The 63,551-nt window shown below is 39.8% G+C and overlaps 1 protein-coding gene across 1 annotated transcript; it reads left to right on the top strand.

Annotated features, from left to right (window-relative positions):
* Window positions 1–6,189: 6,189 nt before the first annotated feature.
* Window positions 6,190–39,947, top strand: LOC141013429 (polycomb group RING finger protein 3). Its single transcript, XM_073487151.1, has 9 exons — window positions 6,190–6,299; window positions 12,509–12,626; window positions 18,771–18,867; window positions 21,180–21,235; window positions 22,464–22,571; window positions 29,325–29,413; window positions 34,837–34,974; window positions 38,235–38,315; window positions 39,621–39,947. The coding sequence occupies exons 1-9, from the start codon at window positions 6,285–6,287 to the stop codon at window positions 39,666–39,668; spliced, it is 750 nt and encodes a 249-aa protein (XP_073343252.1). The 5' UTR covers window positions 6,190–6,284; the 3' UTR covers window positions 39,669–39,947.
* Window positions 39,948–63,551: the final 23,604 nt, after the last annotated feature.

Genomic DNA, 63,551 nt, shown 5'->3' with positions numbered 1-63,551 from the left:
AGGAACTGATTCCTCAGCGGATATGAGAGACAACAGAAGACATTGCCTCTGCCTCCCTGACAAAATGAATTAACAAATATTTGTGGTTGTTTGCTCTGCAAGCTACAAGACGGACCTTCTACTGTATGCTGCCGACCTCATACATTATGGCATGCAGGAAATGAGGAGTATGACATTCAGCGAAGAGCCTTGGCCTGAAATAAACCTGACATGCTGCAGTTTAACGTTTTGCATCCTAATCACTTCACTACAAGGACGTCTGTAATATCTGTTAGGAGAGAGAACAGGATTTATACTATGAGGGTGAAAGCGGGTAGTCTATTGCAGTGGATTTTAATGTATGTGCTCAGCTGGTATCCTCAGACGACCCTGAATGCAGCAGCCTCAGTTTAGAGCAGACCAGAAGTGAACTCTGGTGGTTTGTTATCCTTTTTTGTCTGATATTGCCTCCAGTGTTCTCCCTCCAGTCAACCAGCTGTGGTTCAACAACACTTCCATCAGTGCTGCTGCTGCTGCAGAGGACAGAAACCGAACAAATATCCTTTCAAAATCAAAGATTGTTGTCCAGATAACAAAAAGGCTTTTGTGGATTGATAATGGAAGCAGATGTCACACCTGAGCTAAGGGTGAAATCTTAACTAAAGTCGATTGTCACGTCTTTTACTTGGTTTATTTCGAGTCATATTGAGATCCAGAGCCTGCAGACAGAATCCACCAAAAGGTCAAAAGTATACCGATGTCCCTCTCCTTTTTTAGTTTCAAGGGCCATGTTGATGCTGCAGCATAGCAGAGCTGCAACAATTAGTCTATTAATCGATTAGTCCAGTGGTTCCCAAACTTTTTCCTGCAGGGCCCCCCTTCTGTAGATAAGTCTTTTTGAGCCCTGCGGTCTCCCTTCATTACCCACCGTTGTACAGGTGAAGACGTCGGCAAGATGTGCCTTGTCTTATTTTCTCGTCTTTTGTTTTGGTTGTTGTTTTGTTTGGTGTAGTTTCATCATCTGCTTCACATTTACACGTAAGTCCTGACACAGACTTGTTCATGCTTTTCTAGTGGACCACCAGTGGATTCATTGATCAACAGAAAATGAATTGCCAATTGTTTTGGGGATTGATTATTTCAAGGATTTTAAAGCAAAAATGCCAAATATTCACTATTTCAGCTTCTCAAAACGAGGATTGGATGCTTTTCCTTGTAATATGTGATGGTAGAGGTGCAATGATTAGTTAATTAATCAATTAGTCCATCAAAATAAAATTAATTGCCAACTGTTGTTGTTGTTGACGTTTGTTGGTTCCAGCTTCTTAAATGTGAGGATTTGCTGCTTTTCTTTGTCATTTATGACGGTAAATGACGAGTCTTTGGGTTTTAGACTGTTGGTTGAACAAAAGAAACAATTTAATGACGTTACTTTAGGCTCTAGAAAATTCTAATGAGCAATGTTCACAATTTTTAGACTACAATATGGCTCATGCTGTTTGCTGTCTACATGCTACTGTAAGCCTTCTGTGCACAGGTTTTTAGATGATAAAATAGTGTTGGATAAAACAGTGGTGCGCCCGTTTAGCCGGGCTGCATGCGCAACCAGCTATCATATGTAATTAAGGGGAACGCGATGCGAGTCCCGCACCTTGCGCTGTAAAACTGAACAGATTTCAACTTCTATAAACTGCTAGAAAATTGTGGTGCGCAGCAGAGGAGTGCCAACCTGGTGATGCGTCCCTGTGTGATTGGCCACTAATTAAACACCACAGAGAAGCTCCATTTCTTTTGCCTCTTTTCCCCCTTTTGGCAGATAAGTTGATAATGACAATAATTGTTAGTTAGCCCTATATGATATTAAACTGGATGGTGTTAGGTTTTAGACTGTTGGTTGAAAGAACAAGCAATTTGTGTATGTGTCACCTGTGGCTGTTTCAGTTTATAATGAGTATCATTTTCTGACATTTTGCAGACAAAACAATGGAGTGCAGGGCTCCAGACTGCGACCAAATGGTCGCATTTTGCGACCAAAATTTGAGACAGTGCGACTAAATTTTACATTTAGTCACGCATGTGTGACCAGTGAATTTGCAATTGCAGTGAATTTGAGTTTTTTTTTTTTACACTGGTATGTGGAAGGGGCGAATCAAAGAATCTGGAATTACAGGTGGCAGGCCAATGTGTGTGAGAGGGGGAGGGGGAGGGAATGGGGAATGGCACTGTAAGTGGCTAATGTGTGGAGGGGGAGGGTCCTAAAGTTGTTCCGAGCGTGGAAGGAGAAGGTTTCACTTTCAGCGAACAATGGTGAAATGAACCCTTGATGCTTATTTTCTCCCCGATAAGCCTAGTAGTGTGCCAGAGTCAAATCCTAACTCAGAGGATGAGTCCAAGTCTGAAGACACAAATGTGGTGAAAATGGGCAGAAAATACTGTTTTCATGAAGAATGGCTGCACAAATTTGACTGGTGAAGGTATCTCAGAGAGACGAATTTTATGAACTGCAAATTTTGCAGTCGATACCCGCAACATGCGGGGAACACGAAATTTGCAGGTAATGTTGGCACTACACAATTAAAACGTAACACATTGGTCAAACACAGTGCTAGTCTAAGGCATGAAATATGCTGTGACCTGTATTCCAATGAAAATGCAACTCCACTGTCAGTTGCATTTAGAAGGCAAGAGGCTGTCAATCAGTGCGCTGAGGAGGCCGAATTAATATTTAAGTTTAACACGGCCTTTTTCATTGCCAAGAAAGAACTACCCTTTTTTACCCTTGTTTAGGCCTACTTGTTCTGTAGTGGCATTAAAGTTATTGACCAGTGCCCCAAATGTTTACATACATTTAAAGTATTTGTTAAGTTGTGGTCTGTGTACTGTGAAAGGATAGGAAGGTTACTGAGCAGATACTTTGTTTAAATTTCTGAACATAGCTTTGCATTTATGATTTCTGAATGTATGTTCATTAATATTGTACTGTAATGACAGTAATGGTACTGTCTGTATACCCTATTTCTCTTATGTTGCTTCTTCAAAAGTTCACAATAAAATGTGACAGAGAATTTAAAACAAGACATTGTAATTTCTGCATTTATTATCAAAGTATTTATCAGTAATACAGTAAAAATGAGAGGAAATGTGAATATTTGCTTTGCATGTTGATTTACGGTGTGCGCCCCTAAATTTTGTGATTGTGCTCCTAAAATTTTCAGTTAGGGGCCACTGTGCTCCTAGTAAAAACAGTTAGTCTGGAGCCCTGGAGTAATGGATATAATAATATGCAGATGAATGGATAATGAATAAAATAATCAATAGTTGCAGCCTCTACAACAACAGATATATTAGACAACAGTGTTCTTCCAACTTTGCGTCAGCAGTTTGTGTTTGGCACAAAGTCAGCTCCACTAAGAAATGTTGTTCCCAGTTTGGTGTGGAAAAAACTTGCCTGCACAGAGCCCTGACCTCAACCCTGTCCAACACTTTTGTGATCAACTGGAAAACCAACTGAGCCAGTCATCACCCATCAGCAGTGTTGGAGCTCACTGATGCTCTTTTGGGCCTGAATTGAAGCAACTCCCTGCAGTCAGGTTCAACATCTGGTGGAAAGACTGAAACTAGAAGAGTGGAGGAAGTTATAGCAGCATGTTTACACCCATGACATGTCAAACAACCTCCTGTGTGTCATGTTTGATTGTCAACATACTCTTCTTGTCTTGTGTGTTGTAGCTCGGTGAGAGAGTTTCTACGTTGTCTTGCTACGGTTTTACTCATTTAATGCCAAAATGTGCTTCTTTGCTTTGATTTGACATCTGCCCTTGATATCCATTGACATGTTTTTCAAGCCAAAATAAATGCATGATAGCAGATGTCTTGTTATACCCACAACCCTTCACATTTTGTGTTGTTTTGTGTTGTTAGTCCTGACAGTTTATGTTCTCACACTTCTCTAAGCAAACCAAATAACTCCTGAGTTTGCTTGCAGACATGCTCGGTGTGAAAATGACCTCATCTCAACCCCACCAATGCACAAATAAAACATTACATCACTGCGGAGTCGCCGGGCGTCATGTGACGATAACATCTGTGTGGAGCTCCTCAGCGCATGACGGCTCTCTTATAGGCAGCGGTACAGTGTGTGTGTGTGTGTGTCCTCAGCAGCCCCCACTACGTTTCATCTCTGTCGACTAACTGGGCTAATTTCATGGTCTGATGAGCAGACAGAGGCAGGCTGACAGACTTACCGCTGTCACCGGAGACTTTAAAGGCTGTTTTTTTTTTTATTTTAAACTGTGTATGTGTATCTGGAGGAGGATGAATCGGTGGTGCTGGTGCTGTGTGGTGGGTGTTCGCCTGGCATTCCCTCTCCCGTCGTGACTGGAGTGGTCGGACTCCTACAATTAAGCAATGAATCACAGTAAGTGATGGCAGGACGAGTCACTGCTGTCTGGCTGCAGGACAGAAATCTGTTGCCCTCTGTGGAGGACGGCTACAACTTTCAGGAACACTGAACAGTATTGAACTTGTGTGGTTAAGTGGTGATACAGTACATTCACTTTGTTTGGTCTCTCTTGCCAAGCTGTGGAGTTTGGCTTGTCAGTCAAACAGTGTGGGTGGTACAGTGAATATTTATTCCTTGGAGTTTCCATTCAAGTTTGACTCTCTGTAGGTAGATGTCTTTTCTTTGGTTGCTCAGTCGAACCAAACCAAATGTAGAGCTTTCATTTAAAGAACAGTCCGACATGTTTGGAAATTATTGTTCACTTTCTTGCCGAGAGTTAGTGAAGATTGAAAATGTGAATAATGGACATAAATCAAGAAGAGACAGACAGTCTGGCTCTGTCCAAAGGTAACAAAACCTGTCTACCAGCACCTCTTAAACTCACCATATATCTTCTGTATTTAATCTGTACAAAAGCTGTGTAAAAATGGCAATTCACCACTTTACAGGATGTTATGTGACATACTGTGTCTTGGCCAGGACCAGTACTTTCTTTGAGTCTGTTTGCCTGGCAACTGCTCGCAGTCCAGCACACAACACAACAAAAAGGCGAATAGTTGTTTGTACGCTTTGGTTTTTGTACTGATCAAACAAACAAGATTTAATGTGTTAATTTGTAGGAGTGTAAATCACCGGTTTTATTATGTTGCAATAAGATATAGAGTCTTCAGACAACGATACTGTATTTGCGGATATCACAAAGTCTGCCATGATAAGATTTTGATTCGATTAAATTCAGGGGCCTGCAATCAATATGAGACGACATCATCTGTCCATTTAACACAGTCAGCTACAGAAGGAGCTGCTTCTGCTTTCTTTTCTGCTTTTGGCTGTAAAAGAAAAAAACTAGAATTGTAACTGGTCAAGTGCTGTAAAGTTTCCTTTAAACGGACACCACCAACACATAAACGTGGCTTAACAACAAGAACATTTAACACGAGTATAAAATTCAGCTCAATATTAACCTTCATTGAAACCAAACATTTGTTTTTTGTTAGTCATCATTATCAGCTTCAGCCTATTGCATTTTACATTGTATAAATTAGCCTGGAGGCTAGCAGACTTTCTCGTACTCATAGTTTAACAAAGTGTTATTTATACATTTTCTTATTCACAAATGGTTTAAGTTGCTGCATCTCCTGACAGAGCACCATGGTTGAATTTCAGCCAGCATGAATGCTACATGTTAGCAGACTCCTGAGTAAGATACCTTGTTTGTCTATTGACCCATCTTTTCTCCGAAATCCAAAATATTTCCTCACTGCAGATTAATGCCCCAAAAGAGGGTAAATATCCTCATCTTTCCCCTCTTCATCTGCCTGCTGCTGCACTGTTTGAATGTTTAGGAAGGAGTTGCACTTGGACAGACGAGGTCATACAGACGTGCCAGGGGAATTTCAAAATATAGGCGCACTTAACATCGATCACATTGAATCGTTGATCATTGAATCAATATCAATCCAGATGGATGGATCATTACACCCTTATTAATTTGTTATCTTTGGAGGTGGTTGGCAGATTCTGCACAGAGCCAGGCTAGCTCATTCTCCTTGTTTCCAGTCTTCTTGCTAAGCTAAGCTAAGCTAAGCTAATCGGCTGCTGGAGGCTTTCAGATTTAGCACTGACCCAACTCTCTGATTCTAACATCAGTGAGATTTCTGAATGATTCCTCCTAACTGCTTTGTCACTTATCTCTTTCTCTGTTTCAGGCTCCAATGAGAGGCTCTCCATGATGAGCAGCTAACACTGTCGGTCGAACAACCGCAGGAAGAGACGTGGCTGCTGCACCATCCACAGTCGACGCATGGCGGTATTAGGGGTAAGAACCACACTATGTGCCTCACTCTTATCACTTTAATCTGTACTGAAGACCCTGAGAACTTTGGTTGTGTTCTTTTTAGCCTCAGAAACAAAATGAAAATATGTTGCAATCAGACATTTAGACATTTTATGGACATGGGTGAATATTGTTGTTGTTTCCTTCTGGCTGTTGGTAGAAGTACATGTCTACTTTGGATTTAACTTTTATTATTATTTTATTATTATTGGATTTAATTTATGTCCTTCACACATTTTTATACTGCAGCATTCCAACATGTAACTTAGGAATTATAAGTCGAAAGCTTTGAATATAATTTCATTAAAAACTGGTCTTTAGAAGTGAAACTACACAACTCCAATATGGACAGATTATTTGATCTACTGGATAAAAAGTCCAAAATAGCAAAACGTATTTAGAAAATAAGGAAAACAAATAGTGTTCTGTCTGACCAACACAAGGTTGTTATAATAGAAGCAAACTAGGGAATATTTTGCATTTCTTCTAGCTGTTGATTATTTCTTTGTTGATCAACTAATAGATTAATGGACTTCTCCTTCAGCTCTTACTCTGACATTCTGGGTTTATGAGATCATTTTTAAAAGTCATAAGATGACAAAATAGGCACCACCATCAATCTAAAAAACAAAGTTTCTTTCACTTCTCAAAAAGCTGAGAATGAAGCATGGGAACCTCTCGTCTGTCTGCAGAGAAAATGGTTATAGAATCTCTATTTGTCGAGTGTCTTTATCTGCTTTGTATCTGTCTTGGCGTCCAGACGCTCTCAGTGAAGATTTCAGAACAGGTTGGAGGCTCTAAATGATGGATGTCAGCTGTCTGTGTCTAACTCACCAAGCACAACCAGCCATTATCTGAGTTATAGGCGGCTGTTATTTCACATCTGGTGATTTGGCTGCGACTGTCTGCTGCTGCAGTCTGTTGATCAGTCAGTAACTGTGTGTTTATTCCACACAAAGACACCTCAGTGTATTTCATCCTAAGAAAGTCATTTTTTAATGTTGCATACTCACCTTTTTAACAATACATCTGAAATATAAGGGAAATTGTTTAGTGTAGATAAGAGAAACATTCAGGAACAAAGCTGCTCTTAAAACCAAACTGTTGGTTGTAGAGTTGATTTGACGGATGAGGGAGACAGAAGCAGACAGGTTCAGTCAGAGTAGGTGGAGTTGACAGAAACATGAAATAAAATGTATGGTTTGACATAGAGATATCTTTAATGTAGAAATGACTGAGGGAGAGCCCAGCAGAGAGCTCCGAGCCGTCTCCTCAGAGTCTTTCTGTACTCTGATAGCCGAGGCCTGTCGAGTTTATCAAAAGAAAACTTCTTTTAAAAAACGCAGCTTAGACATTCTCTTTGACTTTGTTATTTTAAAAGTTATCCCTGCTGGTAATGAACAGATATTCTCTGTAGGATCGGCCTTATATAAAAGCTTGTCAGTTAGTCTGCGCACAGCAATTTTGATTTTGAGCCGTGATAAACTAACAATTACCGTACGTTTGTTGACATGACACAAGTGTACATAACATCGTATATCTTCATGTTCATTTATTTCATTCAGTGACTTGAGGTCAAATGGGATAAAGTCACATTTTTTTTTAACCCTTCGCTTCTTGTTTTACTTCACTTGTGTTCAAGTTAACTGGAGTAATATGTCTCTAGGCTGGCTGACAGCTAAGTAGTGGAAAAACGTGTACATTTTTACACTGTTTCCAGGAGCTAAGACTGTATCCACATCTTTAACAACAAGCCACAATAACATATGACAAAAACATTAAGCTAGTTGGAGCGTCTTTTTGATAAAATGATGCATTGTCAGTTGTAAATCAAAGTGTAAATTCAGTATTTTTCACACAGAGGAAGGCCTGTTTTTCCTCACCCTGAGTTGTGTCTATAAATAATGCTCTGATGAGTCTCTTTTGTGGTGCTGGGAATTGCACCAAGTTGATATAATCTTGAATATTTCAGTTGGTGTGCATGGCCTGTCACGATAACAAATTTTGCTGGACGATAAATTGTCCTAGAAATTATTGCGATAAACGATAATATTGTCGCTTTGAGACCATTTTTCAACTAATATAATGATAATGGCATAATAATGCAACTACACCCTTTCAAAGATCAATAAACCTTTATTTCTAAAGAATATTTAACATTGGAATGTGAAGAAGACATTTTAAATATCCAAAATAAATAAAGATGGAGGCTGTGGCCAAAGCAATTGAGCCATGGCCAGCCACGGTTCCTTACTGCAGCAACAATGTTAGCACCATTGTCTGTAGTGATGCGGAGGCGTGACGGTACACGTGATGATGATGACGTATGTGTGTTTTTCCAAGGTGTTTCCCCGGTGTCCTCCTGTTAATCTAAACATGTACCAGCTGTCTGTTTCTAATCATATGGATGCTGTTATAATGTGTTGTGATTGAGATCCTGACCCACCAAACATCCTGGAAAATGACAAAGTTACGTTTTTCTATAATTTACATAATTACATAATCGCCATCAGTAAACTGGACGCTGTCTGACTATTTCACTCTCGGGGTTCACTAAGTTCACTGAGTCTTGTCGGGAGGGCTGACCGTCACCATGACAACAGTAACTGACCGTCGCGCGACAAACACTTGGTGAGTTAAAGTTTTTTGCCGGGGACAGACGCTGTTTTTCGGGCAGAAATGTGACGAAGAGTCGGTCAGACCGACAGGCTGACAGACACTTATCCACGAATAACTGCGGTATTTTTTTCCTCACATAAGTTGCCAAAGACACGACCAGTTACTACGTTCCTGTTGTTTGGTCCTGTAACGTTGCTTTGTGGGACATTTATTTTTCTTTTGTTGAGTGAAGGATCTGTAGAGTTATCAGACACCAACACCATCAGATCGACACGCCCTCGCTCCGTGCCGCCGGCTCGGTTCGCCTCTGATACCTCCGGAGGCGCAGCGAAATGTCACCCGTCACCGCATCTGAAACTTTCACACAAAGGCGGATGCGGAGAATTGGCGCAGTATCCCCGCATGCAAACGGCTGCGTGAATGGGGCTAGTGACTGACAAGAGGGTTCTAGTGAGAGACACGAGGAAAACAAACAAGCATGCAAATGGAAATTATCGAGGCCGGCAAAATTATCGAGCTCATTTTAATTTATCGTATGATTAATTGATTTATTGATTATCGTGACAGGCCTATGTGCATTTGATAATAAACTGTGAGTTTGAAAACATCACAGTGAACTTTTTGGCACTTTGTTTGCTATAATAAATCAGGGTTAGTAAAACAAAGTCACACTTGCAGTAGAGCTGCAACAAATAATCCTTTAGTTGTCAACTTTTAAATTAATCGACAACTGTGTTGATCATTAATTAATTGGTTTGAGATTCCAGCTTCTTTATGTAAATATTTTGAACATATCTGCACCAGCTGACTTCCACTGTTTGTTCAGCTGTGTGAAAGCCGACAGGACTCCCTATGACTTGTTGATGATGTTACTCACAGAGTGAAACCACAGTTAGTCATTCAGTTACTCAACACACTCAGCTTCTGTACAGCAAATCACTGCTTTCAACATCCTTCTCATGCACATCTTTGTAAAGCATGAATCACCAGCTGTGAGCTCCCTGTCGCTGCCTGTTAGTCCGGCTCCTCTCATTGTGATCTTGCAGGTACATGTTGAACTGAAGACTTAGTGGTTTAAATTTAGAGATAAGGCTCCAGCGAGATGGAGATTTATTATGTCTGAGTGAAGTGTTATAGCGAGCCTGTACCTGATGATGTCTCTGACTACAGTCGCATCACAGCAGTGTTAGAAAAGTAACATCAAACAGGCTGCAGTTGCTTAAAAGTTTTCTTCAAACAGACACATGAAGAAGATGAAACACAGGAGGTACAGTCACTGTAATGCGGAGAAAAGCAGGAGTGATCGTTAACTAGCTCCTTGGGTACAATAAGATAAGGCTGAGAAAACACTGAAGCCAAGGCTAGCTGACATAAAGTGCTGTAGTAATAGCCAGCACAATGTTCTCTGTTGTGATTATGGGTATATTACTGGCTCAGCGTATTTGCAGTGGCTTTTATTTGGTTGTTTTGTGGTGAAGCACCTTGTGAAACTGACTTATCTCTCTGGCATTATTATAGGTATTTGAAAAAATAGTATAAGTACTCCTGCGTGTTCGACTCAGCTCCATATAATTGATCTTATTTGCTTTTTTTTTGGAACAGTACCCGTCCGTACGTGCATGGATTCACTGTTTTGTTTATATCCACCAATCTGTGAAACGGTGACTGGTCACAAAATGACAGAACTCACTCAGGCGCACATGCACACAATAGCAGAAGCTCTAAAAATGAAAGCCTGGAATTGTAACATTGCATGAAGGTGGTACAGATATCAACGTGGCAGAAACTGTTGCTTTCCTCGTTTTGTAGATGCCGCATACTCAGGGCTGCAGCTAACGATTTTTTTTCCTTGTCGAGTAATCGGTAGTTTTTATTTATCAATTAGTTGTTTGGTCCATAAAACGTGAAAACTGTCGATCAGTGTTTCACAAAGTCCAAGACGATGTGCTCAAATGTCTTATTTTGTCCAGAAACCAGAAAATATACACGTTTCCATCTGAAGGTGTAAATTGCCACTGCTGTTTCTCTTCTTGCCTTCACAAGGCGTTGGTTTAAGTAAAACTACACTTTTGAAACTGCAGGTGATGATGATCTATGTAAAACACATTATGTGTGCTTATCTCTTATTCAAAAGAAGAATGTGAACATAATAGATTTTCTGGATATTGAGGATGAATAGTTCAGTTGCAAGATCAAGGATTCAAGATTTTTTTTACATTTATTCTACATGATGCAGTGTGCTCTCATAGCTACTCTTCCTTTTCAGAAACACTTAAAACTGTCTTTATTTTAGCATCTGTGATGTTATGCAACTTACACTTTAGTGATGTAGTTATAATTGTAGAGCAGCAAGACAGTGAGTAAGCAGGAAGTGGCGCATGTGTTTTATCCACAGACGAGCTGTTTTTACTTATGAATCACGACAATGTCTGCAGAATCTGTTGCTCCTTCACATGTGAAGCACACAACAGGAGATTGTTTGTGTCACACCCTCTCAACCACTAGAAATAGTCTGGTTCAGACAAGGGGTGGTGTCTGGGTAGAGCATGCAGGAAGATGACTTTTTTCAGCTTTTTTTGCGTTCATCAGTAGTACATGTGATTGGGTGTATCCACAAAATCAACGAAAGAGTGGAAAGTAAAATACAGTCAAGCAGACAATAATAGCAAGCAGCTACACTGTGTGCAACATCATCATCACGCCCACTCACTCGCTTTGAATCCTCTGGACACTGACCTGCTCTGTTCACACAATCAGATTTCAGACAGCCAACTGATTCAGACGTTTACGTTCAGACATATAGATCCTCTGGGTGATGTCAGGGTTGCAGTGCATTTGTTAAAGGAGCTCAGTTGGATAGATTATTAAACGCAGAGATTGATCCTAAAACCTCTTTGTTGAAGGATCACCAGGCTACCTGCTGGACAGTCTACAGCAAAAAAGACTGAACCTGAGAACTGTCGGGGTTTCCTTCTAAAAGATCGTCAAAAAAGACAAATGCAAGCTGCTCAATAACAATAACTGAATTAAGAACGTGCCTACTTAATGATTTAAACACTGTTGAACTACTAAAGTTGTGCATTTAGTCTTAGAAGTTTTGTATATGTTTTTGTAATAGCTGCATGTAGTTGGTTTAATGTTTAATGTGGCAAACAAAAAAATACTCTTAAGACATTACAGTACTTATGTTTTAATGCATGAACAAATTTTGTCATTTTGTCAAATGACTTTTATCGGTACTTAAAATGTTCATTTTGTGCTGTTCCAGAGTATGCACATAATTAATCATCAGTCTTTGCTCACTACATTTCAGAACTTTCCTACCCTCAGGTGTGTATAACTCACAGGTTATAAACTTATCTAATCGGTATTGCCAGGTCATTATCAGTTTTTGGTATCAGCAGGAAGAAAGCTGAATCGTGCATCCCTAATCATAATGATTAAACTTGACCTAAAATCTTAAAATGATGGCTCTTGAGTGGCTGCAGTGCTTTTGGCTGCATCATCACTGCTGGATGTTGTCGAGTCAGTTTGTGTAAATTTACTTTAACTCTTAATTTTTTCCTCTGCAGAACCCCGACATGCTGACGAGGAAGATTAAACTCTGTCACATCAACGCCCACATCACATGTCGTCTGTGTGAGGGCTACCTGATCGACGCCACCACTGTCACAGAGTGCTTACACACCTGTAAGTCTTCCCTCACACACCAACTCTCTTTCTTGTGTCTTTCAAACTATTCCTTCTCTTTCAGTTCTGCTGCTCTTCTCTTGGTGTTGTTCCTGTTTTCATTGGTAGCTCTCTTCTTGTTTTTCTCTCATCAGTTTTTACTTGTTTATTTGACACTCTGGCTGTGTTTGTCTCTGAGGGTTTTTCTTGGCTCAAAAGGTGTTGCCTTCAGGATCTCTCCCTGATGGGAAGACTCCTGCAGGCAGAGTGATTCCTCTGTGATCCATGCAGCTCTGATTCTAGCTACATTTTGACTTTCATCACTGCCCTGCAGTCTGTGTGATCATCTGCTGTGGACTTCAGTTTCTCAACACACAACTTTATGTTTCCCTTCATTTATATTTATGCAGAGCACGATCTCAGCCATAAAACAAACAGCTGTCTTGATTTATATGGAAGTTATCTTATAAAATTAGGAGTCAGTGCCTTTAAACCTGAAGTGAACACACTCAGACTCACACAATCACAGAAAATGATATTCTTGTCACCAGCAGGTAATCTGCACATTTATTAGCCCTCCGAAGGTGAGAGGAAGTCATCTCTCATTCACACAGTGCTACATCATTATCAGGGTGTTTGCAATAAAGCAGGATAATACTGTCTGTTTATAGCTTCAGGTACAGTCATTATACTGGCTGGTCAAAGTCTCTGCAATCTACATAAAACCTTTATAGCCTGAAAGATGGTTGTGTGAAGTTTTTCTCTTAAAAAAACACTTATTCATTTTTTTTAAAGGTTACATCCTCGGATAACCTTTTAGTTAATGTCTATACTTGTGTCTTCTCTTCTGATTAATTTAATAAAATATGTTAGCTGTTGCACAAACAGCCTCAACAGATTATATTAATGAAAAGTTTTGTGCAAAATTTTCTTTCTCAGTCGATCATAATCCTTCTTTTATGTTGATTTTCAGTTATGATCGATCCAGTGTTATATGTCAGTATCTGCATGTTTGTCAACGAGCTTGGTCTCACCAAAATTAACTTGAATAAATAGCTGTATCAGTTATTGTTGTATAGATTCAGAAAAAAACATTACAAGTATGATAGACTTTGGTTTTAAGATGCATGTGTTATGTCAGTCATGAAGCTGCTCATTGGACAATATTTTATTTGGATTTCCTTCACTCTGACAGAATCTTATTGACTTCATTTGACTTTTTATTTATTTTCCTAAGATAATTTTGTCAAAGTTATGTTTTTTTTTTTCGTTTTTTTTCTCTTCAACATCTGTGTCCTGATATAAAGAGATTGAGATTTGGATTGAGCCCTACATTCACAATTGGGTTGCACTGGTGTGAGATTTTCATTTTCATCTAGAAAATATCACAGTTATCACAGTATTACACAGTTATTATTGTTATTATCAGTTACAAGGACCCATAAACGAATGAAAATAGAAGGTTTTTTTTCCTTTTTTATGTTGAAAAACGCTTTATTTTTTCACAAAATATTATGTCCTGCCAGACATGAAACTTGATGTAAACTTTAAACATATATATTGATACTACTACTACTGATATGGTAGAATCCAATACTTTTAGATAAGCACATGTACACAGTTTGATAACCCTCAAGTTTCATATCATGGTACACCTTGAAACCAGTATATGGCTGCAACCTCAAATCACAATTTTATTTAAGTAAAAGTACAAAAGTATTGGTATCAAAAAGGAAAAGGAAAAAAGTACCCATCTTGCAGAATCACCCATGTATATTTTATAATTGAATTGGAATCATTAATGCATTCATATGTACTGTATTACTTTGTTGTTGCAGCCGTTTATGGTAGAACTAATTTTAACTTGCACTACTACTGCTAACGTGTACTACTAACTAATAATCTAAAACTCCAAAGCAGATACGAACTAAAGTTGTCAAAATAAATGTAGTAGAGTAACATAAAATAGAAATATACAACGAGTACCTCAAAATTCAAGTCCAGTGATAGAGTAAATGTACTAAGTTACATTCCACCACTGCCCCCCTCATGTGTGTAAACAGGGAGGGCACACAATTAGAGACCCCTCTAAGTATAATGTATAAATAGCTTTAACTGTGACCTCAATAATAAACATGTAACTGATTTTACACAAACATTATAAACTTAGTAAAGGTAGACTTTATGGCAGGGCTGCTGTATTGGTCTGCATTAGATTGTACAGGTAAACCTAATAAAGACTGAGTGTAAAGACAGTAAACAAAATGACATCTGGCGCTGTCTGTGAATGACTGTTGTGGTAACTGGATGACTCTGTGTGCAGTTTCCTTTATTGTGCATGAAAAAAGTGTGAAGCAGACATGAAATTACTTTCCGTTCTCTGGTCTATAGGCTGTCAACATTATAACACGTCAGTAATAAATGAACATCAGCTGAGAATGTTTATTAACTGTCTTGAAGAGAAAACAAATCCAGATTCTTCAGAGAGAAATTCAAATGAAACTTTTCTGTATCTCAGTTGTATCAGTTCAAAAATAAAATGGCCAGGCCTAATAAAGACCACATGGGCCTGTTTCCTAAATGAATCATTTAAATAACATTATTTTAAATGTGACATAATAAAGAACTAAAGATGTTTAATGGGTTTGGTAGATTGAATCATCAGCCAATCTGATTGTGTAATTTAATTAGTAAGCAAATAACTGAAGCCTGTTCAACTGTTGGACTCATTCAGAAGTCGGTCTGTGTGTTTGAGTCCAATCTTTTTTTAAATATGACTCAAGTAAACAAACCACAATTGTGCAGCACAGTTCAAAACAGAAAGAGCTTTATAGAAGAGAGGAAAGAAAAAGAGGAAATAAACCAGATGCATACAACATCATAAACAAAAAAGAATCCTGTGATTTAAAAAAAAAAAAGATCCTCTGATTTTGCTTCAGACTTGTTGGAGGCTTTTTGAAGAAGCAACAAGCTTTGAACATTAAACAAGCTGAGGCTTTCAGGCTTTTGTCTTTTAGGGTTCCCTTTTCTGCATTGTTTCTGAGTTTAAAGACACAGAACTGATCATGTTATTTCACACAGAGCTCAAAATTTTGACTAGGACCCAACAAGACTGAGACTTGTTGGTTTTCCGCTGGATTTACATAATTTAGTCTGAGTAACTGACAGTATCCGGGCCAAAAGAAACCTTCTTTTTAGCTGCTTAGCTTGTAGGAAATGTAAAAATGCATTATAAATTGTAGCTGTGGACCATCTGACAGGGTTTGTAGAAAGTCTTGGAAAATGCTTAATTTAAACTGTAATGTTTCCAAGGTTAGGAACTTCAGACATACTCCTCAACATAATCTAGTTCATCAACACAATCCATCATGTAAACTACAATCAGTTAGCTGTCACTGATTAAATCAGTCGCTATTAATAACTATTAAGTAGTTTGACAATCAGTTAATTGGTTTGAGTAACTTTAAAATCAAAATGTCTAAATTCTCTGATTCTAGCTTCTAAAATGTAAATATTTTCTATGAGAGTTAACTGAATATCTTTGGGTTGTGGCAGAAACAAAACATTTTAGGACGTTATCTTGGGCTTTGGGAAACATTTAATAGACCAAACTAATTGATTAAAGAAGAAAATGATTGACAGATTAATCGACAATGAAAATAATGCTTAGTTGTAGCCCTGATGTAAATCTTTTATTGTTTCAAAATGGAACCCCGTCATCATTGTTTCTTTCCTGGGGTTGAAATTAGCAAACATTTAATAATCATGATCAAAACATACAATCAGAGTTTTTATGAATAGCTATTTTTGCCGTTTCATTTATAGTAACAATTTAGATGTGATGGTGAAAGCTTCGAGAGTCGGGAAACTTTTGTTTTACCTTGAATCTCACTCTTAAGAAGCTGTATGAAAGCTGCTGTACAGCTTTTTGGCTCTTTTTCATTGCTCTTGCGAAACAAGTTTTGAGGCAGAACTTCCCCTTAGATTCCTCATACACCCAGCTGCCAGACTCTTCCTGTTCAACCAACGGTGCCACACATATTTTTCAGTACTTCTGAAACCATCACATGTTCAGTCAGGTTATGCTGCACTGTTTTTTACTGACTGGTAGTATGAAACAGAAGTAGTGCGACCTTGAGAAATTGAGACAAAATTCTGGTGGTTTGACGCGTTCCAAGTGGATATTTTGAGTTTTAATTTGTTGTGAAATCATGATGATCTGCTACTTTTAAAATAATGCCAAGAGTCTGTAAACTTCCAGCTCGAGGGTACTCTCACCCCCGCTGTGCTTGGAGCTGTTTAATCGAACTCAACATATTTATTTCCAGTCCAGAGCAGCTAGAAGAACAATCTAATCAAATTGGAAATGGGCCAATCAGTCGCTCTGTGGTTCACCTGAAAGAGATGAAAGCGAAGCTTTTTGTTTGTTTACATTGAGAAAATCCTCCAAAACCAGTCAGAAAGCCCGAGTCTGAGTGCATCTTTTTAGATACACAAACATCTTAAATCTGAAGCATCAGCGGGTCTTATTTGCTCTAAACTAGATACTGAACTCCTTTTCCAAATAACAACAAGAGTGTGCAGAGTTTTAAACTTCTATTAGACGAAACCAGATGGTGTATTACCGTGTCTGTCCACCAGAGGGAGCTGTACCACCACAGATAGGAGCTGAACACATCAGAGTCTTGTAGAGATGCTTTGACTCTACCGGGCTTCCACTGTTGGAGAGTTGAGACAAAGAGATTCAGATCACGTCACTGCAGCAGCTGTTCCAACAGACTGAGCTCCACAGCTATAAAAACTGTCAGGTGGAGATGGATTTGACGGAGGCCTGTGTGCAGCGATTCACAGCGCTGGCTCTTAAAATGTGTCAAAGATCGCACATGAAGGTTTCCATCAAAAGTTTGAATGTTGTTCCAGCTGTGAAACTAGTGCTTTAGATGGTCAGCAGTGTGTTTTTCATTATGTAAGTGTGTGGACATCTTATTCTGCAGAATTGCCAGGTCCACCCTCAAACTGCTTTCTGTCTTTCACTGTGGAGTTGATTAATCAGTAAGTTGATTGACAGAAAATGTATTTATTAAGAAAAATCCTCAACATTCTGAGATGATTTGCTGCTTTTCTAGGTCTTGTATAATTTTAAATTGAACATCCAGTGTGGACTGTTATCAGACATCATCAGGGGAAATTGTGGTCGACATTTTTCAACCATTTTCTCCCATTTTAAAGACAAAATGATAATTTACTAATAGCAAAGAGAATGCACATATTAACCGAAAACTAAAATGATAGTATGTTTTTGAGACTCAAGAGGAAATGCAAATCCTGATGATTTAATAATTCAATAATAATAATAATAACTCGTTAGTTTGCAGTTAATGCAACTGTAGATCAAAAACTCTGAAATCACCAACTCTATAAATAGCATTTGTTATAAGGGCTTCTTCAAATCAAATCAAAAGATTTTTCTTAAAAGCATTTATTAAAGAACAATGATGAAGATATAATCAGGCTATTTTACAGAGTAAAAATAAACTTGTCAGTGCCCTCTGGTGGACAAACTAGGTATTGTAGACACAAGATGGGTTTCCATCCAACTGTTTTATGTACAATTTGCACATAAAAAACAAAAAATATGAGCAGAAATGCCAAAAATTCAGGGGAAAAAAGTCGCAAAAACATGTTTATGCTTGTAGGAGGTGGAAAAGCTGGTATATTGATTCAAGTTTCAAGTTTTTATTGTCAATTTGTTTTACATTCAGATGGAAAGTCAGTGATGAAATTCACTTCTTAAATTACCTCAAATATTTGTTTTTTTCCCAACTTTTTCTTGTAACTTATCTGTCGACATATATGGCATTATGATGAATCTTTTTGCTAAGCTATTAACAGCTGCCTAGTTTATCAGTTGGGTTGTAATTACAAGCAATTGATTGTAGATTGTTTGCTTTGATGCTGAAAGTGAGATGATGAGAGATAGTCCTCCGATCATTAGAAGTGATTGTGAGCAAAGTATTGAGCAGATAATCAGGATTATTGTTTTAGCCACAGTCACTAAGACTGACTGCAAGTGTGTAATAAAAATAAGGTGAAAACATGCATATACGATATGATTGTTGACCAATGTATCTCAGAGAGTAACCATGACTGTGTGTGTGTCTCCAGTCTGTAGAAGCTGCCTAGTGAAGTATCTGGAGGACAACAACACATGCCCCACATGTAGGATTGTTATTCATCAGAGCCATCCACTGCAGTATATCGGGTGAGTGAGGGGGCTGCCGCACCACACACACACACGCGCACACACACACACACACACACACACACACACACACACACACACACACACACACACACACACACACTCACACACAGTTGTTTTGACAGAGCTCCATCAGTGTGCAGGGAGCTGCTCGCTGCCTCTGGGAGACTCGGCAGTGCACTGCCAGTAAAGAATAAACTGCCAAGGAACAAAGTGCTGCCGGTCTTTGTCCATTTTATTTCTTCTCTTCTGCAGCAACAAAAGCCCCAAAATGTCTTCTGAAGTTGGGCTGTATCTGTACATTGGCTGTATCTGTACACTATGGTATTGCAGATTGGACAGTAAAAATCACTACTGACAGCTGGTCATCACTGCTGATAGCTGACATGAAACATGACTGTTAGTGTTATGAAACTGTAGCTGACCCCATCAAGCTCAACAGGGGAATATTTGAAGAATTTTACTCTAAAACTGACAGAAAAATGGCACTTTATCTAATAACCGACCACTAAAAATGACAACACGAACTTTCACCCTGTACAGTGAACATCAAACATTTTGAACATTGAATTAATGACATTATTTTCCCGTCAGGTAAAAATAAAGATGTACCATTTCGTAAGCCAAGTAGCTTCTTATTGTTTTGTGAAGTTCACTGTTCGAGTCTAAACCCTCCTCACTGAGGGATTTTGTTGTTCGTGCCCCTCTGAGCGCTCGTGCATTAATGTCTGATTAATGCAACACGCAAACTTAATTTGTACCAGCAATTTAGTCATTACCGTCTAAACTGCGCTGTCTGCAGACTCATTGTTGTGCAGGAAATGCTCCATTTCAAACACATTAGCTCTTTGCACAGCTGTTTTTTTTTTGCCTCATTGTTTGGAGGAAATTGGACTTGATGGGAAACATCACAAGTGATTTGAAGGCAAAACGCCCAACAGATGACAGATAAAAGCCATCTGCTCATCAAGAAGATTGATCAAAGTTGATGTCTGAGATTGAACTCAAACCAAACCCCAAACTCAGACGTGTCCTCACAGAGAATGAGCTGAGCAGAACTAATCCTGCCTCTTGTACTGTCGAGTGTGGCTTTCCTTGATCGATTTAATCCTTTTTTTTTTCACATACTTGAAATGATTCTGGTTCTGACAATAAAACATAATACTTAACATTACTCTAAACGCCTACAAAGAACATCCATTATACGGTCTTTTGTTGTGGGAGGGGATTGATTGCTGTGGCCTTCAGCATCACCAGATCTCTCCTGTGGAGATTTAGAGCCAACACAGTCGACTGTCGTCTCCCCCACATCATCAAAACCCTAAAAAAGGATGAATCTTTAGGAAGAGCGGTGTCCATTCTTTCTGTTCCACAGACTTTTAAAATCTGCAGTGTTAAAACCTCCGTAGTTGCCTGTAAGAATAATCATACCAGCTCTGTCCAGCAGGGGTCAGTGCTTTGCTGCCTTGTGGAGTGCCCCTCAGCATCGGGCAGCTAATTCTGGCCCCAGATACAATGACTCTCCCAGTGGACAGCAGGGGAGACAATCGTGCCACATTAAACTCAGGTTTTTCCCCCAGAACGTTGCAGGAAACCCAACATGTCGAGGCCGTTAGCTGGCTGCCACGGCTGGGTGCCAAAACGCACCATCATGGTGATGGCAGACCTGAGCCCGCACTGTGCACCCGTGTCACCTGCACTGTCCAACAGTGAAATGCTGTTTAACACTCTGACTGACAGAGCATATGCTGCACACTGGCCTGTGAGAGCTGGTGGCATTTTTATTTTTTCAGTCTATCATAGCATGTTTTTCTTGGATACAACATAAGTGTCACATTTCTATCAACAGGGTATTTTTCTTTGTATTGTGTATCAGTGGTTCCCAGACATTTTGTGACTTCTGTGGCTCGTGACTAATGTAAACAAAGCATTGTCTATGTGCAGCCCCTCATCACGGGTTATATATGAGTGCAGTTCAACAAAAAAATGATTTTCTTCCTTATTTGAGCACTTTTTTGACCTGAATAGGTTGTTATTGGCAAGAGAATAGCAAAGATTAAAGAACTGTCTGAAAAAATAAACTATTCTGCAGCTGAAATGTTTTCTGATCTTCTATCTTTTTAAAGCCCCAGGCTGTAAAACAACTGCTGCAGATCATAAAAAAACATTTTAAATCCAAAGGGATGCAGATGCCATGTACATCTCTAACATTTTAGATGTGTCGTTTACATCTTTGAATGTAAAATTTTGCTGCTGGTTGGCCCATAACTGATGAGGTAACTAAATATATGTTTTTGTTTTTTGTTTTTTAGCCATGACAGAACAATGCAAGACATTGTCTACAAGTTGGTACCGGGACTTCAAGAGGGTAAGTGGCATGTTTTGTCTTTCTTTATGATGGAAGAGATCCAACTGATAGCTGTAAAACTTTAGCTTTTATTGAGTTATTGATATGTTTATCAAGTAAAAGTATCAAAACATGGCAAAATCATTTTAAAGGCGATCATTAACATTGTCTTTTAAATGATGTAGCTTGGATTGCACAAAATATCCCTGTTTTTGCCGTTATTCTGAAAAAGAAAGTATTTCAACTCGGCTGGTACGATGACTAATGAAAATTAATGTTCCACTAATATTCCTGTTTTACGTGCAGCCGTGCATGTACGTGTCCTAACAATGTTTATCACATCAAAATATGGAGAAGTATATGGAGAAGAACGGTTGGAGCCACTTGTTCCATTTTACTTCTTTGCATCAAAATAAGTTTCCCTAGGTGTCACACTTCAAATCATTGCTAAAATCAATCCAATCATGTACTCATCAGAGATGTTAACTCTGTCTCCTGCCCAGGGACTACAGATGTAAATTAGCTAAACTCTGGTAGAGCTAAAAAGCTGTGCCCTGTCCCTGTCAAATATACAAATAAATAAATAAAACCAAATAATCCGCCTTCTTGAAGAGGTCAGCACTGCGATATTTGTACATATTCAAAATACCTTTTTGATATCCAAGTTTTTTTGTAATGTTTAAAAGTAGGTTAGTTTCTCCTTCTGACCAGAAATGTGTGCTTTTCTTTTGGGCATGCATCTCTGCCGCAGCTTGCAAACTGTTGGCACGATAGTTTGTGGATAATGTATCCATGACAACGCTCAGAGCTAAACAAAGAAGACGCCGTGTGCTGCAAACTTCCGTAAAAACCTCAATTAAGATGCATATTACGAATGTGCTGTTAACATGTTCAAAGAATGCTCCTAAAACCTGAATAATATCAGCATATCCCACGTCAGAAAAAAGAAAAGAAAACGCTTAATTCAGAATGAGGCCAAATTATCCAAACTGAAAAACTTGGGTGCTTGTCGTTGTTCTCTACCGATGTCTGGTGTAACTGTCTGTACATCCTCACAAACTTGCTTAACATCATTAGGAACAAATGCCTTTGAATAAAATATTCTTGCTGCTGTTGCTGGGCTTAATGAAGCAGGTTACAGCACACACAAAGAATCACACACACCACTGAATATTAAATGCCCAGTGACAGCAGTGACCTTGAGAAAAAGACACGGCCTTCTCTTATTTTTTCTCTTTCTCTCACACAGCGGAGATAAAGAAGCAGAGGGAGTTCTATCAGAAGTTGGGGATGGAGGTGCCGGGAGACATTAAAGGAGAACTTTGCAACATGAAGACTCATCTAGATCAGCGCAATGGTACGGTCTACCTCACACTTGCTTCTTACTCAGAGGATTCACTGGTTTTGTTTTTGGTTCATTCTTTAAAAATCTATCCAAGATGAAGTCTCAGGTTTGGCCAGGGAGTGTCTTACATCAGGAAATTTGAAACTGTATCCCAACAGTTTCAGTCTTGAGTGATGATGGTAAGCGGTGATGCCAGTTGGTCGTTGGTTCTACCGCTAAATATGAAAACGGTTTCAGTGAGAGCAGCTCCTGTGTGAATCCAGTAACTGCCCCCGGTGGCTTAAGTAGCTCTTCAACATGACCTTAAGGTAGTACACAACAGACGTGGGGGGCCACAGCACGCCAAAAGGTGTTGTTTACCTATTTTTACTTTTAATATTAGTGTTGAAGTTAGTCCAAATGGCTGCAGGGGTCAACTTGGCTGAGGTGATCGAAAAACAAACGACGACAATGAGAATGCATCCACTGAGAGATGGAAGATTTATAAGAACTTTGAATTTGAGAGAAACACAAATCTCTGTGTAAATTCACCACCATGAGTTTGTATTGTTTGAGTTTGGGCCCATCAAAGCTTGGTTTATAAGGAGGAGATATCGACAGCGTTGCCATTGTTTCATTCTTTCATTCACTGTGTGATATCGAGCAATGATTGGAAAATTTGTCAACACTGAATAGGAGCCAGCTGTCATGTAACAACACGAGAGTTGGCTCCTATTCCAACTCAATCATTCACTGTGAAACAGAACACAATGGCTGAGGTTCGCAGTGGAGACGGACTGTTAGATATGTGTTACTGAAAAGGAGCAGAAAACTGAGCATTTCTTCAACTTGCTATTATTATCTTCAGTGCTAGCAAGAAGAAGCACATCCATGTGCACATACAGTGGTCAGAGTGAAAGTGAAAAATTTTGTTTATTCATTTATTCTCTCATTTATTCATTTCTTCTGTTCCCTCATTTCCACAGTTAAAAGCTGTTGTACTCAGTGCGCCCCCCCTAACTACCAAAGAAAAGATATCTAACTAAACCAAACAAAGCCCATCGACTGAACTATCTCCAACCCAAACTAAAATAACAAATCCAACAATCGCACACATGCTGGGGGAAAACGATTGGGAATAAAAAAAAGAAAAGAAAGGGAAAAACCCCAAATAGTGATGCCTCCTCTCCACCCCTCTCTATATGCCCTCTTCAATGAGCGATTGAATTCAGATGCCCCAGAAAGCAGGTAGAGGCTGAGGAGAGAGAAGGAGACAACAACACAAAACCACCACTGGCGGTGTGAAACACAACCTGGGCCACACACAACATCCTACCAATGGTTTCACTAATCAAAAGGTGGTGGAGGTTTTACAGGCCAAGATCTGCTGTGGTAAGCCAGCAAAGGCAGGGAACAAGACTGTAAACTAGTAAACATGTTGAGCATTTTCAAGTCCAGCCATGCTGTTGTGTTTCAATTACAAGCTCAAACGTGCCGAGTCATGCCTGAGATGGATCATATCTGGAGTCGGGTCAGATGGGCTTTTCCATCATTGAATGATAGTTTCCGCTTCTAGATCCATTTCATCCTCCTGGCTCTGTTTTTCAAGCAATAAGTGGTAGATGCTGGGCAAAATTCTAACAGGCTAAAAAACCACGATGTTAAGTAGTTGGTCACCAACAATCATTGCAGAGGGCAAAAAGAGAGCAAAAGAGGGTACATTAAACGTTTTTGACTTAAGACGAGCTTGTCATCAGTTAAAGACACACCTTCAAGAAGGTAGCGGCCATGTTGTAATAGAGATGAATACACCTGCTGCACTGTGCGGACATGTTGAATCAAACTGACTCAAGCCAAACCAGCTCATATGTATAGAAAAGGGCAAATGGATTAAAGTGGGCTAAACCATATCTGTGGATAAACAACCTATTTTTACATGCTGTCACACACCTGCTAAAAGAAAGGTCATCACCTCAGAGTGTCTCGTTATCCTCATCATACTACATAAAGCATGAAGCCCCCAACTTGTAATGAGTAACATTAGAAGTACGACCACAAGTAATGGCAGAAGCCATTAAGCAGTAGAGATGAAGGCAATTTAGCCAATGAGAACGAGTCCCCGGCCTGCTTGTTCTGCACAACGGCTTTTCTGCACCAGCCTGCTTCCAGGGGCTGGTGTAAATGTGTGCCCAGAGGGCTGTCATGCTGGCAGGCCTAATCGCTCGCTTAATCCCCTTCTCTGATTTTGGTAATTAAGGCTCAAATGGAAGTGGAAGTGCTCTCCGGCTTCCCGTGCCTCGTCGCTTGAAGACAGGTTTAGCTACAGCACACACATGAGCGTAAACACACACACGTTCACACACAAACACACGTCCATCCACAAACACATTTTAAGGATCATTTGCTCAGACGCCAACAGAAATGGAGACCCAAGGGACTCCTCGATTGTTTTTCACCATCATTTCCGTTCAGTGTGCTGAAAAACACAAACAAATATGAAGTCTCGAGCCTTGGGTTGTGATTAAAATATTTTTTGACTTTTGACTCGCAAGGAAAACTACAGAAGATGAAATGTGCATATCATTTGGAGGCTCATTGATCAGGAAGTTTTCTCCCTTGGGTCAATAATGAAGTTTTTTCTTTTGCTTTGAAGCTTTTTTCCACCAGCTTTAGGCACATTGTACTACGTTTTGATAACTGAGTTCTGTGTGTTTTGTGAATTGTGAATGCTACTGTCTGAGTGCAGTTGAGAAAATGAGTCAATCGTCTGGTCTGTCTCAAATCTGGTCTAAGGGTTGGTTTTCACCCTCTATTTTCACAAACTGAAAGCTAAATGACTTGTTAGGCTGAAAGTCTTTCTTTACCTCCAGTATGAATAGAAACCTTGTTGTTTTTAGAGGCAGACGGTTTCACTAACGAGGCCAAAAACATCTTTTCGATCGTTTCCTACAAACTTTAGTGAGAATTTGTATATCCAGATTCACCACAGGGGTTTAAAGTAACTTTTTGCAGTAAAACACACAGCCAGACTCTGGATTGTTTACTTCCACTCTGACTAACATGGCCGCTGCTCATTAGCTCTTATTTAAGAATGGCAAACTAAAGCTAACACATGGTAAAGCAGAGATCACACTACGCTAACTACAGGCGACAGTGGGCACTCTTGTTAATGTTGGCCCTGCCAGCCGGGCTGAACCACATTACGCTTAATTAAAGGCTCATTTATCCAGAATCCCTCAGAAATAGAAAGTTTCTCTGGGGTCCTCTCTCACCAGCCAAGTTAAATGAATTCTTCTGGCACTTCGCTAATGACACAGGACAGAGCAGCTTTTCCTAATTTCTCAGAGCTGCATGCAGGGCCAGAAATGTTAATGATGGTAACGTTAGGTCCAATACATTTACTTTAGAGTTTTTTCTTGGGAACTTTGGTGAAGAGAAAACAAATGACAGTGCTTTTAGCTTAGTGTCGATGCATTCTCTGTTTTTATTTGATGGGGAACCAATGATGGCACCATGACATTAACATATGATCTGAGCTGTATTCACTTCGCTTTAAAGTGCGTACACTGAGTTTTCTTCTGAGCACTACTTGACATGTACAGAACAAAAACTTCCAGCACGCAACAGACTCATCTCTCTAAATTACCTTGTTTCCTGAGTGCTTGACGCAAGAATAGAAAGGGACATGGTGCCATGATGAGTCTGCTGAGTGCACTTTTCTCTTTCATGACAATATAAACTCCCACACACACCTGGCTTTTTTGATCCGTCTTGTTCCCAATGTTCCTCACTTGATGTTGTCATTGTACATGCCTTTGTGATTTCATTGTCCCAAATGAGCGAAACTTTGTCAGAGACAGACTGCTCGGTTTTTAAATCCCCCCGACACAAGCAATCATCCCATTACCTCAAACACAAACAGGGTCTTCATGTCTGTTTAGAGTCACTGAGGTACTCCAGGGTTGTTTGAAGGTTGAGACACAACAATAGGAGCGAGCCCCTCTTGATAAGCAATCAGCGAGGCCGACTCTGGAGACAATCACTGCAGAGACACAGGGGCAGGCTCAGACCTTTACCGGAGATACTCAGTGGAATTGGTGACAGTTAGCCTGAACGGAAAACGGTCACAGAGGGGTGAACGCAATCCCATCTGCAGTGTGAGCCGAAGTAAACTGTCCACACACACAAACACAAACACACACACACACACCACGTTATTACAGCCACTGAATCAAGGAAGAGTGGACTGAAATTCTTTTGTTTTTAAAGGTTACAGAAAAGCAATACCTATCCGTGCAGCAATTTTGTCACAGCGCCACAATTTTGACTTTGATAACTAAGTTTCATATCTAAAAATTCAATACTCGTACAGTCTCACAGCCAACAAGAAGAAAAACATAACCACACCTGTCCAGGACAACTTTGTAGATGCTGTTTCACGGAGGTTTAGAAGTTTCTTTGGTGTCTGTCTTCCACTGTGGTTATGTGCACACAAGAAACCAGAATAAACTGGTGATAGTCTTTTGTTTGAACGTATCATTATGCAGTAAATGCTGATGGCTATAGAATAATGACACTATGTGCATTTAGATTGGATCCCTATACACATTGCTATGCAATTTTGTCTGGTGGAATCTCCCTGGAAAATGAAGACTGTTGATCCAGTCAGGCTGGCAGCCTGGCACCATTTCTATCTGCTTTCACATCTCCACTAGCAACTACATTAATTAATAAACTCACTTTTTGTTACTTTAATGAAAATGGTAATATCCGGTTGTCTTTGTGACAATGATGCCAATAATAATACCTCTTGGTAAACACTTAGGAAGGTTCTGTAGTTTGTTGATGTAGTTTCAGTTTCAGCTGCTGAACTTTTGATGTTAGTATTTTGGATTACAGGATGCACCTAGAGTTTAAACAATGAAAGTTAAGGGCCAGATATAGTAAAGAACGTATCTGGACGTGGTTATGATTAGGATACTACATTGTATTGTATTTCTGTGAGTGTGTGTACAAGTCACTCATGATTGCTGGCACGTGCAGTACATGGCAAAATGATGAAATTTATCATGTGCAAAGTAACGCCCCGCTTTAAAAATAATATCTACTCCTTCTCCCTTGTTAGAAATTCAAGAATATATGAATATGCAAGTTTTCCTGCTGGACACAAGATGTCTTTACTTCACTGTAAAGTCCAGTCTCACTGTCTGTGCACTGGAGGCTTCAAGTTTCTACATCACACTTGTGTACGCTGAATATTGGACCAGGATTTAAAAACTATTTGTGATGTCACAAATCATGTTGTAGGCCCGCCTCTTGAAATCAGATTTTCAGTGAGCACAGAGGAAAATTTACACTTTCAGTCCTGAATGTGAAAACAGCCCTCTAGTGTCATCAACATCCATCATTCTGCACAGTAAAGCTCAACTGTAGGAACAAGACCAAAAAACACAATTTTGTGAAACCTCCAGTTTCTCAAATGTTTGGATGCTGCTTTTTCTCTTTTATATCATTGAATATCTTTGGATTTTGCAGTGTTGGTGGGACAAAACAAGCAATTTAAAGATGCCACAGTGAGCTTGTGTGATAGGCTTTTTTCACATTGATTCACCAGGAAAGTAATTTTAAGATTAATTGAAAATGAAAGTGTTAGTTTCAGCTCTAGATTTACCGCTGCAAGTAATTTATCCTTTCCTTCCACTGCACAATAATACCTTCCCCATCTGAAGTCTTTGTTACACCGGATTCTCCAATTTATTCTTGCTGTGTTAAATAGTTTTCTTTGTCATCCCATTAAGCAATTAAGTTAAGCAGGTTTTTTAATTTATAAAACATTTAAGAGAAGAGATTACTGCTGCTGCAAATGCTGATTGACAACTCTGTCGATCTGAATCCTTACTTTTTTGTTTTTTTTTTTACTTTCCATTCATCCACACTTACTTAATAACTCTCTGGAGGGAATATAACCTTGTGTTTTTTTTTATAAATAACTCCTCCCTAAAACAAATTTTCTCTCACATATTTCACATTAACTCTTTTAATATAGTTGACTAAAGTTGTCTGTCCTTCAGGCTTCTTCCATCTCCAAACCTAAAGCTCTCTCTGGTGTTTTATTAAACAGTATCTTACCTTTCTTTCACCACTCTGAACACATTACCCTCAGCTGCACAGCGTGGGAGAAATCTCTTTCTTCTTATTTTACCATACGCTCACCGGAGATTGCTGCTCCCTCTAATATCCTCCCATATCTGCTCTCATTCCCCTGAAAAACGGAACAAATGGCAAAACAGGACAAACTCAATTAAGGTAGAACTGAAGCCAGCCCCCATGAAGGCTAATCGCTATGGAAAATGAGTGGGTTATTTTCTGGTTAGAAGTTGCCCTGCATTAGAGACATGCCCAGACAGTGGATAAGTTGTAGAAGGGATGCTTTGACACCCTCCGACATGTAATTGCCTTATAAATGGACCTCTGCAGGGGGTGTTTTTACGCTCCAGCAGGCACAGGCTGTGTAAATACTGCAGATACAAACATGTCCCTTTCCCCTGCGTCTGCAGACAAGTCTTGTCTTCGGCAGGGCCACCACGGACGTCAATTAAGCTCAAGCTTCTTGACTTAAGTTAATGAGTGTGATGAGAGAAACACGCTGCTCGATCACCGGAAACAGAAACATGCAGATGCACTTCAACACAATGAAGTGTCCAACTATGCACTAATGAAATGTTTGATCGCATAGTGTGCAACGTGGCAGCTCATTGCTCTTCCTCCTTTTGTTTTGCTGCACAGGCGACACAAAATCAGAGGAGACGGCCAATAAAGAAGCAGGAGAGGAGAAGCCAGAAGAGGACAACGACTATCACCGTAGCGACGAGCAGGTAAGCCCTCACTTACTGATGGACAGCAATTTATGTTTCTCATTTCCTCTCCAGGGCCTCTTAAAATGACAGCCTCTCGCTCACTTGGTTCGACTAAAATAGAAAGACAAATTGCCTACTCCTGCTGACCATGAAGATTTGATTTGATTTTCTTTGCCCTGGTTTTGAAATATGAATACATTAATTTTGTTGCTTTACATTTAAAGGAATAATTCAGTTTTTAAAGTGGGTTTGTGTGAGGTACTTATCCATAGTCAGAGTATGACCTACAGTGGATGGTGGTCGGCATGCCCTCAGTTTTGCCCATATTAAGAATATTTTCACCTTTTACTCTGCCGTCAGACAACACTTTCCAGTGGGAAACTAAAGGCATTATATCCATCTATATATATTTAGGACAGTTTTCCTCTTTTCCTCCTCTTTTCTCCTGGACACAGCAGCAGTGTTTGTGTTGACTCGCTGTCAGAGAGGAGAGAGAGCGAGAAAGCACAGCCTGTATCCGTATCGATACACCTTTTCCAAACTGATAATTGATCAGTAATCAAAATTAATAATAATTAAGACTTGTTAATGGCATTGGGATCAATGAAATATTCCCACCCCTAAGAACGAACATAATGATATCCTTAATTTAATGGTGTGGAGGTAGAAATATCTGAATTGGAAGTCCATGGGTAAATACAATCTAAACTATCCGCTTGAATAGACACCACCAGATGTGAGTAGGAATGGTTTTTAATGTAATTAGGTTACACCCGAGCTTTAACAATAAACCAGTTTTATAATTTAAAGGGAAATTTGGGAGGCAGTACACATTGGTTAGTCTTTAGCAGTGATTAGAAGAAGCAAATTGGATAAAATAATTATGGGTTTCAAAGCAGGCTGCCAGGAACAAAAGCACCGAGGGGTAAAAAAAATCCTGTTGGTGATAATTGTGGGTACAATCGTCTTAAAAGCCTGCACATCAATTATTGTCTTTATAAAAGTGGCCCCCATGTGATTTACCAGGCAGTTTTACAATTACTGGATTCTTTTGTCTTTAGTGTTTCAGCTGTTTGATGTGTGTAGATCCACTCGGTGACAGACGCCACACTGCCACACTGCTACCATCCACTGAACACATTTAAAATGGAAATTGGGCTTTTCTTGATTTCATTTGTATTCTGGCACGTTCTCAAGCGCTACGAACTGATATTAATAATGCAGAGAGAGCCGAGTTATTGTTGTGTCGGACAGACACTATCAGAGACACAAAGCGTCTCCCCCGCAGCATTACACAGGCTGAAGAAATTGGTTTTATACCATCTTTGACGTTTTGAGAGGACAAAAAACACAACATGCAGATTTGAAAAACCAAGCTGGTCGTCTCCAATCAGCCAGCTCTCTCCTGCTGCCATGTGGGGAAGGCAGGCTGCCTCGATGAGGGTGAAGATCTTGCCCTTTTGGATTTTCAGCAGCCGTGCAGAATGCGTTCAGAATAGCTAATATGGTTGACTGTGTGAGCTGAATGCAGTCATGTCAAATGTCACCGAGAGGAGGAGGAGGAGGAGGAGGAGGAGGAGGAGGAGGAGAGCCGAGGAATATGAGGTGATGAAAACGAGAGATTTGAAGGATAGAGAGTGAAAAAGACACGCAGTGAGAAAAGTTATTGGAATGTAAGTCTTTGGAATTAATGTCTGAAGGGAGGGATCATGAGAGTTAGGAGGAGGCGGTGAACATTAAGAAGGTGAATTTCATCAGAACAGACAGAGGGGAAATGGCTGAAATGAGGAGCATAAATAGAAATGACTGTGATGGAATCAGATGCTGGAGATATGCTCACTCTGAAAGTAGGAATCTTTAAGATGGAATGAGAGACGATAACCGCCTGAAAGTAGCACTTGTCATAAAACATATGGGTCATTCCACGCTAACTCACCCAGAATTCAGACCTTTCCCAAATCATGTTGTTGATTTTCTTTAAAGAAATCATGTAAAAAAATCTATAAAATCCACAGAATCTTGATACCTAAACTGTATTCCTAATACTTTTTTACGAAATATTTTTTTGAAGTTTGGCTGTGGAGCAAATTGAATAATTTCTGTGATTCTTTGGATATGTAATCTCAGCCTCACCCACTGCTTTTTTTTCATTGAACTGAGTTGAAATTTGTCCTGAACATCCAAGAAACCCTCATGATGATGTGCAACATGTATTCATCAGAATAGTTGTTGCATGTTGAATGTTTTATAGTGATTAAATTAATAACAATAAATCCTTATTTACCCAAAAAGGAATAATTTATTTAAAAAACTTTTATCCCCACTAGTTTTCACTTTCTTGCAACCAAATTTTGATTCTGTGTAGTATTTATATAGTTCTTTCACATCCAGAAGCTATTTGGTACTGCTTAACAAATGATCTAAATATACCTTTTGCAGCTGAAAACCCTCACATTAAGACATTTTGGCAGTGGATTTTTTTTTTCAAGAAGGATGATTTTAATTTCTTTAAAAGCTTCTGCAAGGTCCCTTTAACTTAATAGTTTTTGTGAATTTTAAGAACATTTTAAGATGATCCATGACTGAAAAAAGATTGACAAAGAAAAAACGCCACAATGACAGCGGTACATGTAGATGCGGCAGCCAGTCGCTCCTTTAAAATCCCAACATGAACTGGGAGGTCCTAGGTGAGTTGGTATGGATTGACCCTTCATCTTTTCATTAATTACATTGAGACCAATGTCAGGGGGTGTTGGCAAAAATTGCAGGACAGCATCATCAGGCAATGCAGTGCATTGACCAAGCACACATTTCTGACAGAAACACAAGTGATGTTCCTCTCTAATCAAAATCACTGTCATCTAGATGAAGGATAAAAAATGATTGCTGCCATGATAACCTGAAAGAGTTGTCTCATTCTGTGTAAAAATAAGAGGCTGATGGAGGTGTTGCCTATTTACAGAACCTTGTATTTAGACCCTCTTCAAGGAATCTTCTACATTTCTTTCTTTGTGCAGACTACCTTATGTTTACCCACCGATTTGCGACAGCAGTGGTGCAGCATATTACTGTTTACACTCCAAACTAATGCTGCAGCTTATCTTCAGAACAAAGGAGCTGTATGGAAGAAACAAGTCCACCTAGTTACTTGAAGGATACATTTTTTGCGTTCGCTTATACAAACTGTCATTCAGCTACATACAGTAAAGAGACATTTGAGGACACTTAATGCTGTAAGCATCCCTAAAAGCCCTTTTATTTTCCACAATGTAGCAACCAACCCAAATTGTAGAGAGCCAAGAATGTCATAATGAAAGATGAATTGCATTAGAAAGGCAGGGAGTGGTGAAGAGAGATTGGAAAATATAAAACAACATGGTACATCTCAGGGGGTTTATAGTCTTACATGATACATGTGAACAAAAGCAAAGAGAAGGAAGTCCAGAGGAAGGATAGCAGCAGTTGCCATCACGAAGGATGAAGATGAGGGACAAAAATTGTCCCAGAAAGCTGCCCGACCCCCCATCAAGATGTCACTGAAGATGCAGAAGCCACTCAGATGTAAGAACCGGCAGGCGAACCGGCACGCATGGCCGACTTCCAGAACACTTCCCCGCTGTCTTCTGGACGACCTTTCAGAGTGTAACCTTGGGGCGTGAGGCAGAGCCAGAGAAAGCTCAGGAAAGCAGCAAAACAACAACAAAAAAAGGATTACAGTAGAGCCACGATTAATCAAAGAAAAACCTTTATTATGAGCAAAGTTTCAGAGGTTAATATATTCAAATGAGGTATGAAGTCTGTGGACAGGGTAAAGATCTCTGTGGGGTGAGAAAAGATGAGAAAACTTAATGAACTACAGCTATTTTGGGCTTAAAGGGTCGACTTTGGAGAAACTGGAGAACGCAGCTTTGCTCTGAATTATTAATCGAGCCTTGAATTCCCAAAGCCTGATTTATTAGCGGTCCAAACCCAATACTCACACGGAGAGGCTTCAGCTTTTCTTTCACACACAACTACACACAGATTTAAGTAAAACAACACCAGTAGATGTATTTCCTCAGACAACTGTGAGCATCCAGGACTCAGTAATGAGCCTGTAAAATAGTGATAAGCTTTCTCTGCGTGATATTTTCTTGTTGTTCACTGTTGCATCAGTCACGTCTGAGAGTGTGTGTACAGCTGTAGCAGGACTCTTTGGCTCCACATCATCGTCACTAATGTACTGTAATGTAATGTAACTGAAGTGGAGCCGCAGTGGAGTCCAGATCACTACCGAGGCTTTTATTTCACATTATGAGCCTCTCTCATCCCCAGCGCCACTGGAAAGCAGATATATTACGGAGCACTGAAGCACTGCCAGTGTTTATTTGAGAACAGAGATGATTTCCAAGTTTACGCACAAACCAGGGTGATGGTGCTTTTTCCTGCCTCAGAAGAGAGAGAGACAGACAGAAGGACACCCACAGATGAAGAAATCTAAAGCTCTGGTCCTTGATCTGTGGGAGCAGGAGCTCAGTAATGGCAGTAATGCATTCTGACTCCTGCAACCATCGACTGCCAAAACCACCTACCGTTTCACCTCAGGGGAAAACAAGTGCACAGACCAATAGCAGCAACACTTGGTCGCATGAAAGAACACAATAAGCCAAACTCAAACAGACATCACTGGTTCAGTGAGACGTGCAGGACCAGCAGAATTAGAAATCGGCACCAGTGCCTGAATTAACCAGCTATCATATCATCTTTTTTATAATCCTAAAGTGTGTTTCTTAAAAGATTAGAGGAAATAAGTAACTCTCAGGTCATTTGTGGACTTGCAGAGTTTGAGATGCTGAGAATGTAAAGTTAGCTTCTCTTATGTTCAGCTGTAAACCCAAAACTGGTTTCAAAAACAGCAGCACTGCCCCTGTTGTTCTCCTACTTCATGATAACAAACAAGACTAAAAGTTGACAGCCAAGCTAGTGGTCGTGTGAGGCAGCCATTTTCTTTACACGACAAAAGATAAATTAGTTGAACGAGATGAAAAATGGCGACAACTGCAAATCTTAGATGCTAAACTATCTTTTTGTACTCTTGTTTTGTCTTGTTATAAACTTTATATGGTAAGCAGTAACACATTAACGTGCTAACACTCAGCATGTTGGCAAACTATATTAGCATCAACCTCAAAGTGAGATTTTTTAAATATATTTTTGAGATATTTTGACATGAAGTTTTTAACTCTTGTTTTAACTGTTTGTTGGTGCTAAATCAAAAGTCAGGTGATCTCCAGAGTCACAAAGATTTGTCCTCTGGGGGCCACAGATGTCTTTCTCAAATCTGTTCCCTATTGTGACTTTCACTTTACTACATACCGTGTTGCCCTTTTGCCTGAAATAGATATTGATACTCCTGTATAGATTCATATTAATGTTTTCATGTTTTGTGTTTCCTCTCACAGGTCAGCATCTGCTTGGAGTGCAACAGCAGCAAGCTTCGAGGTCTGAAGCGCAAGTGGATCCGCTGTTCAGCACAAGCCACAGTCCTCCACCTCAAGAAGTTCATCGCCAAAAAGCTTAACCTGACATCATTTAATGAGGTACAGATAATAACACACTCCAACCAGCCCAGAAAGAGGTGCACTAAGAGGAGACCATTGTACATCTGTCACATGCTAAATGTAGTTTCAGTGAAGGGATACAACTGTGAAACTACAAAGATCCCAGGATAATGAAACAAAGTCAAGAGAAGGATTTTCTTCCTGCTTAAGTTTAGTTTTGTACATATTAATAACCTTTAAACCAACATTTGGCACCAGTCAAATATTTTTTCAGGTAACACCTGCTGATAGTCTGAAATGGTGAGGCAGATGAGTGACCAAAAGGAAATATTGGTTTTCTTTTCAAGGATTTTCAGTCTGAAATTAATTTTGTGACACGATGAGCATGACTATGGATTATTCTTCTCAGTCATCTTAATTCCCGAGCTTGACAAATCATGTAGAAACAATCATTTGCGCTTGTAGAAATCTGACAGACTACATCTTTTTTTCTCCAAAGTGGATTTGTATCAGTTTGTAGCGAATCGTTTTAATTCTTGCCGTTTGTTTGAACGTGTTTGGTGCACCAGCTGGACGGTTTGGGCCATGTGCATCAGAAAGTTTAGTTAATCACAAGAAATTACATAAAGGTCAGTTTCATACTTTCCTGCACTGACTCATGCGAGGCCGTTGTGTTTGTTATATTTAGCAGGAAACAAGCCCCCATGATATCCCAATGTGGTAATTTTTCTATTTATTGTCTTTACCGCCCCGTTCGGAGCAGCAGGGGAGAACGGTGGGCGATAATTTGACAGATGGATTTTTAGAGTGCTGTGAATAATCATCACAGACGCCTTTGTGTCCTATTTTTTAATTTTCTGTCTTTTTTTACTGGCTGTCACAGAGATGAGTGGGCAGGCTCCATCATATCGTCGGCCTCCATTGCACAACTTTGGCGAGGCAGCGGCGCTCTCCTCACCAGCCTTTGTTGTTCTTTATGTTGACGATCAAAAGCTGTTGTTCAAACCGATTCTGTTTTCAGCGCAGAGCGTTACAACAGCGTGTTATTTACTCATTCCTCCAGTGTGTAAACCCACAGTTGTGGTCCTGTCACCCATCTAAATGTGTCTGCCGGAACTGAACGCCTGAATAAAGGAAAAGAACAACAGACCAACCTCTTTAACAAGGTTTACTTAATCTTACAAAGTGACTGGAGGAGATATTACCTCATAAAGGAACCTTCAGCTTATTTTATTTGTGTGGTTTTCACTTTCACACCTACGATATAACAAAGGCCGATGCTTTCTTTTTTTAATTATTAATTTTTATAAAGTCCGAAGGAGGTAAAACTCTCTGGTATGTCACAAAAAAGAAGCAAAGACGTGAGAAAAGTCGTTTTTTTTCTTCCTTCCTTTCTTTTCTTGTTAATTATCTTGTGACCCCCTCAGGCTCACCTTCTGAGTGCTTTGCGGCTGTTTTGGAGTATGCTTGTAGCACTCCGCCAAGGAGCTGGTGTTTTTGCCTGTGTTTGTTGGTTAGTTTGTCACTTGCTATAACATTGAGAATTGGACATTTTTCTACATTTTCATCAGTTTCTCAGGCAGTAATGGATGGGTCTTGATGAAAAAATCAGGGGTATTTAGGTGTCTAGTATCTCTGAGTGAGTATGATTGGATGTAGATTCAAATAAATAAATGTTTTAAGAGATATTGGATTAGGCTTGATTGAATTAAAGGGGACCGCTGGGCCTTGGCAGAGGATGGTGCTCTACTGAGTGACATTCTAGTTTAGATTATTGATTATCTGTTATTATCTTTGTTTTTTTTTAGGATTAATTGATTACTATTTAGTCTATAAAATGTATGTGAAAATGCTCATCATTCTCCAACCAACAGTACAAAACTCAAAGACTCTTCATTTACTGTCGTAAATGACAAAGACAGACATCAAATTCCTAATTCCAAATTCTTCTTCCATTGAAGAATCTGGAACAAGCAAATATTTGACTCCTTGTTTATCTAAAAATAATTTTCTCAACTAACAGAATAACCATTTGGGTCAGTGTTGTGCTACCAATAGTCAATATCCCAACGATCTTGAGTTTACAATTCCAGAAGAAAAAGAAAATGAGCAAATATTCACATTTGTGAAGATAAAAGAAGTTAAGTTTGGGCTATTTTTTGCTTTACTTGAATGAAAAAGTATCATTAATCATCTTCTGCAGGTTTACTTTTCTTTCAATCACTGATCAATTAATTGACTAGTTGTAGCAGCTCTACTTCTATCTCTGTCTTAAAATAATGTGCCATCAATGTCTGTTGCATATAGGCCTGCAACTACTGATTATTTACAACAGTAATTAATCTGCCAATTATTTTCTGAACCAACCAAATAATCAGTGACAATCAATGGTGAAAAACACAAAGATCTTCAATTTACTGTCAAAGATGACAAAGAAAACCAGCAAATATTTATTTTTGAGACACTACAAGAAAAATATTTTGGGTATTTTTGTTTTGAATGGACATGAATGAAGAAGTGTCATTAAAATAAACCTGCAAAGAGAGATGCATGAGGATTATAAGCATTGTCCCAAAGCTGTGATTCACACACATTCTGGTTTGTTTAAGGAAATCAAGGAGGCTCTTTTCTGTTGTTGTTTTTTTTGTATTTTTTATTTTGATATAAAAGCCCTCATTGACTCTCAAGATGAAATCACAGCTCTCCAGCTCTCCCTCTGGATTATTTTTGGTCTCCTCCTAATCACAGATCTGGACAGTTTCCTCTACTCTGTCAGTGCTGATAAACGCCGGCTGCTGTGTATCCATCAGAGCCTCCTGCCAGTCAGAGGCAGCAGGTGGCGCTGTGGCAGTGTTTGTCTCCAGCCTCCTCTCTGTCTCTCAGTATTGACTGGCAGATGCAGATGTGAAGTGCTGCTCAGTAGAATATCAATGTTGACTTCACAGGAGGAGAGGTAGATTTGTGAGCGAGTCTCGTGTTCAGCCACTGCTGAATTTCTGTGTTTTCCCAAAAAGCCCCACTGCTGCTCAGGAGCCAGGGGCCACGCCATGTCAAATCTGCTTCCTCTTCAACAAACAGTTATGTATTACTGAAAAATGGGAGCCAAGGGGCAGAATATGGGTGGTGGAAGCTTCATTTTTACACCACACTGCTTGATAGTCTAACAGCAGGTTCCTCCAACCAGTGTTGATCATAGTCTAGTTATGTTCCTAAACGCTCTGCAGGGAAATGGAAGTTTATGTTCAAACACTGAGGTCAGAAGTTGTTCATTAATTTGCTCTTTTGTCATCTTTTCACAGCTGGACATTTTATGCAACGAGGAAATCCTGGGAAAGGACCACACTTTGAAATTTGTTGTTGTGACAAGATGGAGATTTAAGGTGACTCATACACACAAGTATTGCATCACAATGTGGTGATAGTTTTGTGAAATTTAATTTATATTGCTAAATTTTACAGGCCTCTGTAGCTGTGTTGATTTGTAGATGGAATAGGATTCAGTCTTATTAAACTCTAATCAGTTGATTCAGTTTTGACTGATGATTAATTAGTCGTTTACTCATCAAATCTTAAATCTCAAAATTTATATTTATGTTTTCATAATATTATGTTTCCCATTACTGTGTCAGAATGCTGAGATGCAATGAATGAACTGAAATGCTTTATTGGAGACATCTTCCCCATCTGACCGTGTCCTAAGCCCCAACCCCCCTTACCATTGCTGTGCCTGTCAAGCTTTACATTCTTACACTGCTTTGTAATGATTCTGAATTTGTGGTAACTTATGAAACAGTTATTCTTTGATTAGACATAATTTGTCACAATCCACTTCTTATTTTTAGTCGGCATAACTGTCAATTTTTGGCCTAAAACGGCCTCTTAGCAAGCTAATCAGTGGTAGGTTCATTCTGCATGAGTTGGTTGAAAACGTTGTCAGAGAGACGTTTTAATGTTTCCAACTGACTCGTATCCAAATAATGGCTACATGTATCAGATAATGCTAACTTAGTGCATCCTCATCAGTTGATGATGATCCATGCTATCACAAGAAATAAAGGCAGTGTTGTATTGCAGGCCCCACTATTATATCAGTCAAGCAATTATATATCAAGGGCAGAATCCCACTTCACACTTTACAAAACAATGTTAATTAGCTCGTAACATGCTAATGCTCTTAGCCTTGGAGTAACACTCGGGCTGTGGTCGTAAAGTCCTTTTGCTTAGGAAGGTTCCTAACTGAGTGAATAACCTTTAGCATAGGATACGCTGGACGATTACCAAAGGAAAGAAGGTAGAGATGTCCCACAACTACTTGCGGCCCTCGTGCAAGTACAGTCAAATTCTCTTAGGAAACACCAACTGCAGCGAGTCCTGAGGAAAACTCCTTCATATCTTTCCTTGACCTCATGATGTTTTTCATCAAGTTTCTTCAGTTGCAAGCTAGACTAACGTTACTGGCTGTTAAATCGATTCCTTACAATTTTTCTGAACATTTTTGTTTTTGGTAGGCTGGAACAAAAAGACCAACTCTTGTTAAGTATCTTACTTATGTCCACACTGCTTCAATGTGCAGCAATACAAAGCTTGACAGGCATAGCATGCGTAGGTATAGTTGATAATCTAATTGTGGTCTATTCCACAAAAACTGCTCATACTGAGGTTGTTTTGTTTTTTTTCCCCTACAGAAATCCCCCCTCCTGCTCCATTACAGACCCAAGATGGATCTGCTGTAGCTAAAACGGACACAACGGTTGTTTATCTTTTTTTTCCCTTGTTTTTTTGGCCCAGTGGCCGCGGACTGTGCCGAAACCTTTTTATTTATGCAAAGACGATCAACCAACACCAAGCAAACACCCGACGGTAAAAGTCAACACAAGCCAGCAAATCGGGATCTAAAGGGTGGGGAACAAATACAACAAAAACTGGCAACCTCCAGCACAGATACTGCAACACTGGTGTGTTTTTAGGAACTAAAACAACCATTTTTTTGTCCGCGACATCCTAGATATGTGAACAAAAAAAAAAAAAGAAAAAAGAAAAAAAAATGGAGAGAAAGCATATATTTATACTTTTGTACAGAAGAGACACATGGAACCAAGACACTACTGGTGCTCTGTTTACACGCAAACAAGATGTCGGGAGTCAAGTGACCGTCTTTTTGAGCTTCATGCAGATTTCATCCTCCGGAGACAAAGACTGAGAGGACAGGAGGACGTTTTTTTATAAAAAGGTGTTTTTTTTCTCTTATCACAACACACTCGACACGTCTTGGGAGCACAGAAAGTATATGGAGAAAGTTATATAACAGGCATCAATTTTAAGCTGTTTATCAAGTAAATTGTCTCTGAATCTTTTTTTTTTATTTGATTTTGTTGGCTTTGTCTAATTTGCTATTGGGTTCTTGATGATTGTCAATTGTGAATAGGCTAAAAATGTTTTGTGTAGTAATTTATGTTCTATATTACCAATATTGTACATAAAATGTCATTACAGAGAGAGAGATTGAAGAGAGTAAGAGAGACTTTAGACTGTTAAAAAAAGAGAAAGTGGATCCCAGAAGTGCTATCTATATTTTGGGCGTTAAGTGTCCGGAGGTGATAAATTAGGATTTTTAAAGACAGACACATTATCAGTATCAAAATATATAAATGCATCTTTATGTTGTCTGACAAAGACACAAAACAAATATATCAAATCCTCTGCCATTTGTGTGTATGTGGGGTCTTACGTATGTTACATTGCTCTCATAGCATTACATTAGGGCAGATAAGAAGAAAGCTTCAAACCCCCCAACCCACCCCCATGCTCCTCATCTCACCTGCCTTCTATGAATTACAGCTATAGTCATCTTTTTTTTTTTTTTTTTTGGGACATTATTATCAACCAATTCTGTCTTAACAATAATACCACACAAAAACAATCATTTACAAAATGCCTGCAAGACATAAAAATGCAATATTTGGGCAGACAACTTGCTCATTTTTATTGATTTTGATCTCTTATATTTTCACACCATGCAATCCTTAATATCCATCCTTGAGAATACTGATACGCCCACATGTTGTTGACAGCTTTTGGGTTGAGCTGCTAGCAGCAGATGTTGTTGGCACTGTGCATTTGCTTCTGCTGCGTTTGCTGAAACTTTTACTGCAAAACTCTCTCTCAAAGCTGCAATACGAATCATTTTTGTAACTGTAAAATACAAACCAGTCTCTCTTGTCTTAAAGGCGCAGTTCACCCAAAAATGAAAATTCGGTCATTATCCACTCACCCTCGTGCTGATGGAAAGTCAGGTGAAGTTTCATAGTCCACAAAACATTTTTCGAGCTTCACAGTAAAACAGCATTCTCCTAAACAGCTGAAGTAGACAGAGACTTGTTTTAAAACATTGAATGGCTCCATACAGCTCGTCCAGCATAATCCAAGTCTAGGGAGGCCCCGAGATACCAAATTGATTTGAAAATACGTTATTTACATGAGCAGCTGGACCCAAATATTCAACTATATATTCAGATTCAATTTGGGATTCAGGTATTTGTTTGTTTTGGCAAATGTAGGCTATCAATAAAGGCGAACTGCAAAAAAAACAACCTGTTATTTTACCTTGTTTAACCAAACAAACAACAATACTGCTGGATAGCAGAATCCTTTAAAATGAATACCTTTAATTAAACACGCGTTGCTTCAGACGGGTTTTGCGCTAACATTTTTAGATTCGCAGCTACAGTGAAGATTTCGGCTTAAAGTGTGGAAATAATGTCTTTTCAAATCAATTTGAGACCTCAGGACTTCTGGAGAACTTGGATTATGCTGGACGTAATGTTTTCAGTTGTCCCCATCTACTTCAGTGGTTTAGGAAAGTGCTGAAATGCTGTTCTGCTGTGAAGCTCCAGAAACATCACCTTTCCATTGGCATGGGGGTGAGCAGAAAATGACAGATAATTCATTTTTGGGTGACCTACTCCTTTTAAGAGTGAACATTTTCTCACCTACCAGGAAGTAAATTGAAATTTGTCATTTAAGAACAAGTCTGGTAAACTGCAAGCTTTCTCTACAGAGCACGAATAAGCACCACAGATGGGCTGGTTTGAAAAACTGGAGTGCAGATTACTGACGTCACATCGTTGTGTTTATGGGGTATTTTTCAGTTTCTTCTCACTGCCAGTTGCAAATGTGCGAAGTCGCACAACGTGTTTAAGAAAACCAATTGAAGAACATTTCTGAAAGTCAAGTTGATATTGTTTTTGTGTTGCAAAATATGTATAAAACTTGGAATTTTTTGGAGGACAGCCAGTGTTCAATATTGTCGACTTCACACGACACAAATTTACGAGTCTTTGAGAAATAACTCGCAGATTCAGGTTTCGCACACGGACTGAGGTTTTTAGAACATTTTGATATTGAAATTCTGGATAAAATGACTACTGTTCGGGTCATTTGGTGCTTACACATGTTCTGATGTTTCTGATGCTGTTCTTACTGTAACTGTGTGACACAGCAAATCAATGTTCTGTTCAACAGCAAAATGTCTTAACTCGCAACATTCAAAGCCAACTGCTTAACTGTCTTTAACGTAACCACAACTGGATCCCTGAACGCCGTGTCAGACCTCAAGTAGTATTACCTCACTGACCTGTCTCGTCAGTAATTAAACAACAGTTATTTACTCTGTGCATTGTTTCTGCCCACAGCAAGCTGTTTTGTCTGTATGTTCACATGCAGGGTTCCTATCCATCATTATATTCATATTTGAAAACTGTCTTGAATTGGATTACAAGTCTGAAAGATATTAAAAAAAACTTTGGTAGCCGTTGTAAACCCTTTCATTATTTTCAGTATTTTGGCATGTGCATTTCGGCAAAATGATCTTTGGGTCAGCAAGCACATCCACTATTTGGATATCTAACATAATCTCTAAAGTTTTAAAGATGGAGTATTTGGGATTTGGAGATTGAAAAATGTATAGGAACCCTGCCACATAAGGACCTATGACGTGTGTATTAAATGGACATTTTTCTAGCCTACAGGTCTGTACCGAACCAGCTCAACCAAAACTCCTCCTGTTTCAAGTCCCTTAATCCAGTAACACATGTAGAGTGTTCATTGTTTTTGGTTTTTAGTTTTTGTACCAATTTTGGTACCTAAAGACATGGAAAGTAAGTGAAAAAAAATGTCGGCCTGGAGTTGGTACACATTGCACCAGGTGAAAATCTGATTATTAAATTACAATCTGCAGCAAAAACATTCTGCAGTTTTTGATATTTATTTTGGGTTACTTAAAGTGTTCTCTGCACAAATTCTCTTCCTTTTTATTTCTAAAAAACACTGAAAAATTGTGAACAGTGACACATTTGTAACAACTTTTTGATCAGTAGAAAAGGACAAAAATCTAATCAGAAATTGGTGTTTTTCCTTACGAAGATTTTAAAAAAAAAGAAATATAACCAGATCTACTCCTAAAAATGATTAAAAACCAAAAACAATGAGCCTCACCAGCTTGTCAGCTATTGTGCTAGAAATTCCCCACAGGAATGATGTAATAATGTGCGCTATTATGTCTTTGTAAGTGCAGACTTGGTGTTTTAAAGGCTTATTTCATTGAAATAATGTCAAGTAATTTTCCTCCAGTTGTTAGAGACACTCTGAGGTTGACATCACGCTGATTTGGTTTGCAATCTCACGTTTGGGAAAATGCTGTTTAACAATGTTATTTGTTATTTATTCAGCTACCTGTAACTTCAGTCCAGTCAGAGTCCTTGTCGTGTTTAAAGTGTTGTCACCTCACAGCTCTGTTTAAAATTCAGTCTGATTAAATGTGCAGAAGCTTTTTCCTCAGGTGATAAAGCTGTAACCCCCACCCCCCCAACAAGGTGCTAATATAATAATGACTACAAAAACAGAGAAATGTTATCAACACACATCTCTGTACACACTGCTTTGTACTGTGTAGAAGGACTGGCAATGAAACAAATGTTACATCTGTATTTGTGTTCACTTTTTTCCCGTTTTGTTTGACGTGGTTGCGTTCACACTGCAGCTTTGTGGTTCAACTCCTCCTGTTTTCACCTCACATCAGATTTCTCCACATTGATCTTTAGCTCACTTTTGCAGCAGGGGTTTAAGCTTGATGGAACAGATCCCACACAGGCTTAAAGCTTGTGTGTTACTCGCCTCATTTGCAACAAAAAGCATATTTTTATTCTTAACACCTGCTTTTTTTTTTTGTTTTAGGCTTAATGCGCGCAACAATACAGTGAATGTGTATACGGTCCTGGGTGCTGCAAAATGTGGGTGACCTACACTTAATACTGTGCCTGAATGCATCCTCAGACAGAGCACTGAAGTTGCTGCTGCGTTCTACGGGTGCCTCACGATTCAATTCAGAGCGCTACAATGTGATCATAAAACTGTAATCGATGCATCAAAATGTTTGATTTCTATACATGATTTACGTTTTCTTACTGTGTGACTACTTTCTACATTTAAATCATAGCATATTTGTAATGATCCATAATGTAAATAAACAGATGAATTTACTTACGTTATCTTTGCTCAAACGCAACCGCCGTCACCAAAACTCAAGAAGTAGCCTAGAGTAGAACGTAAACATGATGCGCATGTTTACATCTGTTATGTTACACCAGCAAGGAACCTACAGCCTAGTCTTACAAGATTTTTACAGGCGAGAATTGGGTTTTGACTTTTCTGCATTGAGACATGATCTTTCAAGACAGAATCATGTTAGATTCGTGTAAGAATATTTTTTTCCTCTTCCGCTATGCTGACTGTGTAGACATTGTGTGACTTGGTCTCTAATCTTGAACCTTTGCCTGTTGTGTTATTGTCCTACATGCTAATATCATTATGATGAAACACAACAGTGGAAAGAACAGATGGCCTGATGTTGTGCGTGGGTTCAAGGTCTAAAACTTCCCAAAAAAGATCAAACTGATGACAAAATCAAGAGACAAAGTATTTGACCTACATCTTGATGGTTCTGCCCAACGTAGTTGTGTTTTCACAGCGATTAACACCTACTGTACATTGCCGTCTGCGGATTCCTTTTTCTCTATGTTGTAAGACTTTTCAGACACAAACAGGTATCAAGTGTTTGTTGGATTTCAGCACAAAAAGCTGCAGTGTGAACAAAACCTTTCACTTTGTGTATTTTTGGAGTATTGTTCAAAGAAACCCTGTAATCTGTGACGGATGGGGAACCTGATGGAAAGTGTGGGGTCTTTTTTGGGGGGGTGCGGGGGCCTTTGCCACAGTGACGGCCAGAAATCATCTATCTCTGCCACTGTGCTCCCTATGGTGCTAACAACTCCTTGATTCAAACTTCTTTGAGAAAGATTCAGTCAGAGACACAAAAAGAAGCACTGTGTTGCATTGTTCTCCTGCCGCCTTTTTTCACACGTCTTTGACTGTACCTGTGTGCACTCAAGTCCTCGGCGTGTCTTCTCTTGTCAGACCTGTCTCGCAGTGCAGATAAAGAAGGTGCTGGCTTCATTTTTTTCCTGTCCTCTTTCATTGGTTTGTTGGCTGGGCTTGCTCTGGAAAGCAAACGGAGGGAATTTAAATAAGTCATAGACTGTGACGGGCTGATTCTGTGAAAAATAAAAGAAAACTGGTGAGAAATTGGGTGTGCCAGCTGCAATTTACTGCCTCAAAGAGAAACTCACACTTATTATAGGCTTCTGTTTTGAGCATCAGATTGAGCCTCGATCTCGAACGGATATCAGAAAAAAGAAGAAAAAAAAATCTGTTGATCACCACCAGAGTGTGTGTGTGTGTGTGTGTGTGTTTGAATATTACTGGCTGCATCTTTCACCTCCCGTACACCAGAACGGATCGATGTTCATGCTTTTTATCAGCACCAACATTGAGACATCAGTGCTGCTGTGTTTGACAGCCAAGCTAAGAGGCTTACAGGAGGCTGGCCTCTGCCTCGCTGCAGAAGGGGGTCGGTATCCGCTCCCAAAGGTCTTCGAGATGGAGCGAGGCCGCGATCTGTCAGAGCTTCAGCTCTCGTCCTCATCTTCTCTGCTTTGACCTTGAACACCTGTCGGCCTGCTTGTTATCTCCAGCTTGTATCTGAGGGTGATATGGGTGAAGTTTCGATTCGAGGTGGATCTCGTGGACTGTCAGACCCAGCAGATTATGTTTCACCATGATGTGAAGACGAGCAAATGTCTCAGAAGCTCGGCAACCTTCATTTCAAGCCTGTTGGCAGCAGGCTTGAAACTCCTGGCAACTTAAAATGGCTGTTCTATGTTCACTCCGTTGTAAAAAAGTGTCCACTGCGGGAGTGTGATAGCTTTCTTTGTTGGTCAGCTCGCTCTTTCTTCCTCATTTCGGAGCCCAGTAATCTCACAGGCAGGCTTTGTGTGTGTGTGTGTGTGTGTGTGTGTGTGTGAGTGGGAGAGAGAGTGGGAGACCTCGAGGGTCACTCTCAAACACTCTTAAAAATACATGTAGTCTGGCCACTGCTCTGCTGCAGCTGCTGTCTGATCTGCTCTGAATCACGTCACCATGGGGTGGTGCGGTTTGAAGAGCAAACGACTGGTTAAATTATGGATTGTTTTACCACTTTAGGATCATGTCTGTTGCTTTTAGAGATTGTCCACTGGTGGTAGGATTAACAACATTGAAAGTTGAAAACGCCTCCCCTTGACTTCTGTGTGTGCGAGTGTTAGATTGAGATTGCTGGTTTCAGTAAATCCCAGATAAATTGGGAAATCTGATTAAAAACACCTCACAGTGGCGTGCCCCCATGAGCCATAGCAAACGTCATCAATAAATCTGTCCATTTTTTTTATATTGTTATTTATTTATGCTGAAAGTGACTTCTGCAGTAGTTTCTTGATTATTGAATTAAGAGATTTGCTCCTTTTTGCTCACAAATTTTGTATTTCTCTCTTTTTTTGTGAAATATACTGAACTCATGCATAAAATGGCTTAAATTATGAATTTTGCAATTGAATTCCCTTTTTTTGTATTATTCCAAGTGTGTTTATGTCTACGCAATGCTCTGTCTGTGTATAACAAACACATAGTTGTCTTCTTTTTTTTAGGTTATGCTCAAAAAAACGTGAAAGGAAAAAAAAACTAAATTGTGTGAATCTGGCAATGTGGTTATTGTATTTGCAAGGAAAATGTGCAATATACGGTTCTCAGATGGTTCCAGGTTTCAGCGTAGGACTCCAATATTTAATTTTAATTTTAATTTTTTTTTACTATTTTTCTTTTTTCCAGTCAGTTCCTCAGGTCACTAAATGCCTTCTGGTCCTGAGGGTGACCAGGAAATCTCAGAACATACACTAATGCACCCGAAATACAAAACGACTGGATTTTATTTTCGTCTCGTCTCTCTCTCTCTCTTTTCTTTCCTCCCCCCTTTTTGTCTGTGAAGATTTTTTTTTTCACTTTGTTTTTTTTTAATTTTCAGGTTAACACAGGCACTTATTCAGGTGTCCTTTTCCTTGCCTCCTTTTTGTATTATTGTTATTTATTGCACATGTAATGAACTGGTTTCCATTGCCACATTTAATTCAAGGAGTTTTGGGTCTAGAATGGGGCTGGAATTTCTTACGTACAAAACTACAGAAGCTTTTGTCAAAACCTAAGTGTGTATTTCATCAATAAATGCCTTTAAAAGTGTTCATGATGCTTAGTGACTCATTTTTTTTAATTCAACTGTGGGTATTACCTGTACATGTTTTGTAGTTCATTGCAGTTCATCTTCACATTTACATAGACTAGCAGGAACGACCTACCTCAAGTATACAAAATTCTTAATCATATTGACATTTCATGGTGCTGCAACATCCGTGATGATGCCTTTTTTAAAGGAACAGTTCACCCAAAAATGAAAATTCAGCGATGCAGCATTCTCCAAACCATATGAAATGGACGGGGACTTGTTTTAAAACATAAAATAACAACCCAGAAAAAAACAAAAAACACTTGATGTAAATATACAAGATGTAATTTCTGCCGCTGGTGGTCTCTCAATCAAAAACAATGAAGACAAATTAAGTAGTTTGATGACATTGGATTTATATGGGCGTAGTTGTTTTTAGAGATCAAAAATGTAATAATAGTAATGAATCAGATGACCATGTTTAATGTGAAAGACTCATTGGTAGTGATGAAACCACAAAGATTTCATTAACGTTGCAGTTTTTGGAGGTTTTCAAGCTGGTTCAGTCTGCTCTAATTAATCTTGTTTTCAGCAGCAGCAGGCAGCTGTTTTCTAATATGAAAGGCAGTTGATTGAGCTTTAATTTAATCACCATTTGAATGAAGAGGGCAAAATAACTTATTCTACAATGTACTGTCTGCTCCTCGGTGCTGTTCAGGTAGCTGCACGGAGAGACACAGTAAGCAATATGCTGGTGAACACAGTGGAGCATTTAGCAGCTTAAGAGCCAGACAGTCTCTCAGGAGTTGAAAACCAAACCAAAGCTAGAACGAGAATAAATGTTGCAATTAAATTCATTAGGGGACCAGACACGCAACACATAATGTCCCTCAGTATCTGGTGGATGTGTAAATAGCCAATGGTTTGGGCAGAACAACCTGTACCAGTGATAATATGCCAGGTGGGTGGGTCTGTCAGATTGCTGAAAAGTTCTTCTGCTTCCTCTGTTTCACAGCAGTCAAATATAAACGTGTCTGTTTGAAACTGAAGTTGCAGAAGACAACATATAATGGAGTAGACAGCGTTTTGAACCTCCTGCAGAGCCGCTGTGAGAGGAGAGCAGAGCAATCCATCAGCCAAGCACAAGCACAGCGAGTGAAAGGACTTTAGTTTTTTGAGCAACTTTGATCACCCAGTGAGCTTCATCCTTATCACAAACACAAATAGTGGATTTTTTCTTTTATGATTCAAGTTCTTCATGTTTGTTATTTGGAGTTTTGTCCCATTGATCACAAAAAATGCTGTGTGTATCAATCAAAGGACCATTTGCACCAACAACTGCCTTACAGCAGCGTGGCAGATGTCAAATGTCAGGTAGTCAGTGGCCTCAAGTTCTCATCTGTTGCTCACACTGCAGCTGCAGATACATTCAGCTGATGCCTACTGACTTGTAGTACAATTCCTGCAATAACTTTTAATGTACTACAAGTCTCAATTCCATAATGATGCCTCTAAAGGACCTCCAAAAGCAAAAAAGACTATCAGCTAGAAGCTTGGCTATTTCTGTATAGTTATTAAAGTTATTCTTAATGTCTGTCAGTGGGTCGGATTCCAACATATCTATGTTGGATAAATCATAAAAGAAAAACTAAATTGTGCTCTGTAGTCTGGTGGTACGGCATTCAAACAAAGTTTACCTTGTATCACCATCATCATGTTACAGTTATTAGGCTTACGTAGCCACAAATAGATACCCCATCACCATGCATTCTGCCAACAGCTTGCGTTTCTTTCACTCGCTTTCAAATCAAACTTGCTGTTTTTCTTTGACATCCGATGCATTTGAAGCTGTGGTGAATCTGTTACTCCAAGCAGATTCAAATATTGGATGATTTTTCAAACACAATTTCACACATAACTGGTTATAGGCGTGACAGTTGCTCTGCTGTTATCAGGTGTTGGTGTTTGGAGCTGATAGATTTCTCTGCATCACAATTAGTTGGGAAAAACTAAATGAGGTTTTCAATGTAAAAGGGATGGACAATACCCAACACGCTTACAATAAATACCTTTTAAAGCTTTAAATGTTCAAATTTGTCTATAAGAAGATGCAGTATGATAGACTTCATTGTGATGATATTCTTCAACATTAAACATAAATGGACTTCTTTCACCATCCCCACTGTGCACTTGATTATTTATCTGAAATGATAAATATGACTTCACTTGGTATCAATGGTCCCTCCCGTGGTGCAGGAACAGTCCAGCTTTTATTCGCTGCTCGCAGTTTGAGGAGAAATTACTCTCAGAAGACAACAGGATGCAACGTGTTGTTTGTTTTCTCAGGACCATTAGATGGCAGCTATTTCAGTCAGTATGTGTGGGCGGAGTGCTCAGATGTGTGAAATGAGAAGAGGGAAACCATATTATTGACTCATTAACCAAGTCTGTGGTGTGGAGACTGTGGATCTTTCTCTCATTTTCCATCGCTGGTGTTTCACCACATCATTGTATACTGTTATAACTCCAGCAGGGGCAGCAGGTGTCAAATTCAGGGCAGTTAATCAGGAAGAGGTACTAAAAGAGTGTTTGATGATATAATGCTGTGGTTTCCAATCTTTTTAGGTCTGTTTTGAATAAGTTTTAGAAGCTTATAGATGCAACTACCCAGTATTTTACAAGAAAAATAATGATTACAGAAAAATAAATAAGATGTAAGCTGTAAAAATACTTCATCATAAGTAGAAGTCATGCATTCAAACCATACTTAACAAAAAGTGTGTACATATTATTGACATACTGTACTTCAACAATTCTTCCCCCCTAGCGTTTCCAAGTGGTATTATTATTGTTGGTGCCGCTGTTGCAAAGACAACTGGATCATTTCCATTTTCCTCATTCACACAAACAACACGGGACCAAACATGAGTTTAGTCAATTATTAGTCTATAACAAAAGTGGATCGCCAGTAAACCTTCCTTTTCCCAGGTGACCGCGTGCCCGGTGGCAGACAAAATTGTATAGTGATTGCGAGGTTTATAGGAAACCAATGTAAACACACATTAAATATATAAGAGCATGTCATGTATTGTTGTTGCTTACAGAATATGTAACATTCTGCATTAAAATGTCCAAAAAATGACTATACCTTTTGTTGTACATTGTGTTGAGTCGTGTACAATGTTCAACTTCAAACCCAGAGAAATCTGTAATTTGACTCAAGTTAATGGTGTGTTTCATTTGGTCGCCTGTCGCTGTAACTTACGGGAGAGAGCCAGAGCGTGAGTAAGGAGGACGGTGAACATGACTAAACATAACGTGAATAAAACCTTAAATTACTTCATGTGCAAACATTTCTGCCAGAGTCATTTACAGTAGATAGATTTTCAGTACCAATGGTGGTGGATTAACAAGAAAGGACTCACATGATCCCATGCCATTGATGCCTTGTGTTTTGTTTTGATTGAGAGACTACATACGATTAGTTTAAACTCATCAAAAAAAAAAAGAAAGTAGTTAGGCTTATGCACCACAGCGGCCTGGTAAACTTTAAAATAGTGCCTTCCCATTATCACATCAGAATTGTAACACTCTGTTAAAGGGAAAATCTCCAAGATAAGTACTTTTCTATTTATACATTCACTGCAAATACTTCTGTACCATACTCCTGTGTGTACTTGAATACTTCTTCCACCACTGCACTAGTTATAGTTTTCTGTTGGGACCATCTGTGTTGGAGTTGTCTTGCACAGATCTAAAACCAAGCAGACGTACAGCCAGTGCTGTGCAAATCCATATTTTTAGGGAGCTCCTAATTGGTACAACTGTCCTTAAACGACTCCCTCCACATCATCTGAACATGCTGACAGCTCTGTGGGGTTATAGCAGATCGGGGAAAGTCTGAGCCAGCACCGTGGATGAACAAGATTTCCCTCGTACTGGGCGACCCATTGGATGCGGTTCGATGCTTGAAGGAGGTAAGTGGAGGGATCGGGTGTGTCACGGCTTTTTTCAGTGCTCCAGTGCCCAATTCTCTTGATGTGTCTAGACAGCCATGGGTGGAATGACAGCGAGAGCAGCCCGGTTGCTGCGTGATCTCCTCAGAGCTGCTGGTTTTGACAGCAGCCTCCCCGTCCGTCTCCCCTCTCGCCTCGACTGAAAAATCAAAGCCTGCTATCTACAGTTAGCATGGCTACTGTGGATCAATTCAGGATTTAACCTTGTCAGTATGTGAGCTCCATGGAAGTCAGGAGCCTCAAACTTTGGTCATTACCATTAAATCACAATTAGGCTGAACATTGCAGTGAGTGTAACATGACAGTGGTTAGCTGAAATTGTATTAAGCCACAAAATTGAACCTTAGCGTTTGAGAAGATTACACCTCAGAGATGAAAACCCTGGCAGGCTTACAGGAATTTTACTGTCCTGTCTTTTATAAATTCATTTTTCTTATTTATTTCTTTTCATTTACTTTCAATTCTGGTCCTTTATGGGTTTGGCAATATTGTTGCTTCAGGTTATTACTGCTCTGTGTGATGCAGGGCTGAGAGACCAGCGGAGGAGGAAGGAAAGGTCAATAATTCATCAAAGGTGGCAAGGCAAAAAACATATCTTTCGGCTCCAGAGGAAAAAGACACCTTGGGGATGCCACAAAACTAAAACTTTTGAGGTATTTTATAATATGAAATTGTTCCAGCTTTTATTGGCTTGAAGTAGTTTTAGTAACAAGTTTAAAAATCAAGATTCAATGTGTGACGATTATAAGTAATTAAGAGCTTAAGTTTCTCAAAATCAGAAGATATGAATCTCAAACATGAGAAGATTCTCTTAACTTTGATATATTTAAGCACTGAGGTGCTCATCTGACAATGTTGGCAGATTTAGCACTTGAAAACCAGAGTAATTTTAGCAATGTAATGATCCTCCACTCTGATGGAGTAGCTAGAATAAAGGGCCAACTTTTAATGGATGTTTCAGTCCTGAACAGGTTTTTTTCACCCTAAAGATTAACAGTAACCCTGTAAAATAATGATCCTTGGCCTTGGAGTACATTACTATACAGTAGTCAGTAACTGTAGGCAGTAACCTAGTGCTATTGCCTAATGCTGTGTAGCTCTGTGCTATGTACCATGGCAACTTTTACAGCTTTTATTAGACCAGATAAATATTTAGAGAATATAAACACACATTTTAATACCTTCCTCACTTTTCTGCTGTGGTGTTTTTGGCTTTAGAATAGTAAAAAAAAAACAAAAAAACACTACCCTACAAACTCTTTGTACACAGGTATGCATTCAGAGCTTGACATCTTCCATGGTTGCTAAGCCTCAGCTGGACAATTGCTGTTCAGCATATAAGGTTATGGAAGTCTTTATTACTAGAACACATCTCCATAAAACATGTGTTTAACACTTCAACACTTTTCAATGCAAGTCACAACTCCAAATGTTTCCTATCTGCTATTTGGTGTTTCTAAAAATGTAACAGCTCACTGGAGCTCAACAGTGATGCAGCTGTCAGATAGCTGCATGTCTTCACTGTTATGCACACACTAATCTCAGGGTGTTTGTTGTTGCTTAAATCTGCAGTGTGCAATTTTTCTGAGTTATTATTCCATTTAGATGTAATAAACATACATCATCCACAGCAAGTGAATAATCAGGATCTCAGAAAGAGCATAAACTGGGTTCTCTTGTGTGTATTTCCACAACCACCAAGTCTAAAGAAGAATTTCAGACTCCATGCTATAAATAATTTTGATGGTGTGTTTACATAACAGTGGAAAAAGCAGATTATTTAATGCGCTAAAAGGCGCCATGAACTAAACAGCGCCATCTTCGCTACGATGCTAATGTTGCTAGCAGCAGATCACAACATTTGAAAGGTTTAAAAACTTCTTAGCGGCATATTTTGCTGAACACATATCTGTTCCTCTCTGGTCAAGATATGGAGCCAACCTTGTTAATTGTACAGTTCTGGACACTCAGCATATCTGAGCTTTCAGCGCACCCCTGTGGACATCCGTGCAGAGCCGTCACAGTGTACCATATACACAATAACCAGAAGACGTGCATAAAAGCTGGTTTTCTGCAGTAATTAAAATACGCCATAAGTTTGTCTCCAAGAGTGTGTTGCTGTGAGAAGATGGATGTCATTTGTGCTGCTTTGAACTTGTTTGATCTGAAGAAACATGAATTCATTCCACTAAAACTTCCAAACATATTCAACCCTCTAGGTTTTTGTGAAGCCACTGGTTCTTGAGGAAATATTTGCAACATTACTTTTGTAAATTTGTATAACATCTGCATGAGAAAAGACACATTTCCTTGATTACAGACCTTGTGCTTCAGGAAATATGAAAGGAACAGCTGTGTGTGTGATGATGATGACTTAACAACTACAGAGCGGACTGTGATCCGTGTCGGCTGGATTTAAGGCTACAGATGGTGTCAACAGTCATGAACCGGGATTAATGACACTCCAAGGAGCATCTCCCAAAGCCCTGGTATTAACTGTCCCCATGGCAACGGCTGTCAACCTCCGCCCCGCAGACACAGATCTATACGCATACATGCAGACAAAACCACACACATCAGCAAAGCAAGAAGGGCAGATTCATCGCTGTACCAATTAACAGCATCACAGAGTCATTCACAAGAGGTAAACTGTGGTGTGAATCTGTGTAAACATCACCACCTCCCCTGAGACTAGCACTGACTGCATTCATACTGCATATGGGTGCTATATGACTGGTGGAGTTGCTGCAGAGGCTTATCGCTCTTCAAAGCTAACCTTTACACAGAAAAATGGTTCCCTGAAGGTAGCAACAGCTCAAGAAGAAAGTTTGACTGAGCGTTCCCTTTTTTCACACTCTTATGGATTACCATCACCTGAAGCTATAGTCAATATTTAATTTAAAGCAGTAGACATTTGAAGTTTGTAATATTTTTTTGCATCAGATCTGTTCCTGGGGGCAGAAATAATAACGATGTTGCTAATATTTTGAAGCTAATGCACAGACAAACACACAAAATATGTTATATTGGAGTTAAACAACTGGCTTTTTAACCGCGGAAAATAGTTCTCGAGAAAAAAATCTCAACTCAAGGCCCAGAGCTTTCAACCATTTATCACCGTTGTGTGTCATGTCATCTCTTTTCTGTGTTGGAAAGTAGTACCCTATGTAGTGTATCTATAGGAAATCAATACATTTAACGTAAATTACAACCCCAAAAAGAAGCATCTTATTTTAAATCTGTCATGAACATGCAACACTTTAGCACTGCCCTATGAAATTTAATCCAACCAGTGAAAGTATTTCTGGCTGCAGATGTAGTGAAACCTCTGTGGTGAACAGTGGTTTGTGAACAGGGGCTATTTTTTATTCTGGGAGTTGTGGGATTTATCTCTTTAACCTCTCTGTTACTGGTCTGTATGTCTCCAAGTAACCTCTAGTCTATCATTGCTCCTGGGAACAGATAGGACACACACACACACACACACACACACACACACACACACACACACACACACACACACACACACACACACACACACACACACACACACACACACACACACACACAGGCCTACCTATGTACTCCTCTTAATTCAGCACTCTGCAGGCTTTCTGTGCTGTCGGTCCTCCTGAGATTTAAACAAACTTATTTTTTGTCTGAATGAGCTCGTTAACTCTGCTCACCACTCAGCTGTCAGTGTGTTAGAGCAGTGCAGTGACAACATGCTGTTAGATTTTATATATCACAATATTACAGCCCTAGTTTTGTTAACTGTCAACATGTCATGTACGCTGCAAACCTTTAAGAAGCTGGTTAAAAAAGGGCAACGTCACTTTTATCAGCTGGACCTCGCCATGTACTTGTCATAGATGCTTTAAAAATCATACTGAAAGTGTGTTTGTTTTTAAATCTTTTTGATTGGTCGAAAGCATCTGTACTATTTTAATATTGGTTTGTGTGCTGAGTAGTGATGCATTAAATAAGTTACTTCTTTCTCTTTCCTGTTTTTTTCCCCCTGGGATGTCTGTTTGAGCCCATAACAGAAGAAACATGCTGATACTTTTATTTACCCAAATTTCAGGCAGTTCATGTAAACCATCTATGTCTTCTGGAATAGCTCTCTTAACCCCAAATCCTTCAGGAGCAGCAGCAAGTAACATGTCCTCGTTTCAGAGTCTTATTTTTATCTGGTACATACAGCCATGTGTTCTCAGCTGGTGGGGAGATGTGTACCAGAAACCTTCTTTCAAATGTGAAGGTTAACATTTATTTTAGCTTGTTGCCGGTGGTCTTGGTTGTCCTTTCTCTTTTCCATTTGTCCTGCACAGCTAAAGATATCAGGCTCATTTTCCTCCCTCAGAGGGGACCATTTTCTGTACTTAATCCTTGTAAAGTATGAAAAACTGACAGAGATGATCCTGAAAACTGAAGAAACATCTTGAACTAACATGTGACATTTATGTTCCTATGTTAACCTCCTGGAAAAGCATTAAAAATGTTGATGACTCATCCTGTACTTGGGGGCGTATGTTCAATTTTCGTCCAATAAATACCTTCTTTATTTTCTGATGCTGCCATGGATGTATAGAAGGAGGAACAGCGCCAGAGGTGTGTGTTTGCTAGAGACTGGACTTCACAGATTACTGTACAAAAAATACAACTTTATAACCCTATTCAGTGATTTGGGTGAAACTGGGTCATGTTTTATGGAGAAGATATTTCCTACTTCTTCCCCTGCTGCCCTCTGGACAGATAGCTTTAACTGTTGCTAAGGTAACTGCTAAAAAATGTACTGGACCAGAGGCTTGCTTGCGGGTTGCCAGGTTGCAAACTTGGAAAGAAAACCACCTCTGTACGGTATTCCCATCATCAAACTAGCCTCCATCTGCACGGAGGTGGTGTTTTTCAGTCCAAACGTGCCACTTGGAGCAGGAAACACACCTAAGTTACATTTTCCATCCATTATCAATAACCGCTTGGGGAGGTGGAGCCAATCCCAGCTAACATTTGGCGAGCGGTGGGGGTAAACCCTGGGTCGCCAGTTCATCACAGGGCTGACATAGAGGCTGTGTCCAAATTCAGGGGCTGCAGCCTTTAAGGACGCGGCCTTTGCGGCCCACAAAGGCCGCGTCCTTCAGAGACCTTGAAGGCCTCGTCCACCGCTGTTAAATGGGACGGTCCAGCCTTCGGAGTATTTCCTGGTTGCGTCACCAGGTGTTCATGCATTAAAGTCTGTTTTGGTTCAAATCCATCAAACGTGTACATTTATTTGTGTGTGTACAATGTGTCAAATCTAAATTGAATTATCAACATTACAAAATAAACATTAACCCATTGGTGATTAACAACTATATTTACCATAGCATTACCAGCGTCACGCATTTTAACTGAAAGTTAAACTTTTGAGGTTTTATAGTCTCTTGAAGTTTAACATATCTGGCGTTGGATGTTCAAATGAGTAAAAACCGAATATAAACCCATTACTTAAATTTAAATGTCATGTCTGCGCCACTTGATGTCGCCATTTTCTCTTGCTTCCTCTTCTGTTTCGGGACTGAGCAGCGGTGCGCAAAGGATCTTGGGATATGTGAGGCCGCGAAGGATAGTAGCGGTGCGTCCTCCTAAACGAGGGCGGGGAAGGCTGCATTTGTGGGCTGCATGTGGAGCAGCCTTCGAATTTGGACAGCCTTCGCGCAGCGTTGTGACGTAATTGGCCTTCAAATGCGCCCTTCGTGGGCTGCAGCCCCTGAATTTGGACACAGCCAGAGACAAACAACCAGTCACCTATGGGAAATTTAGAGTGACAAATTAACCTCACTTGCATGTGTTTGGACTGTGGGAGGAACCCGGACTACCTGGAGAGAACCCACACAAGCACGGGGAGAACATGGACACTGTGAGGCAATTGCACTAACCACCACCATGCTGCCCATGTTATATTTTTTACTGTTAAAAGTTTGTTTAATATAGATAACTAAGAATCACTCATCTTGAATGCCGCTATAAAACGACAAAAAAATGTAAAATTATGGCCATCATTGTCAAAAGCCCGTTGTCAAGTTATCAGGTTTGTTCAACACCAGCCCAACTTAAAAATGGCTTGGTACTGAAATCCTCAAAGGACGCACAGGACTACTCATTCCAACTCAATCCAAATTGTTTGTTTTTTTTCCCAGCAGTTGGTTGGTTGGTCGGTCATCAGGTTGAAAACCTTCAAAGAGCAAAAGGACAAATTATAGTATGTAAGTATCATCTTCAAACAAACAAACAAACAAACTCTAAACTAAACATTTCCACTGTTACATGTGTAACACATATTTTACAGTGTACTCTCAAAAATTAACCAAAATTCTGTCTCTTAATCAAAAGTGAATGAAGAATTTGTAAACTTCCATCAGCAGCATTTGTGCTCAATTAACACACATCAATCATCAAATCATTTTCCAATTTAACATAGCTGCAAATTATACACATAACAAAACCCAAACTGATATGGTGCTTGAGCTCATCAATTATACCATACTATAAATGACTATCAGCAGCACAATCCAGTATAAATATCGAAATTCAAGTCTTTGTTACCAGTGGCTTCTTTCAGCAGAACCAAGCGCTGAACCCTGCTCCTCTGTCTCCCTGCTGAGATGCATGCAGTGGCTCAAGGTGCTCCCACTTCAGTGGTAATGAGCAGCCTGCTCTCTGAGCTGGTGGAGCATCATGGGAACTGTAGTTCGTTTTCGGTTCCTACTGTTTTTTCACCTCCACACCCATGGTGATATTTCCATTTCAAACCTTGAATAACACCAAACTAACTCATTACATACAGCACAAAATGACCAGAGGATTTATAAAACCAGACTTGTATATTCAACATCAGTATTGTTCTCATAAATACAGACATCTTCACATTCCTCCAGCAGTTTCTTGGGAGTTGAGAGACTTTCTGTTTCCCACCGACGAACACAGTCACCCTGTTAACTCCATAATCCCCCTTCAGGCTGCTTCTTCAGGTGAAGTGAAAGACATCAATGCAAAGAATCAGCTTCTCTACTTCCTCTATTGACTGTGCGATCTTAACAGCTCCTCATCGATCTGCTCTCACCCTCCTCGTCTGATCTGCTCTTCCACACCTCTGGTTTACACCAATTAGGCTCCACCCTCTGAAGGTCTTCTGCTCCAGTGATCAGGCAACAATAGAAACGACCCAGGACCCAGATCATTTGTTTGACAGACCATGACTGATTGACCACCCTGCTTGGATCATTTTTTCCAACCACAGTAGTATGTTTTTTCCCCCATTTAAAAAAAAAGCTTGTTTCTCCAGATTTTCTCTGGTGACTTTGAATCTTGCACCATAATCAGATGTCACTAAATACATGCATAGCAAATGTTGAAGGTGGACATGGTTAACATTATAGCTGCTAAACATCTGCACGTTAGCATGCTGATGGTAGCAGTTAGCTCGAAGCTGTTCCCTGCTGCTTGCATGGCTGTAAACTTAAAATACTGAGCTCTGTGTCGGGCCAACATAGTATCACAGAATTCTGTGAATAGCCACACAATGTAATCTGTAACATTCATGTACATGGACACAAATTTCATATTTTTGTAACTCCCAGCACGACTATCTTTCATATCTGCATGATGTGTCTTTTACTGAATAAAACACCAAATATGAGCCCTGGTACAGTCACAGGAAAGAGGTTAAGTCACAGAAGAATCAAGGGTTCGTGTCCAGTCTGTGTTGGTTTGGTTTAAGCAACAAAAGGTAAATATATGTTCAGTTTATGGACTTGTTGCTGTTGAATTGTAAGTTATATGTGCGGTTTGTTGCACTTCCTTGATGTTTGGCTGTTAGCAAAGATGTTAACCTGCTGGTTTTTGATCATAAGCCAAGTCAGCCCAATTTGACAGAGGTTCAGCCGGTAGCAGGTTACGGCCAGGTGTTTTTGTCTCTAGTTCAAGTTACGTTAGCTTGACGTGCTGTTATTGCTCTCAGTTGTGTGCGACACATGTACTTCAAGGTATTAGATTGTTATGACGCGCAAAGTTTTGTTTGCAGTAAGCACATTGTGCGGTGAATTTCTTTCAGAAAAGACCCCTCACATTACACAAAACAAGCTCACACTGTGATCTTAAAATTTAAATGGTCTCTCCTTATAAGCAGCTCAGCTGGCTGGTCTGTACCCCTCATTTTACCCTGGGGCAACATTTAAATTACTTTACTGCTTTTGTCAGACTCTAAATGACTCATTTGGATGGTTATTTCTGCTTATTTATTGATTTCAGTCACATACATGTAAAGTTTAATTTTCAAGTTTAATTTTTTTTTAACTTTAATGTCTTACTAGATAAACACAATATTGCCAATACAGACAGATTTCATCCCTCATAACTTTATTTGCAACTCTGTTATGATGTTAAACATGAGGTTTTGCTTAAATAAGAGACATCTAGCTGATTTTTATGCAGGTTTAAAATCCCTTTAATATGTCCACAATGGGATATTAATTCTCTCTCCTCCCTTCAGAGACACTGCCAGCAGAGGAGGCTGGCTGTTCTGGGTGTTTGTGACAAATGGTGGTGCTGAAGCAAAACAGTGTGTGCACAGCATGTTAGATGCCATAATTTCAAATGAAAGATGAATGAATACAGAAAAATCATGAATGCATCTAGCAGCTCTCTGAGGTCTATATTCTCCCTTCTCTGGCCTTTGTTGTTCATCAAGTCAAGTTTTTGATCAAATAGTTTCCTTGGAAAGCAGTTGAAGCAATTTTCTCCACACCGCAATTTAGTGAGTGAGATGCACAAACAATCTTAGTTGAAGTGGAGAGGAAACCAAGGAAACCTTGCTCTCACTGTGATTTGAAGCACACACACACACACACTGAATGCAGGGAAGTATCCCCAAGTATAACAAGAGCCTGTAACAGAAGCATTCATCTATCCCAGCTCAGCCGCCCCCGCTCAACTCCACATTGAAATCACCTGAGGCTCCATTAAGCTGCTGTTTAATCACCCAGGTGCAGAGAAAAATGAAGCAGCTGCCTGTCGGGATTCCCAAAAAACAAAAACAAGTCGAAGCACCTCAGAGAGCTGAATGTGTGGTCCTGTGGAGTTTAATATGTAGAGCAAAGCTCTTTCAGCAGCAGAGTTGGCACTGCCCATTCTACAAATAAACCCACTGTTTGTTCTTATGGGGAGGACAAGGGCAGTTATATTAGAGACGTGTGACACAACGGTTGTAGATTCAATTCTGCCATTTAGCTGGGAATCAGGTGGAGAGGGTGAATGAGTCACATTCAGCTTCATGAGTTTTCTTGGATTCAAGTAGCTTCAGTATGAATTAAATAATCAAACGACAACAGTAAGATTCAAATGCCATGATTATGTTTCATTTATAAACATTTTGACAACTTTTTTGGCCACCTGGGGGCAGCACACGCTGTAAACTCAAAATTACATTATTTTCAGACAGAAATGTCTGCATGCCTAGTGGACTGTTGCTAATCATTTGATGACAAGAAAAATGTAAGAAAGAAAATCTGTCAGTGATCTTAAAGGTCCCATATTATACTGTTTATCATCAATTTCACACAGCTGTCAGAGGTCCAACAACACTGTATTCGAAATGTATTGCCCCAAACCCATCCTGGTCCTGAAGTTCAGCTGTCTGAAAGTCGCTCAAGTGAGCTCTACTGAGAGCAGGCTGTTTCTGTGCCTGCACCTTTAAATGCTAATGAGCTCCGTCTGTCAGCGCCTGCCTTGCCTGCTACACGCCCCTCTCAGGGAGAGGATGCCACTTAGGCTAGCGGTAGCATGCGCTAATGTTTACTGTGGATGTATCGCTATGGCTGTGTCCAAATTCAGGGGCTGCATTCTTCAAGGACGCAGAAATTTAAAATGTGGAGGTTTAATAGTCCCTTGAAGTTTAACATATCTGGCGTTGGATGTTCAAATGACTAAAAACCGAGTATAAACCCAAAACTCACATTTGAATGTCATGTCTGCGCCACTTGATGTCGCCATTTTCTCTTTCTTTCCCTCTTCTGTTTCGGGACTGAGCGGCGCGCAAAGGATCTTAGGATATGGGAGGCCGCAAAGGATAGTAGCGGTGCGTCCTCCAAAAAGGGGAAATGAAGGCTGCATTTGTGGGCTGCATTTGAAGGAGCCTTCGAATTTGGACAGCCTTCGCACAGCGTTGTGACGTAATTGGCCTTCAAATGCGCCCTTCGAAGGCTGCAGCCCCTGAATTTGGACACAGCCTATGGGTCGCCGAGATGCTGTCGTTCAACCATACCAGTTTGACCCAGAATCGGACCCAGAAGGAGAGGCTCCTGAAGAAATACAGACTCTGCGGCTGCAGCAGGACTCCCAAACACAACCACCCAGCTCCCATCCCCCACTGACCTGCAACAGGGTAACATCTAAAAACAGCTAGTGAAAGCCAAACTCCAAACTCTTGGTCACTGTTCGCATAGTCTCTGTCTCCAGTCTGCACATGTGTCCAGACTTTTTACTGTGACAGCCAAGCTCCCTCGTAATATTATTAACATTAAACTCACTTCAAACGCCGTTGCATAGTGGACCGAAGCAGAGCTAACTAGTTAGCCAATTTCAAGCTGACTTCACCATACTCGTAGGCAGCTGTAAATACTATCAACACGTGGCGACACTTATCTGTGGCTCGGGTGCAGTTGCTGGGTCCCGTATGGTTGGAACTGATCCTTTTACGAGGGTCAGTGTCGAGGCAAAGCCAGCTTTGTACTGACCCTCGTTACTGAAGCAGTCCGATGCGAAGTGGTTAGTACACACAAACAGACTTACAGGAACCGTAGCCGGCACGTTGTTGTTAAAAATGAAACACAACCACTGTCTCTTCTGTTCTTCTGTAGCTGGGACAGAATATAGGCACTTATGTTGATTTTTACAACCAACAACAGAGCAATTTGCGTGTCTAGCTCTCTAGAGCTATCTAGCTATCTTACCGCTGGACACACCGAACTTCACCTCCGGGATGAACGTCCCCCTCTCAGATCTCCGGGGAGAGGGGGGAGTGTTTTCGCGCAGAGGAGCCCGGCCTATGAAAATCACTCCTTTCGTTACGTAACGACAGGAGCTGAATCTGAACAGCCTGTAGGAGCCCCGTTTTACCAGTGGGTGGGCTGCAGAGACCATGCAGGACTCGTTTGCTTTCCTCATTCTGGGCGTTAGTAGACTCAGGGAGGACCAGTTTATATATGTAGAGACCAGAGAAAACGCGTTTTTCATAATATGGGACCTTTAAGTTCAATATTCACCTTTTTGTTCCCCTCATTTTTTGTCACCCAACTGTTCAGGGAATATCTGGTTCTTCACCTGCTTATTACTTCAACCAAAAACTATCTACACCTAGCTGCTACTGCTGGAAAGGGACTTGGTGAAAATAAATATGGGGTCTGGAAAAGAAAAAGCAGAGCTAAAATATACCTCAGAAAAATTAGGTATATTCAGGTCATAATTCACTGTGGACAGCAGTCACATTACACAGTCGATCTGACTATTGAAGCTTTAATTAAAAAAATGCATAATCAAGGTCTTTTTGAGTTGAATCGTAAACATTTGTGATGTATTTCTAACTGAACTCAGCTGAGTGGAAAATTAAAACAAAAAGCCTGAGCGGCAACGCTGAAAAAAAAGTTTTTAAAAGTAGTTTTCATGCCAGTGGAAGGTGGAAAAGTTGGTGCAGCGATAAAAAGAACATGCAACAAATTACAATAAATCATCAACATGAAGCTCGTGACTTAATCATCCACTGAGGCTTCTGCTGCATTGAAGCGACAAAAAATGAGGGCAACATGAGATTTGTTTGGAGTGGTGAGATGACTAACCTTCCTCACATTCATACTTAAAAAACATACAGTGCCATATTTCCACCAGGTATTCTTCATTTTGTCCACCATTTGAGATTTGTCTGT

This window comes from Pagrus major, chromosome 18 (assembly GCF_040436345.1).
Source record: "Pagrus major chromosome 18, Pma_NU_1.0".
NCBI classification, from domain to species: Eukaryota; Metazoa; Chordata; class Actinopteri; order Spariformes; family Sparidae; genus Pagrus; species Pagrus major.
This window is presented reverse-complemented; position numbering and strand designations above follow the sequence as displayed.

Excerpts from the sequence above, each read along its gene's own strand:
- LOC141013429 (XM_073487151.1), top strand. Across the intron at positions 21,236-22,463 it reads GGTACCGGGACTTCAAGAGG|CGGAGATAAAGAAGCAGAGG; the intron begins GTAAGTGGCATG and ends TCTCTCACACAG. Across the intron at positions 29,414-34,836 it reads ATCACCGTAGCGACGAGCAG|GTCAGCATCTGCTTGGAGTG; the intron begins GTAAGCCCTCAC and ends TTCCTCTCACAG.